At 41.0% G+C, this 71,894-nt stretch overlaps 1 protein-coding gene and 1 long non-coding RNA gene across 5 annotated transcripts; one reads left to right on the forward strand and one right to left on the reverse strand.

Moving 5' to 3' along the window:
* Positions 1-3,719: 3,719 nt before the first annotated feature.
* RALB (RAS like proto-oncogene B) lies at positions 3,720-56,902 on the forward strand. 3 transcript variants are annotated; one of them, XM_052792141.1, is made up of 5 exons: positions 3,720-3,832; positions 48,420-48,576; positions 49,649-49,857; positions 52,651-52,828; positions 54,979-56,902. In XM_052792141.1, the coding sequence occupies exons 2-5, from the start codon at positions 48,463-48,465 to the stop codon at positions 55,096-55,098; spliced, it is 621 nt and encodes a 206-aa protein (XP_052648101.1). In that variant the 5' UTR covers positions 3,720-3,832; positions 48,420-48,462; the 3' UTR covers positions 55,099-56,902. The 3 variants fall into 3 exon arrangements, with proteins under 3 accessions (XP_052648101.1, XP_052648100.1, XP_052648102.1); XM_052792140.1 differs by lacking the exon at positions 3,720-3,832 and adding an exon at positions 29,675-29,865; XM_052792142.1 differs by lacking the exon at positions 3,720-3,832 and adding an exon at positions 36,478-36,496.
* On the reverse strand, positions 16,785-29,482 carry LOC128143980 (uncharacterized). Of its 2 annotated transcripts, XR_008235947.1 has the most exons (4): positions 29,318-29,482; positions 28,213-28,370; positions 25,160-25,230; positions 16,785-19,546 (listed from the first exon to the last, which is right to left on the reverse strand). It is a non-coding gene; the product is annotated as an uncharacterized LOC128143980 (long non-coding RNA). The 2 variants fall into 2 exon arrangements; XR_008235946.1 differs by lacking the exons at positions 16,785-19,546; positions 25,160-25,230 and adding an exon at positions 27,763-28,045.
* Positions 56,903-71,894: the final 14,992 nt, after the last annotated feature.

The raw sequence follows: 71,894 nt of genomic DNA on the forward strand, positions 1-71,894 counted from the left end.
TTAGGAGCACAAAATCATCTCACCCTCTTAAAGATCTTTTCCCTCTTTTCACACATCCATATTCCTCTTTGCTTTCTGCTACTGCAAAATGCAATTGCTGCTAGTGTTGCTGCTGGACACCTGAGAGCAATTTTAACAGTCACACTGAATTTTCCCGAGCAATTAAATAATCAGCAAAGGAAACTAATTCTTCTCTAGTTTCTGTTTTTCCTTTTTATTAATGTTGGAAAATGTTTTATACCTCATAGTGCTCACTACTAAAATTTCTCATCACTGCTCCAACTCCTTGGTATTGTCATGAAGAACAATCTTTGCATATATTTATGAACCATCTTTTAGTCCAGAGGTCTCTAGGAGAATTAATTGTGATCAAAACTGGAGTTATCTATAAACAAACTCCTGTATAAATATAATGTGTTCTCTATGTTTGTATGCTGCAGGACCTGTACCTCTTTCTACAGAAAGGCAACTTTTTCTGTAACAGAACAGTAGCAGACCAAAATACCTGCACTGTCTTAAATGTGAAGTGTACTATCTGACTGAAATTGCACAGGAAACATAAGAAAGCAAAATGATCTGCAAGCTCCTGTAATCAACTTCATGCCAGAACTGGCAAGATATTTTTAGCTATGGCACACTGTTGAAGATTTATTTAGGGATGTAAGAGGTACTCAAATCTGGAGGTGGTGACCATTTTAGTTATGGTCCTGCTGCCTTCACATCATTCAAATTATCCTCCCACACACAACCTTGCCTGACCTGTGAAACAGCCCTTTCTTTTCTCCCTCCCTGCCATGATCACTTTTACTCCTGCTCACCACTGTCTCTTCTACTACCTTCTATAAAACTAAAATCTTGATTTTTCCTCATTTCCCCATATTGTAGTTCCCTCCCACCTCCTTCTCAAGCTCCAAATTACTTCCCCATCCAGGTTTACTACCAGATGCTGTATTTTAATGCAGGGAAACATCCCAGCCTTATATATGCACAAAGGAAAGCGAGTTACATTACATACGGACTTCATAGTGAGGGTGGTCAAACAGGTTAAACAGGATGCCCAGTGAGACTGGAATGTCCACCCTTGGAGATATTCACACCTGGGCCAGGCAAGGCGCTAAGCAACCTGACTTTGAAGATAGCCCTGTTTTGAGTGGATAAAGGATGAGATGATCTCCAGTGATAACTTCTAATCAAAATTATTTCATGATTCCATAATTCTAACTACATCTTGAAGGAAAATAGGAAGAGGAAGAACACACAAGAATCTAAGAGAAAGATGGTTTTCTGGCAAGAAGAAGAAGGAATACAACAAAACAAACCAGAGCTGTGCACAGTTAGTCTGCTTTTCAGCTTGCTTGCACTGAAGTAATTCAGGATGAAGTCAGATGGATGTTAAAATCAGTAGAGAACCAAGAAGAGAATCAACAACAACATGTCTGTGGTTAGTCTAGGCTTGCTTCATCTGTCTGGACTCAAGGCCTGGTTACTAATGTGTGTGTTGTCTTCAGAATATCCTCAGCAGGAATATTCCAGTGTACCATCTGTTTTATTTCCTGCAGATTCAGATTAGGAGCACGATGCAGGCAGTACCCCACCTCCTCAGAGCTTGGGCTGAGCAATGAGCCAGGTGCTGCAGCCAGATGCGTGCCGTAGAGTAACCTTGTTGGGGGGGCCAGAGAGGAGTAGGTACAGAGCAGAGGTACCCCTGCTCCCTTCAGGGCAAGCAGCAGTTCCAGCTCCCTCATCCTCTGACCGTTTAAGAGTATGGTTTGCGTTCCAGTGTGTGAATACGTGAAATGTCCAAATCAAACGCGGAGCTGTGACAAGTCTATGCTGTTGTGGGAAATCTTCTCAAATCCAGGTGATCACCTATGTAGGTTTTATAGTACTGCTAAAAATCAAAGTGAAAGCAGAGAAACAGAAATGTAAATGTAAACAGCATCCCAGTTTTTGAGGAGGACTTCCCAAATTCTACAAAAGGGAATGTATTAGTGATCTTAATTCACACTCCTCAACCTCACAAACAATTTATGTTTGCCCAATTTGAGATGTCGCTACCCTTTACTACACAGAACAACTAAAGATCCTTGATTCAGAAGTCCAAGTAGTTAAAAAATCCCTAGAATCTTTATGAAGAAAATGGTTCTGTGTTCCAGTTTATTTTACTGCTACTGCTGGTTTATTTGGGAGACACATCACTACTGGATAAACAAGCATTGATAATACCAGCATCTGTTTTATAAATATTATATTATAAAGTATTGTTCTTCCACTATCCTCTTAAACAGAACAAGTTCCTGAAATTGAAAGTCCAGTAACAAAGGGCACAAATAGAACAAGAAATCTGGCAGCAAAATATTTCTTTTTAAACAATAGAGCTGCAAGAGCAACACCCTGTTGTATAGCTCAGTAGAAGGGTACTGACAAATACTGAAACATAAAATGCCAAATCGCCAAACAGCTTTAATATGATAAAAAGTTCCCCCAAATCCAAGCCATTAAACCAAAAGCCAATACAGGAGCTTGAAAATGATGGTAAACTATAATATATCACTCGTGGGTGGCCTTAATGCTGAATCTGGGATGAATTACATGAAAAAAATCACAGAAGATTTTTAACACAAAAAAGAAATCTGAAAGGCAAGCACAATGACTGCCATAACAGAGAATTTAGCAATTCCAAACACAACATAAAAATGCTGTGTGCTTGAAGGCTGTGCTAAATTTTCCTCTGAGACTTTTTTATGGGATTATAACAGAAACAAAAATATCCTGACAACTTGAGAGAAAAATGAGTGACTTTTACTTATTAGACCAATTGATAAAGTTGGAAGAACAGACAAGCTTCCAGGCATGCGGGTGCTTCTTTGGATCTGAAATAGAAACAGCAAACTTCAAAGCTAAATTCAGGTTAAGAACAATTGTGCTGAGTTAGGACATCTGCTTTGTTTCAAATGTTTATTAATTTCTTTTTTAAAGGCTGTAAACGATGACCTGGGAAATAAATTTATAATAATATAGTCCTGTACATGGATTATTATTTCTAAAGCAGGCTTGCAATTAGAAAGGGATCTAAGGAGTAAAACTTACCCCAGCAAATCTGCAAAAAATCACATTGACTTTCCATGAGATTTACAATCCTGTTTGCTTACATTGCTTTAGAAAATATTAATTGGATTCCTAAGTCACTTAGATGCTTTAGAAGATTTTACTTTCATTGAAAAAGGCAATAACCAAGTCAGGGTACTGCCAAGAAGTGAATACACCTGGGTCCTTGTTGCTTACGCAAACCCAACTGTGGCTGCAGAACCAGCTATGCCGGGGACTGGTGTATTTGCCTGAACAGACCTGGTAACAAGCTCAAAGCTTAAGATCTGACATAAGCACAGACAACAGACAACACCAGGCAACACTAAGCAATGCTCTGAGGTGGCTCGGCTGTAATACAGCTCTTAGGCTAGTTGTAGCAATGATGTAAATATTGTTTTCTAAGTTTGTCACTGGTATTATTGAAACTTTTCATGGGAGATGATTGGAAAGGTAAAGCAGAGAAATAATTTTCTGTTATTGGCCATTCAGGAATTTTTAAGCTGTTACTTTTTCAATCATCTACAACAGTTTCCTTGTTTTTAGAATGAGCGCATGATATCATATCCTGAGCCCTTCCCTTTTCTTTCAGCTTTCTGAGGCACTAGGAGGAGTCCAGCTAGAGTCATCATGTGAATTGGTCTGTAATACTGTAGTGGAGCTGCTTCTGCCATCGTCCGCCTGCCTGCCTTATTCATACTCCTTAAGAAATTGCTGCTCTAGGACAAACGACCCTTTAAGCACAGTGAGTATCAGCTAAGAAAGCAAACAATCTATATCTAGCTTGTAAAGTTGCATTGGAGACAGATCACTTCTCTATCTGTTTACATGTATGTGCAGTTAGGGACAAAAATACAAGTGAAAGGAGAAGTCGCTGTCATTATCCACCACTGAAGTGAGAAGAGAAAGGAGATTCCTGGCCCAGCTGGGGTGAGAAAATGGATAGCAGCAACGTGGGAGGCTCTCGGGGTGCACAGACTGGATTAAAGGTGTGGGCTAGGTGTAGGAAAGGGCCAAGGTACAGGTACTGTGCAAGGCAACGTACCCATTCGCTGTGGACAAACAGGAAGAAACAGCTGCTAAAATGTATACACAAGCAGCTCTGTGTGAGCATGTGGCATTGTATTAATGCTGGATGACAAGCACCTCTTGTTTATTCTTAAACTTGCTTGACTTAATGAATGCACTAGTACTACCTAGTAATAAGCAAAATAAAAGGAGAATAAAAGAACTAGTTTTCTGCACTAATCTCCACTCATCCCTAAAGCACACAGGCCAAGCAAACATTAACAGTGAGTCATTGATTCTTTTTAGTATAACTACATAACCCGTGGTGGTGTTACTTCTGCACTTCTCCATCTTGGTCTTTAGCTCTGAAACGCAGAGCTAAAGGCTCTGCCATTCTTGGTGGAGGGCCTAAGGTTTTGCCTAGATGCCTCTGCAATGCTAATTTAGTAGAAACTTGTTATATATAACAATAATATATTTATAGTTATATTTATAGCATATGAATAACTTCATATGGGCCAGAATTCTCAGTGTAAAAAATGTCACAATGAAAGTGAATAATCGGCTTGCATTTTTATCTACCAAATGATATTGTAGAAGTTATTTATTAACCTAGAAAGTTGCTTTTAAAAGGATAGAACATCTAAATTTTCCTCTGTGTGTTGCCCCGGTAGAGTACCAAACACCAACTTCATTCCAAAGTTGTAAAAGACTTATGACCATGCTTTACATAAAGCCTCACTCTGTTTTGAATGGAACCAACAGAAAGCAGTAGTGATATTTCTGTGAATGTTTAAGATAACAATAACTGGCTTCAGAAACGTGCAAATAAGTTGTGTCCTTTCCCCAAACCTTCTTTGGCGAGGCAAGCCACTGTACGGGAAACATATAAACTTTGAATATATGTCATTGATCATCCCACTTTATCCATTTTTTCTTTGCTTACTGTGGTTTTGATCAGCTCATTCACAGGCTCACAGCACAGTGTTAGTAAAAATCACTGCTTTTTGTTATCTGCTCAACTGCACTGTGAGTTAAAAACTCTTCAGTTAAAAGTTGCCAGACCCTCTTCTGTTGCTGATGTAGTTAATTTTATGACAGAACAAACCTGCCATTTTCTACAACATGATTATGGTAAGAGTAGAAGGATGCTAAAGTTGTGCTCGGGTGCTGCTCGGCCTAGCCTCAGTAGCATCGAGATTGCTGTACTAGAGGTGACCATTAGTCCACCTACTCCAGAGTTCTGCCTCTGACAGTGACCTACACTAGGTGCTTCTGATACAGTTGCAAGTAAGTCCAGAGTGATCAGCTGTCAAACAGGCTTCACAGGAGATTTTTTTAGATGCCTATCAGCTATTAGTTGACTTGTACTGTGCAACATGAGGCGTTTTTAATTGTTTCATTTCATAGAATATCACAGTGGATATTCACATTTCCATGTCAATATTTGTTTCTTGAATTCACTGAGATCTTGGTTCCAACAATGTCATGTACCAATGACTTCAGTAAAAGCTGTAGGTTTTTAAAGAAACATTATTGTTTCCTTTCTCCAGATTTAAATCTGCCACTTTCACTTCCCCTAGATGTAAATTTGCATATACATCATAGGAGAGAAAAACTCACCCTAGTCTTTTAATTGTGTGCTCTGCTGAAGAATGACAATGTATTTTTATTCTTAGTTATAGTTTGGTCTGTCTAGTTTGTGGCTACACTTTTTTTCAATTCATAAACTCATTTCAAGGGCTTCACCCACAGTTTTAGAATCATAGAATAGTTTGGGTTGGAAGGGAGCTTTAAAGGTCATCTGGTTCAACCTCCCTGCAATGAGCAGGGACATCTTCATCTAGATCAGGTTGCTCAGAGCCCCTTCCAACCTGACCTCGAGTGTTTCCAGGGATGGGGCATCTACCACCCCTCTGGACAACCTGTTCCAGTGTTTCACCACCCTCATTGTAAAAATTTTTTTCCTTATATCTAGTCTAAATCTACCCTTTTTTAGGGGAAAACCATTGCCCCTTGTCCTATCTCAACAGGCCCTGCTAAAAAGTTTGTCCCCATCTGTCCTGGTTTCAGCTGGGATAGAGCTAACTGTCTTCCTAGTAGCTGGTACAGTGCTATGTTTTGAGTTCAGTATGCGAAGAATGTTGATAACACTGATGTTTTCAGTTGTTTCTCAGTAGTGTTTAGACTAAACTCAAGGATTTTTCAGCTTCTCATGCCCAGCCAGCGAGAAAGCTGGAGGGGCACAAGAAGTTGGTACAGGACACAGCCAGGGCACCTGACCCAAACTGGCCAACGGTGTATTCCATACCATGGGACCTCACGTCTAGTATAGGAACGGGGAAGTGGGGGGCAGGGAATGGCCGCTGGGGGGACTGGCTGGGTGTCGGTCGGCAGGTGGTGAGCAATTGCACTGCACATCATTTGTACATTCCAATCCTTTCATTATTACTGTTGTCATTTTATTAGTGTTATCATTATCATTATTAGTTTCTTCTTTTCTGTTCTATTAAACCGTTCTTATCTCAACCCACGGGTTTTGCTTCTTTTCCGATTTTCTCCCCCATCCCACTGGGTGGGGGGGAGTGAGTGAGCGGCTGCGTGGTGTTTAGTTGCTGGCTGGGGTTAAACCACGACACCATCTTTCTTTCAAAGCCCCCTTTGGGTACTGGAAGGCTGCTATAAGGTCGCCCTGGAGCCTTCTCTTCTCCAGGCTGAATAACTCCAACTCTCTCAGTCTTTCTTCATAGGAGAGGTGTTCACAAGATTCACATGGGCCCACTTCTCAGGCTTGTCCCTGTCCCTCTGGATGGCATCCCATCCCTCAGGCATGTCAACCGCACCACTCGGTGTTGTCTGCAAACTTGCTGAGGGTGCACTCAATCCTACTGTCTATGTCGTTGATGAAGATATTAAACAGTACTGGTCCCAATACAGACCCCTGAGGGACACCATTTGTCACCAGTCTCCATCTGGACATTGAGCCAGTGACCACTACCCTCTGGATGCAACCATCCAACCAATTCCTCATCCACCGAACAGTCCACCCATCAAATCCACGTCTCTCCAATTTAGAGAGAAGGATGTTGTGGGGGACCGTGTCAAAGGCCTTACAAAAGTCCAAATAGATGACATCCATAGTTCTTCCCTTGTCCACTGATGTAGTCCCTCCATCACAGAAGGCCACTAGGTTGGTCAGGCAGGACTTGCCCATGGTGAAGCCATGCTGGCTGTGTGGAGTCACGTCCCTGTCCTCCATGTGCCTTAGCATGGCTTCTAGGAGGATCTGTTCCCTGATCTTCCCAGGCAGACGTGAGGCTGACAGGTCAGTAGTTTCCAGGGTCCTCCTTTCTACTCTTTTTAAAAATGGGTGCAATGTTTCCCTTTTTCCAGTCACCGGGGACCTCACCTGACTGCCATGACTCTTCAAATATCATGGACAGTGGCTTGGCAACTACATCAGCCAATTCCCTCAGGACTCTGGGATGCATCTTGTCAGGTCCCATAGACTTATGCGTGTTCAGGTTCCTCAGGTGGTCATGAACCTGATCTTCTCTTCCAGTGGGTGGAACTTTGCTCCTCCAGTCCCTGTCCTGCAGCCCATCCACTCAAGAGGTGTGGGAAGAGAGATTGCCAGTGAAGACTGAGGCAAAAAGTTGTTGAGTACCTCAGCCTTCTCCTCCTCTGTTGTTACCAGTTTGCCAGTCTTGTTCATCGGGGCGGGGGGGGGGGGGGTATGCTTTCTTTGACCTTCCTTTTCTGGCTGACATACCTGTAGAAGCCCTTCTTATTATTCTTTGCATCCCTTACCAAGTTCAGCTGCAGCTGCACCTTGGCCTTCCTGACCACATCTCTACACAACTAGGCAGCACCCCTATACTCTTCCCAAGGATACCTGTCCCTGCTTCCACTGCCTGTGCATTTCCTTCTTGCCGTTTCGTTTGACCAGCAGGTCTTGACTCATCCATGCTGGTCTCTTGCCTTCCTTTCCTGATTTCTTACACCTGGGGATCGAGAGCTCTTGTGCTCTGTGGAAAGCATCCTTAAAGATCTGCCAGCTCTGTTCTGCTCCCTTGTCCCTGAGGGCAGTTTCCCACGGGGTCCTACTGACTAACTCCTTGGATTTTGCTTTCCTAAAATTCAGGGTCCTGACTTTACTCCTTGCCTGACCCATATCCCTCAGGACTGCACACTACCCCAGTGATGGTCACTGCAGCCCAGGCTGCCCCCAATCTTGATGTCACAGATTAGCTCACTTGCGTTGGTGACCAACAGGTCCTATAGTGAATTATTTTGTTGTCATGCTTAAAAAATTCAAAGATGAAAGATATGTGAGTTTCCTTTATAGAAACCACCCAGCTCTGCTCTTGTATCCTGTTTATATATGTGTTTAATAATAAACTTTCCACCACCTTACATCCAAGAAACGTTAGGTGTGCAGCAAATGTCCAATTAATTAATCTCACAAAGAACTTGTGAGGTAGGTTCCCTCATTTTATAGGTGAGACAGAGAGTGAGACAGTTAAATTAAGTGACTTGCTTAATATCACACTGTGAGTCAGTGCTAATGCTGAAAATAGAGTTTATGTCTTCTGGTTCCTTGCCCTGTATTTTAATCATCAAACCAGACTTAACTCTAAAGTTGAATGAACTCCTTAAATTATTAAAATAATTCTTCTCAATTTCATGTTGGAGTATTATGTTTTAATCACCTAAGCAGCTGAAATACTTGCAAAAGTTTTCCTTGCTTAGGACTTTTTTAGTCTTTCTTGTTCAGATATTGCTTCAGATATCAGCTGAATATGTCTTGTTTACAGTAATCCTGAACTTCAAAAACACACTCAAGCAGATCTCCCCCCGCCAAAATAAGGAATGCATTTCAAACTCACAGCAACATCTTTGCTGTCAATGTAGCAATGCTCTTTTTCAGACTCTCAACAGCCATTCCACTTCATAATACCCACAGTTTTAATTAATGGAGCATAGTAAAGTTATTGCCCCACAGAAAGCAAAAGATAGACTGCTGGTTACGCTGTTATGACTAAATGAAAATGTAGCCTGAAGCACAAAAGAGCAATTGCGTCTTAAAAAATATCTGCTTAGAAGTGCAGTTCTGAACTATATGCTGTGTCATCTCTGAATAAACTGGTACATAAAGAGGTGCAATCTTTGCAAACATGTTGAAATGAATAGCACCTGTGTTCAGGCTAATGGTATGCTCCAGCAGCTTTATAGCTTTTCTGAGTATAGTCCACATATTTGTTTATACTGATAGGACATATACAAATTTCTCCAATCCTCACTATCTTACCTGTTTGACAGTGTTCTTCAGTATAGGAAAGAATAAATGGCCCAGAGTAGGCATAAGACTGAAAGAGGCTCAGGAGAGGGAATGAAGAAATAATATTACCATGGCTTGCTCCCTATTAAACCTGGATATAGACACAGCTGTCTGTTACACAGCCTTATACAATGCTTTGTATCATATAGTATTTTTGGTGTGTGTGAGACAAGCAGCTGTGGTCAGCTCCAAGATTTTTATAAAGACTTTTGCCATATGTAATGAATTAGGGCATTGCTGTGCATGCAGCCTTCCAACTTAATTGCCACATTAAGAGTCAGATTTGCCTACTGAATTGGAGGCTAGACAGAAGGTTCCAGGTAACAAGCCAAGGAGAGATGTTCCAAGAAGGCCGTTCAGTTTCCTCTCTGGGGTCAATAACTCTAGTTTACCATGTTGTTTTCCTTTTGGGTTTATCTTCTCCTTAAAATGTTAACTATGAGCATATTTTACACTTTGCCACTAGGGCTCTGTCATCAGTGATGAACTGTCCAATATCGGTCGGAGTACTTCTCCAACTTCCATTCCAGTTTCTGTTAGAGACTAAGATGTTTTTCTCACAGACTTCAGAAAATGGCCTGATGCCAAGTGATGAGCAGTTTGCAAGACAGCACTGTGTCTGCGCCCATCTATCAGGGCTAGAGATGCTGCCTTTCAAGGGAGTTTTTTAAAACCAGGCAGGAGTTGTCCAGTACAAAGTGGACAAAGATGACACTTCTGTGACTTTCACAGACTTTGAAACCAAACCCAAGAAAGCAATGCAAATAATTGAAAATAGTTCTGCTGCTCTTCACTTATGTGTAGTTTTATCCATAGTTCCTATTATTAACCCATCAAATGTAATGGTAATAATGTTTGAGAAGCTGAAAATGTTAATAAAACATTAGATGATATTTATGAAAAACAGGGTTTGAAATTATGATGTGCCTAGGTGTTCTCTTCCAGATTGGGAATAGAAAGAAGACTTTGTGGTCTGTGCGTCTGATCAAAACTAACCCAAACAGTAGAAATTAAATACATGCACATACAGTTCATGAGCAGAGAATCATTTTCAGCAACGATTCAGCTAATAGGTATGAAGAATGAGTCAGCCTAAGAAAATGAGAAATTGCTTGTGGATAATCTGAATGAGAATGGAGGATGCATAATACAGTATCACATTTGAGAAGAGCTCTGACAAAATACAGGCCTTGAATTTTGGATGTAGAGTTATACTTGCTTCATCTATTACTGAAGAGAATAGAAAACAAGCCAGCCTTTACGATTAAGTAGACGTCATGCTATTTTACATAATTAACTTTATTTAAGATCCTACTTTCAGCAAAAACCTCAGTGTGTCCTGCCTACCTTAGTAATCGCATTACTGGTCACTGCTCTTTAATAGGTCTATTGTAGCCTTGTTCTGTTGATTCAGCACAGAAAGAAAACATTTTAGGAATGTCAGTTCTTGAAGCAGTGGGAATTATAGGTATGGTAACAGTACACGTTTGTGAAAGGTATATGCTGTCTGCCTTCATTCCCCGTATGACAGTGAGAGGGAAACAGAGGTACAGCCATAGTGCTACTCTGAAGAAATAATATAATTAATATATATTATTATGTAGATTTGATTCCCAGAATTGAGAAAGCATTTGTGGTAATATGGTGCTTATACATTAGAGCCAGAAAATTAAACAGAAAAGAAAGTGAAAAGAAATGTATCATGAGGGAGTTGGCCAGTCCAGTGTCATTATGCAAGCACGGTGAAAGGTACAATGCTAAGGAATGCCACAAGTAACAAAAAACCCCAGTATCAGTTACCTTAAATTACATTAATTATAAAAGGTGGAGTTAGCAATGCAGGCAAGGCACTTTTTTTTCCAACATTCCTTATTATGTGTTAACCATGGCGTTGCAAAGATCCAAGAATCTTGGACCATGCAACTTGCAAAATGCCACTAGAATGTTTCTTGCTGGAACTAGGTACAGCAAGCCAAGTACAAGCTGAAACTGTAAATATAGGGAAGGACTTCTCTGTTCAATAAAACAAGCAGTTTCTGCTGAAACTAGTTTTGCTTGAGGATTAATTTGTGGTTCCAAGTGTCTTTCAGTGCTGACAGCTGAAGAAGGTAGCTCTGGGCCAGATTGTAATGTTCACTCCTTGCTCTAATGGGCGGATGTGTTTAATTAACCTTTGTTTCTGCAGAAGCAGACATTCTGGCAAGCTGTAGGAATGCTAAAGGAGGGAAATCTAAACAGCAGTGAACCTAGGCACATTCTATATATCGAGTACTAGGTAAAGAATGTTAATGTAGACAAATACTGTTTCCTAGGAGATAGGTTTGTATAAGCAACTTCTGTAAAAGAAATTTAACATGGTTCCTCCTGTAGGGCTCCCCCCCCATTAATTTCGCAAGACCCAGCTATGGTCCCACACCCTTGGGACTCTTGTGTCTGGTTAAAGACTGGGCACAGTTCTTCAACTGGGGGCCACAAAAGCATGTATTCAAGGTGGAAATATTCTGCTTAGTATCTCTTGGCTAGAGTTAGACCTGACAGCCTTGCTGCCTGTTTCATGTCCATCAATGAGTTCTCCAGACACCATAGCTTGGACAGACCCTTCCCAGAGCTTCCTGTACAGTGCAGATCTTAAGGTTTATAGCTAATTCTTCAGAAAGCACATGGCAAGTCTAATGCAAAGCAGATATCCTTTGCATAAATTTGCTGAAGGCACTGGTTTTCACTTGAAAAACTAAAGCACTGTAGATTACAATTTGTATAAATACAGCAAACTCCCTGGCCCCAATGTCCCTTGGCCCTAGTCTTTCACTAAAAAATCACCAACTTTGCATGAGTGTTTTGAATGCATGCAAATTGGAGCTTATCTTCTCTGACATTCATCAGCTCTGCTGCCACAATAGCATCATTGTTTCCTATCTCCTCCCCTTAGTAAGCAGCACCCTCCATTCTTCTCACTTCCTTTCTGGCCCAAACCTTTTCCATCTGAGAGACTTTTGAAAGCTCTGCTTTGTCATCTAGTTTTGCTACTACTGTGATCTAAATGCCAACCTCCTTCAGTCCTGGTTGTCTCAGTCTCAGTCAGCCAAGACCCTGGTTTTACTCAAGGCACCTTTCAAACTTGAGTGATGGACATTCCTTCTACTCTTGTAGTCTTACAAACAAGGTGTATTCCCAACTGACAGAAACATTTAGGTTACAGCATTTTTCTTACTATAACTACACTGTAGCAACACAGTATCAGTCACAATCATAAACTGCGCTTTTCCCACCTCAGCACTGTGATGCAGAACTCCTCCCTTCATAATACTGTGCAACCATCTCCACGTTGCCATGGTACATAGGAACTAGTGTTAAGGCTGCAGTTAAGTTACTAAATTCCTAATGCCATGCTTTCTCCACTGAGTTTCTGTTCCGGAATGGAAAGTTGTGGCAACAAATGAGGTAATCAAGGAAAAATAAAACTGGCTACAGTTGTCAGGATTATGAGTTCAATATAATTCTTCAGCTTGTTCATACTGGTCTCTGTTTCTAGTAAGGGCTGATGACTCCAAAAGCCATGAGCTGTGTGTTAAGTTCTTGGGTGATGACAATTTCCTTTATAATGTTGCCCAGTGTCTGAAAGTCTAGAGATAGGATTGTGTAGGCCTGCTACGAGCAGAGTGTCCTATTGCAAAGAGAAGGTTTGCACAAAGACTGAGGATAGAGTAAGAGCCTTGATGTCCAGATATAGACAGTGATTTCCAAAAGCTCTTAGCATTGGCCAAACTCACAGCACGGTCAGTGGATGTAGTCAGGCTGACACAGATTACTTTGGAAAATTCTTCACCAGCATGGTTCAACATGCAGCCCACTGGCCAAATCTGGTCTGTAGGATCTTCTGTCTGGCTTGAACCACCTTTACTATGGAAATTCCAAGGAGCAAGCTGCTGCCTCATCCCAAAGAGAAGGAAAGGAGGGAGGATGATTCTTGCCCATGCTTCTGAGAGGTGAGCAAGACCCTGATACAGATGAGTTGTTGCTGTGCTTCTGTCTGAATGAGTTTGTGAGCGCTTGGATGTGTGAAAGAAAACATTCCGACATAGCCTGCTGCCTTATCTCCTTGTTGGGCAGGTAAGAACAGCAGCACTCCTCCACCACTGCCACTCTCATTTGCTGCTTGTTTGGACGGGCAAGGGGAGTAGTAGGGAGCAGGGGACAGTAGGGTTCCCCTGCAGCCTATTGCCCCACTCAGCCTACCCCCCAAGCATGCTTCACTGTCCAAGTATGAATGTGTGAATGGTAGGAGGTATTAAAACACAGTCCTGAGCTGCTATTGATTGTCATCTCAATGGCCTGTCCTTAAATTGGGATCTGACTCATGCAGACTCTAGGGCTTGACTATCCTATTAATACGCTTAATGTTGCTGTAGGGTATCACTCACCAGGAAGGAATGTATGACAATACATTTCTTTGTATTTCTATTCTTTGTATTGTATTTGTGTCTCTCTTTTCTTTGGCCATCTGCATGTGATACATTACTCAATTTCCCCACACAAGTGCAGGAATTATGAGTTTCTTGTAATTATGGAAATAATTTCACTAAGTGTGAATTCTATATGCGTACAAGGATACAGGACCTATGGGTTAATCTTGCAGGCTTTTTATTCAAGTAAGTACATTCAGCAGGTTCTGGGTCCTATCTTCCTTCAGTGCAAGCATAGTGCTGATGGGGACTGAAAAGAAGTTGCTGTCCTTGGAGTCAATAGCAAAGCTCTTTCGCTAGTGGGAACAGGCACCATTCTGAGCAAATAAGATTAAAAGCCAATGGAAAGAATTACAGTATCGTCTTAATTTTAACATAATCTAAGTAAGTTACCAAAACTGAGAGCTCTCACTTAAATACAAGTTGAAACAATTACTTTATCTTCAGGGAGACTCTAAGTAATTGAGATGGATGTAAATCTCAGCTGAAACTTCTGCCTGAAGAACAGTGCTACTGGATGTGTCCATGGTTTCAGCACATGCAGCCAGTTACAGTACAGAGGAAAGCTACGTTAACTTTCAGTCAAGCTAAAGGGGTACCTCTCCTGATTTTGATAGATGGCAGTTAATTACATTTTTCCTCTTTGGAAGAAGTATACATTTCTTTGTTTTGTTAGCATGTCTGATAATGGCAGGGGATTTTTCTGAGGGTAGTCTTGGAACAAAACTGCAGCTCCAGGCACTCTGTATGAAGCCAAATACAAGGGAAGGGTGGAGTGAAGTTGCTATTTGATAATAGGAATAGTCTACAAGAAAGTTTCCTTATCTCTCTTCAATATGTGTTTTTCAGAAAGTAGCTGTGATGAAAAGGCAGGAGCTATTCTTCTCTGCTGTAAATTCTTTTCTGATAAGTCTTTTGGAAGAAATCACAATGCTATCTTCATTCAAATCCTTCCTAAGATGCATTTCTTCCATAAAGTGTTTCTATGCTAATCCACTAGGCGTTGCTATTTACATCTTTAAAAGAAACAGAGTACTTAACCTGGACTGATTGTAGATTAAGAATTACTAAGGGCATGCATGTCCCATAGAAAAGCGTAGTCCATGGAAAAAATCTATTGCCTCCTGGCAGTAGTTCTTTATATTGTGTTTTTATTTCTTATTGTTGATTGTAATCTCTGCAGGGAAAGGGCATTTGTTTTTATGCACCTTTAAGGCATTATACATGTCTGTAACTTTATGCAAATCAGTGAAGATCAAGAAGGAAACAAGAAGTAATTTTACAATACAAATTAGCTTTGCCTGAATAGCAGTCAAATTCTACTCTGTCATCCCACTGTAAATCCAGATTTGGTGCTGAAATCACTGGAACGGAATATGGTCATAGCTCTTGATACAAAGATTGAAGGGGAGAGGAGGCCAGTGATGCCTATACAAACAATAAATAACCCTAGTATTCTCTTCAGGACATGCTGACTCTATGCTGCCTTGTGCTATAGGCTACTAATATGACTCAGAAATGCATCTGCTATTTAACAGTGTAAAAAGCAGTGGTTCCCAAACCAGGCACAACTATAACTAGTGAGGTCACAACAGTTTCAAACAAGGTCACAAGATACAAGAAATTCAATTTGATCATATATTTATGCTACTATTTGGGTTGCATTAAATTCTTGCTCTACAATAGCAATTTCTTTCAGTGAAAAGTTTGGGGAACTACTGTGTTTTATTCTGTGAAAGACTAGGTGGAGAGACTATTTCCTCTGAGTCACCAGTGGGAAAAGTCCATTATTACAGGGGTGAAATATGTGAACATGACATCTAGAATTGAAAAAATCCCTACAACTGTGAACATATTCAAATCTGTTGATACAGCATATTTCAAGCCCAAAGGTGTCAACACCATTGCTTTCCAAAACTGTAATTAATCTATATGTCCAAAATATTATGTTGCTATAATAATTATCGTAACAAAGTTAATTATAGATCAGTCCTTCACAACCAAAATACAGTCACCACTAGGTAAAACATGGCAGTTATTTATGTATTATATACCACAGCTGAGAAGAAAGAAATAAGATTATTACATCCATCATAAATGGCTGGACCCCCTTTTTTTTAGCAGTGTGTGCATATCTGTGCTGGAATCTGGCAAGGAAGCCCTGCCAATAAAGGCAGGGGGTGTTGTAGAGGCAGCAAGCTGGGAGACGGGAAGGAAGGCAATACTTCCTGATACTTATTAGCAAGCTCAGAGGAAGGAGAGCATCCTGTCTAGTCATGCTAAATCAGCTAGAGAGTCCCTGTTAACACAGAAAATCCCTTACCCATCCTTGTTTAAGAACAAGGATATTCAGATTTGGTTAGGAAAGAGAAGCCATGATTTTGTACATGAGTGTGCAAAGCGCCCGTTGAACTTCACTCTCCTATACTGTGACTTCCTAATTTGCTCAAGGGAGCTGTAAAATTAAGAACCTGAGGACTTACCTGTTTTTGTTTTGTCTCCCTTTATCAAGCACACTTGGTCAGTTTTCACCTTTTTATGCTATGCCTTGACTTATATATTTGTGCCATGTCCCATTAAAATCCTCAGCTGAGAACTTTCATCCTTTCAGCTGCACAACTACTGCATACTCTTTGTTAATTTGTGAATTTCAAATATATTTAGTGTGACTAAATAGCAGAGTTTGAAAAACAATGGTCTGTCTGTGTACACAGAACTGCTATATCCCCTAAGCCAAGGCAATTCGATTCTGACCTGGAAAGGGATATCAGAGTTCAGTCTCTTGTGCCCTAGTAGTCCTTCGCTTCTTGTCTAGAAGTTGCCAGTTCCACAGGCAGTTTTTCTAATAATATTTTCAAGAACCAACCACTGTTAACCGCATAGTCTATTGTTTTAACTGTTTATTAGAGGATTTGGTTGTCTTTCTTACAGCATTTAGACAAATTGACACAAATGGCAGCTTAAATGACAGATTTAAAGCTGTCATCCTCATGGAGCGACTCCACACACAAGTTATTATCAGTAACATTAAATTGCAAAAACACTTGTAAAACCTTTGTTAAATAATATCAATTGAAATTGGTATATGCTCAAACCAATGTAAATAACAAGTCGTACAGACCGGAATACATTAAAAAAACAACAAACAAACAAAAAAACCCCCAAAACCTTAGAAAGGAAAAACATACAAAGAAGAATGCTGATGTTAGGCTAAATTCTCAGGCTACTTTTCATTACTCTTACTGTTACCATTTATCAAGGACTTTCAAGCAAGTTCTGATATTTCTCCCCTTTGTGTTTATAACTGCGACTGTTACATTCTTAACTCTCCTGTTCTTAGCTAAACTTGCTCTCTTGAAACGTTCTTAGTCCACATTATTTCTGGTCAGATTTGAATCAGCAAAGCAGAACATTTCCTGTCCTTGGGGGGATGAATCTATACTGGATATTAGGAGCCTGTGTCAGCACTAACAGGATGCAGACCAGGAAGCTATGCATTTTTTTTAACAGGAACTAGAACAAGAGTGGCAAAGTTTTGGCAGAATTAGAATGAAATGTTTGTACATGGAACAGAGTAAGAAGTGGAACTAAAACACTTTTTATATAACTAAAATAAGGTTGCCAGCAAACTAGTTTGGTCGATTTGGAAATCATCAGGGGCTTATGAGAAAAAGCTTAAGCTCAAAAACTAGGATTTGACTGAAAGCTCTAGCTGCCTAACTAACTGGAGCCATGTCTCTGGCATGCTGAAAAAGGCTGCTTTGGTGAACTGAGAGTACAAATGAGTTATGTCTTGGAGCAACAAGCTATTGACAGTCTACTGACGAATAATCTAAAGTTTGGAATCTAACAAAAATGGAGCTAGAATTAATATTGGTCAATAAGATTAAAAATTGACTCAAATTCTCATGCTGGAACACAAGGCATGCTTCTTGGGGAGCTAACAGTGCACATGAACCAAAATACAAATAGCAAGTAGCTTCGTGGTGTGGATCTAAAATAACACCAGGAGTAGCCACAAGTGTGGTGCCATCTAATGTATCATAGCTCTGTGAGCTGGTCAGCACTTCCTATCTGGACTAGCATGTTTTCATACCTCTTCTAGCAGCCACTCAAGAGTCTCCCCACAATCCAAACCTGTGACAGAGAAAGCTTGGTTGTTGGAAATTTGCTAGATGAAATAGGAAAGTGTATCAAAAAAAGCTGATAGACCTTTTATTGGTCAGCTTTACAAGCTGGTCTTCCTGTTAATTACAGTTTTCTACTGAATGGAGTCTCTAACAGGGATAGGGGAGCATGGTACTCCATTACCTGGCCAGAAAAGTATAAAAAGCCTTATTTTTTCCACAGGCAAAAGGAACATATATTTAGCTTGAGGGATATAGAAACCATCTTTTTTAAGAAATAAATTCCACAGCCTTTGTCATTGCTGATTTGTGACCTTGAGATCTATAAAATCATGCAGTATCTTGCTTTACAACAGCTGCAGATATATTACAACTAACATGGTAAGGGGAGCAGCCCTTTTATCATAAGCTTTTAAAAGGGAGGAGATGAAAGTTGCTGGTGAAATTGATGCTGTAGGTGCAGCAGCAAAGGACAAAGCATGGCAATCACACCTACTTTTTATACTTGTGGCTTTTAGGAACTGACAGGAAAGATTACTTTTGATTTATACCTATTTCTGAGACGCAAGACCTGATAATTATCAGGTAGTTCACCTGTGTCATGCAACACCTATGTCAAAAGCCAACAGTTAAACTACAAGGCAGAATGAACTTGTGTGTGGAGTCACCCCATGAGGACAGCTTTAAACCAAGCCGGAAAATTCTGGGGATGAGACAGTGTGTTTCCCACAGCTGTTGAATAGATCTCATTTTCTTTTAACTAGAATAAACTCATGTATCTGAGGTCTCTCAAGGCCCTCTGGAATCATATTACAATGATTCCTATCATTTAATGCAGATAATCAATTCTTCTAACACAGGTAAGAATCCTAGATGAACCTTTTACTTCTATTTGCAAAATACTGCCCCATCAGAGGTTTTGAATTTCTTTCATGCTGTAGTCTTTCCCTGCTTCTACTTTTTAACTGCATGACAAGAACTAAGAAACAAAACTTCCATGAAGATACATAGAACCTTTATGACAGAAAAGCTAGCTAAGACTTAGTGTACTGAAAATTTTTCTAAGAATCACAGCTCTCTCTGGGCAAGGAATTATAGAAAGAATTGTAAAGATGAGCTCATCATTAGCCAATTATTAAAGACAAGCCCCAAAGTTTACGGAAATTTGAACTCTACAGGCAGAGTAGCACTGCAACTCTTTCTGCCGTGATTCAGACTGTATTTAGAAATGGCAGCTTAGACCTATCTCTGTTAGTATCATACAACAAAGTAAGAAAGTACAAATCAGCTAAGTGGAAAAGGAACTGAATTTTACCATCTTTTCCTGAATTGAAAGGTTCCCAAATTATCCCCAGAAAACCCTTGGAAAGATTTAAGAAAAGCCACAAGGAAACTGTTACTGAGTCTTCAGTGCTGAGAAGTCAAAGAAGCCCAGCTGATCCAAACAAAGCATTCTTTACATGCTAACCAAAAGAGAGATTCAGCAGGTGGTCACATCGCTTAGGTTCTGTGAAAAGAAACTGAAAAGGCAGAACTACATGAAGCTGAATCTAGCGTGGATGTGACACGACTATTGCATTTTGCATTTGACATAATGGATATCTTCAGCCACAATGGCCAAATCCATAGCATTTTTGCTTTCCAAAGAGCATGAAGCACTGCCCTTACTTTGAAGGAAGTGGCAACTGCCACAAGACTATAATAATACCTCAGGCTTGCTCGATATAAAGATCTTTTCTAAATTTACAAGGAAATAACTTGTTGGGTTAAAACATTTGTCAAGATAAATGGTTAAACATTTTGGATCTTCCATTTACTTTGCCCGTTCCCAGCTATATACCTGTCTCTTAGCTGTCCTAAGTGGCTTGCATCCTAAATTAATTATAACTGTTAAATGGAAGAACTAAGATCACAAACATTATCATCTACCACTCTCTTAAGACCTTTGGCAAAAGGACTGGGCAGCCTTTGGGTAAAGCAGCATCTTAAGCTGTTACAGTAAGATTCAGTAACACTCTGATACTGTCTCTGAATGTAATCTATGCAAGCCAACAAGTTCAGTGGGAACCTGATAAGAAATTACTTAGGAAGAGGGTATCTTGTAAATCCTGCCCTTCTCCACAGTTTGAAAGAGGGAGGAAGGAGAGAGTAGCAGTCTTTTATTTCAGATCACAGGAAGAACATTCATCTTTTGTATGGAAGGTCTCAGGGGATACAGAATCTATCTAGCATGTAGTAAACCAGACATCAACTTCCTCCTCTTCTGAGGTGATTTGAGCCCATATCTAGTAGGAAAATGCCCCAAATAGCAAGCCAAAGGCTATCCTATGCTAGGCAAGGGGTGTATTTACTCCTTTTTGAAGCTGATCCATTTTGCATGGAATACTATTCTCTAAAACCAGAGACAGTACAAGCAAGAGTGATCTATCTTATCTAACAGTTACAGCACACACTGAACAGTCCCTGCTCTCATAAAGTTGTCACAATTTATATTGACTACACTGGTGGCATCTGTGCCTTTACAGTTCTAGCTTCCATGGGCAGGCTTACATTATCTGCTTAGCATTGTCGATCTATTTCTATGAACCAGGCATGCTTATGGGACAGTATAAATGACCAATGCCAGTTTTTAATCTATCAATTAACTTACAGTGACCCACATATGAGTTTAAGCTTCAGGTTTGCAGACTGAAGTCTTCTACTGATCTGCAGAAGGGAAAAACATGATTTTTTCCCTTACACTGTGTATATGCAGATACCACTCATTATCTGCAGAAACCAGTTCTTGAAGAGAGTTTACTTCCTTTTTCTGTTCAACTGAAATAATAGTGATCACAATGTTTCAATATGAAGTTGATTTTTACACTATACAAACTGTCCTGAGACCAACAGTTAATTTGGCATGCGCCACCAAACAGCTCACTTATGGCAACTTATGGTTTCTCAACTGGCACTAAAAGTTTTCAGAACAGTCTCCCTAACTAACCAGTTTTCATCCCTTCTCTAATCCCAATAATGTAATTGTTACTGTCCAAAGCTAAGAGCAAAGACCAAATAATCAAGTGACACTGAAAGCAGCATGAAAAAAATTGCCATAAAATCAAGTGCTCAGAGACAGCAGTGTCTCAGAGGGTGCTGCTTAGAATTAGACCACTAATTTCTGGGCTAATTCTACATTTTCTGTTTTGAAAGATTCCATGTTAATTTTGATGCATTCTGCACTGCTTCCAGAGAATGGAAAGATAGTATTATGGGCCACCTTCTCCATTATGTGACCATTTCTGTAGTGATTTAAATCTGTATCAATTGCCATTTAGCATTTTGCAGATGTTTTCACAGACAGGAATCAGTATGGAAGAAAAAAGGTAGGGGAAAAGCAGGCCTTGTATGTCTTATGACCTAGTTGTAATTCCATTTAAAATGTTAGATAACTATTGCATAGAAAAAGGAAAGCCTTAAAAAAGGACAAAGGTTATAAGGGGAATAAATATAGTTATGTGAGCCAGATCAAACCAATTCATTTTCTGCTACTGAAAGTCTGATCAGAAAAAAATGAAGCTAAAGGTCTGTTGTTGCCCTTCAAGAAGTCCAGCTTGAGGATGAAATTCATGCCTGAATGCAGAGGAGCAATTCTGAAAAGTCGAAGTTTGATTTATTGTTCTCTGAAAGGCAGTGTAAAGCTTCTTACTAAAGATCTCAAAGTTACACAAAGGTGGTTTGTATGATTAAGGGCAATCATAGTTCCCAAGGACTCTTAGAAGATACAAACACAGCTTGGGCTTGTTTCTTACTTACTGTAAACTTTATTTTTTCATTCTGATTAGATGCAACTTCTTAAATTAATTTGTTCAGCATTTGCATTGCAAACAAACATGATCCAGCAGTAGTACAGGCACAGATTTGCAGTATATGATATACACAGATTCTGCTCTCATCTGTGATAATGTCAAACTAAGGAAACAAGACTTGAGAAAGCCAACATGTAACACTGTTCAATAAGCTGTAGTTGATCAAAAAATGTCCAGAAAAGCCAATCTTTGGCCATTCTGCTCTAGGGCAGAAAATCTATAACACAGCTTGTAAGGTCTTAAAACATGCCCCTGAAATGAAAGGGAGAAGACAAGACCAAATTAAAGCAAATGTTCACTGCTTTTCAGCAAACAATCTCTTTTAGGCTGCAAATATCAGATGAATTTAGGATTTCAGTTATTTATTTTGAGAAGATTAGTTTAGGTAGAAGGGTGGGTGGATTTGCTTGTGAGTACATAATGCAGTTCTCTTGTGCTGTAAATCAGTGTAGCTCCAATGAAATTTTGGAAAAAGCAGCATTTCTGACCCTTCAACATTATTTTAGCTGTGCCTAATCACAATGGCTTCAATTTTTAAATTAAAAATATGTATGTACACACATATATATGTATATATATCTATCTACTCAAAGGTTCTTTTCTCCTTATATTGCACCTTTGCTTGCTCGCATTACCCACAGTATCAGAAGTCTCAACTCAGAACTTCCTGGGTCTTGGTAATTATTTCAATTTTTATTTTAATGTGTTGCTTCTGTTTTATTTTTATGGTTTTCCAGAAATAACTTATAATGAAATAACAAAATTTGGGAATTGAGGAGAAGCTTGGGCTGTGGGCTTGCAGTGTCTGATAGAGTCTCAAACTTATACTTTGGCCAAGGTACATTACTTTTGCAGACTGAGGACCCACAAACTAGTACAGCTCCTCCCAAGCTTTTTCAAAGGAATAGGAGGCTTAATGTAAATTGCATCAGAAGATAAAAAGATATTTATTTTTGATTTACAATTTATTTATTAAGTTTGAATATTAATTAACCTATTAACATCTTGAACAGTAAATTGCTACTACTGACATAATTAGCTTCTAGCAAATAGTCTTTTCTAAAAAGTTAATCTCTGACTCTCGACAGATCCTAGAGTATGTGTTACTGTTCACTGAAAAGATAAAAGACAATACAGAAGCCAGAATGTTATGGGATACAATGCATGCTTATTTTGAAATTACTTTCCTTAATCCCCTAATGTAAAGCATATTGTACTCGTATTGATTTAACATGAAAAAAAAAGGAGAGGCTGTTTGTAGACTGTATTAGGTTATCAACCACAAGTAATATGTCTTTTCTAAAGAATGCTGTGTAAACTAACATGTGAACATTCAGCTCAATACTGAAAATTTTCTCAAATGCAGCAATATTATCACATGACTGTATTATATTCTTAACAAGCTCTATAATTGAGAATAAGGTAATGTCATAACAATATGATACTTACATTAGCATATGCATAGACACACAAACTTCCTCATAAACTTCACTGGTGGAACAAGTTCCTACCGGTTTCCTACAATACCCACTTTACCCACTTTTTTGAGGCTTTCACCTCTGGGTTGAAATACAGCAACTAATGAACAATGAAGTGTTATACTGTGTAAGTTTAGGGAGTAAAGAATCTGTAGCAAAGTGCAGCTGAAGAGGAATTTTGGTAGACAAAATTTGTAGCCATTTGTTTCACCATCCAAACCACTTCATATAGAACTTGGATTTCCAGAAGAGAGTTTCCATTCAAGTTCACATTCAGACCTTCTTTAATTTGACATTTGCCAGCATGATAATGCAAAGTTATGTTGTAGGTGCAAGAAAAGTCTGATTTTTTTAGCCACTGAGTCATATCAGAGTTAATTCTAGAAGGTGTGCCATTGATGAATAGGTAAAATACTATCATAACAATAACTAACTTTATTACAAAATTCAGGTCCCAAAATCCCTTTTATGAATTGTGAGGTGCTTGAAAAAAAAAAAAATTTCTATTGCCACTTAAACGGTAAAGGGGCATAAAAGCTCTCAAATGTTTGCAGTAGATGTTGTGATTAAACACGGAAAAGAGAAAACTGCATTAATAACAATGAAGATAGCAGACTAAATATGAAGGGCTTTTGTGGTGTAAGAATATGTTTGCATAAAAAAATGCTCTGATTTAATTTGCAGAAGGACATTTTAACCTCGTTCTAAGTTACATCAACTTAATTAGAGATTGTAGACAGAAGTAGGTACTTAAAAATTATGTTATTTTAATTGACAGATCTTCTTCTTTCTGAAGTATTGCTCCCACACTGCCAGAATGCTGGTTGCTATCAAAGCCAGAAATTTTCATTATTAATTTAATATATTTGTCAATAATTGAATCTGGAAAATTTGGTTAAAAAAATAAGGGACACAAGATCTGTTAGCATGAATTTTTTTCAAGCATCCTCAAATCACTCTCCAACAGCAGCTATTCAACAAGGTAGCACTGTTGAACTCAGTGAGCTAAATTCTCAATAATGTTAGCTGCCTTATTGTTCTGGAAAAATCCCCTGCCTTATTTATTTCTGGAATAATTCCAGTTTTTACACAACTGGCTTTGGTGTGATAATGATAATCACATTCAACTTTATCTGTAAGACCCTAAAGTACACCTTCTACCCTACATATGGCTGGTAAAGCCTTAGTTAATGTATGTGTTTCAGCAGTGCACCTCAGGAACCATGGGCCAGCTGAAGGGAGTCCAAAGAAGAAAAGGGACTGACTGGCAATTAGGAAACGTGACCTGTAAAAAACAGCTGAAAAAACAGGTGTTATCTGAAGGAAGAAAAGAATTCTGAGGAGTGAAAAAATAATGATTTTTGAATATTTAGCAGATTGATGCAAAAAGGAAAAAAAAAATCTGATTGCTATGTCCAGCATGCAACTAATTAATATGCTTAAACTGCAGTAAGTGACATTTAAGGTAAATGTTGTTGATTTTTTTCTTATGATAAAGTAATCCAATGTTTTAAATAAACTGTTATGATGATACCGCAATCTTAACTGCATTAAAAAAATTACATGCCAAAAATTATATATGTATAACTGATTTTGCCTTTGGGCCATGGAATAAGACAACCTGACCTGTTATGACTCTCTGTAGATTTTTTATTTTCTTTTGATTCTTGGCTATCAAGATATTTACAATAAACTTAGCTCCTTCTGTAAAGGCTCCAAGATCAGGCCCTAAATCTGTCATGCTGTTGATAATCATGGTGATCAGAAGAAGCGTAACACTTGTAAAACTGGAATGTGAAATCCTTACCTCAAAAAATGTCAGTGAGAATCTCCTTAAAAATGACCTTGTGATATGATCCCAACAAATCCCAGCTGTATCTGAAATGGAAAGGTGATTTGATAGTGAACTTTATTTTAGTGTGGCGACTTCCTGCAGTTTGTAACAATAACAAAGTGCATGATGTAGTCAAAATACCATGAAGTCCTACAAGGCCAAAACCACAGTCATACTTCATTTACTATTGTTTGTTTCTGATATATTTTAGTTTTCTGCTTTGTGGTTTCTGAACGCTGAAATTCATAAATCATGGCAAGGTCAGCATCATTCTCTTAAGTATACAAATAATCTGTATAATGCAGTTCTTGTTAGACTATCCACACCCAAAGAGAAAATCACCTTTCACTAAATTATTTTAGAACAAACTCCATTTGAGTGCACACTGTGTACATGTGCCTCTTCTGATAAATTGTCTGAGCCTAGATTAACTCTGACAGCTGAGCTCTGCACATGCAAAAATGTTGTATTTTGAGAACAAAAAGGACATCACAGCATTCTAGATAATCCAATAGGTTTTTTTGTTTTCCCCAACTAGCTTTCTTCTGTTCTCCCCAGTTTTACACTAGCATTCATTTTGATTGAAAAATGGTTTAAAAAGTAGGATAAAAAAATACAGTGGCTTTGGACTGAATAAATTAATAAAAATTTACAGGTCTGGTTACCTTCACTGAACCATTGCTGCACAGGTGCTACAAGGGACTGGCCATGTGTAACTTAAGAACTTCTTCAGAGAGGGACAAAACCTCCCTGCTGCTTTAACCTGTTCTTATGTTGCTGACTCAGCCTCAGTGCTGGAGATGTGGCAGGACCACTTCTTCCTCCACTGACCCCTGATTTCTTTGTAGTTATTACTGGCAACAGTTCCTGTCTCAGTCTCTTGTAAACTGAGGCTGGGGTAAAAGTTGTGAATCAGGTACCTGTCCTGCAGCTGTCCCTTGTCAGCATTCAGGTATCAGCAGAGAAGAGAATCTGCCTCTTATTTCTGTTATTGCCAGAGATTGCAAATGACATCACTAAATCTGCAAAGACTGACTTCCTAGGTAGCACCGATTCCCTTGCAATTCAAGATCCTCCCTCTAAGTTTCTCATTAGTTCATATACCTTTCTTTTGACCCCTGAGACTACTATTACATGCTCCCTGCAGGAATGGGGAATTCCTTCTGTCCACCATTTGCAGCCTGCTAAACCTTATAGTTCCTCAAATAATTTTTTCCTGAACTGGCTCCTTACCTTGTCCCTCCTGTAGTCATTTGTGTGAAAAAAAATAGGCCAGAGATGCTATAAAACACTGTCTAAAAGGAAACTGGCTACACAGATGGTGGTTTTACACAAACACTGTATTGGTATAAGCGACAAACATGGAGGCCAAGGCAACTGCCAGTCCCATCTAGCATGAATTTATCAGAAAGAAGAGGGAGATAACAGTGTTAGCCTCTCTCCCCTCAGCAGTGATAGATGTGGTAATCCAAGGAATTGGATCAATAGATTCCACAAAGTTCACACAGCTCCCCTCTTCCCTGCAGCACTTGAGCTAGGTTTGATGATCTACTACCCGTCTTACTAGGAATGCGTCTACCACCATCTTTTCCATTTAATTCCTTATATACATCTCCTTGATTGTCAATTACTTCCACAATAAATAAAAAAAAGGAAAAAAAATTAAAAATTTAATAGAGCTCTATATCTGGGTTTTACATCTTTCCCCTCACTAGTTTCTAGAACTAATTTCAGCTAACTCTTATTTCAGCTAACCATCTTTCTAGAATACATCTCTACTTACAAAATAGAACTGCTCAGAAGGGAAGTATGAGTCCTAATCTTTGCAAAGAAAAAAATATTTGCGGCTCAGTCATCCTACCACACTTACTGTTGTTCCTGACTCTGGCAGTGACACACAGTGCCCTGTTACACTCTTAGTGGGCTAGAAACTAAATGCATCAAAAATACTGCCCCTATCTCTAAGAATTTGCAGTTTAAAACATTATGGCATGATAAAGCAACAGCTGGAGATAATTTTTTCCATCTCTACTGAAATCTTACTTGTTTAGAAAGTGAATGTTTATTGTCTGCAAAGCACTTAGAATAAAATAAATGCAATATAAATGACAATGAAAAGGAATTTTCTCCCCTAAATTGTTCTATAGAATTTTTCTTCCTAAAGAACTGAAGCAGAAATATATCTGTAACCATGGAGATTATACCAGGCAACATGCATAATAATTCAAAATGCGGCATCAGACAAATGTTCGTTGTCATGACTGGATTACTACAAAGAAGTCAGTTTCCCCTAAACAGTTTGCAGAAGCAGGATAGGTGTGGTTAATTTCTCAACCCTCTTTTTTGCAAGGGGGAAGGGGAATTGTCAGCACGCTGGTATGGGCAGCAGACTGATAATTGTGTTCTGTTTGAAAAGACCCAGCTTCCCAGGTTCTTGGTAGTTTCAACTCATAGATGTGATTTACTGAAAATACTTCCCTTCTGTGAATAGTCACATCAGAGCAACTGGTCCCACCACATTGCCGGCACAACATAAAAGATGGCCATGGAGACATGTAGTTACAGAATAAACAGGAAACAGTTCTAATTAATGTTTACTTGTTTGGTTTTGGAGGTTTTTTTAGGACTATATACAAATACACAAGATCTGTCTTAAAAACAATTCATGCACAGTCCTAGAAATACCAAGATTGGGGTAATTTGAGTGTTAGCTATAAAACAACATTCCTTCACATTTGGCAATATTTCTTTCTCTGATTATTCCTTCTCTGCACGGATGGCATCAAACAGTAAATAGCTCTCAGTCTGCCAGGTTCTAATGCAGGATGAATATTGATGCGATTCTTGATCCGATACAATCTATAACGCAGAGAGGAAGAATTACTGCAATCAGGACCTTTCCTAATAAACAAATCCAAAAAGAGAAAGTCACTTTTCCACCTAAGGCATTAACTGTTTTGCAGTTGCTTGAGTTAGGAGGAGAAACTGATGATGAGGCAAGGATGATGTCAATCCTGTTTACTTACAATGTAGAAAACTTGGTTTCCTTCAAGATGTGAGAAATTCAGAAGATATTTCCTTTTTATGCTGTCCTGAAGTACTCAGCTGTTTCTCAGAGCTACACACCCACTTTTTTCTGCCTCTGTAACTTCTTTTTTCCAATTCCTGGCATTTTTTGCCAACCCTGAAATTACAGATTATAGTAAATCTCTTTTGAAGTCCTCCTCCTAATTTTGTTTTGGCAATAGGCTATTGTTTCACCTGTCACTTTTATGAAGCTGGATTGCTTTTTTTTCTTTTTCCCATTTATTTTAAGTGACAGGCCTTTTTTATGCTCTCCCAACTTCAAAATACAATTTCACCCAGCCGTCAATGGATAGAGGTAGAAGGTAATTAATTCTTTCCCTTTCTCTTCTGTGAGAGGCTACAAAGAGGCTCAATGTGAAAGCAGGAGTTAACACAGCTACTTAACCTATTACTTCTGTCCCAGAGGGTCTGAATCTCCAGAGATCAGTGGTAATAATGACTTCTATGGTTTTCCAAAGTGGGTGTTATCATGCAAAGCACTGTTTTTCTAGAAGGAAGGATTTTACCCAACATATTCACTCTAACTTCAGTGTGTGTAATTTAAATAGGTCAACACTTAAATCCAGAAAAATTAACCAAATTAAAGCAGAGAGAAAAGGTATGTTTTCTTTGGTAACTGGCAAGACACCTATGCCTGACTGTGCGATTAGTAACATTAGAATTGGCCAGAGAGAATTTGGATCTGGGGACTGATAAAGATTTGAAGAAAGAATTGCAGTAAAAATAGCAATAGCCATTTTTTTCCCTGAGCAGTTAAAACTGCTCTGTGCTGCACACACACGACAGCATTGCAGCACAATGATTTAATAAAATAGAACAGCACCCTCAACACTTAACGAGGAGAACCAGGGACAGTTCCATTCCTTTGCCTTCTGATCTCAGAATTAATGATTTCTGCATCCATCAGTAGAATTTGCACTAAAATATGTGACGTATTTAAGACGGAGCCCTTCCTGACTTTCTTTGGGTCAAAACAGAGCCTGTAGGGTTTATGGGCTCAGCCTCCCAGCGGGGCTCCCTACAGGACTCTGAGGGGCAACCAACCTTACAGCAGCTCCCCACAGGGCCCTTCCCCTCACACACAGAAGCAGCACTGGGGTGGGCAGCCCTTTCCCGCCGCTCTTTGGCTGCTCCCGTAGCACGACCGGATCCCTCTCAGCAGCCCGAAAACACCTCCACACGGTCCGCCGACAACCGCTGTGCCCGGGACGTGCCCCCACCGTGGGCCACAGCCGCCACAGCCCCCGCAGACCCACGCTCCCGCTCCCTCTCGCCTCAGCGCCGACCGCCACCGCCACCACTCACGGCCCCACCCCCCGCTCCCGCCTCCCAAGCCGATTGGCCCGAGAGCGCCACGTGACGGCCGGGCGGGCGGGCGGAGGAGGAGGCGGTGGCGGGGCGGGCGGGCGCGCGCTCGCGGGGAGCCGGGCCCGGCGGGAGCGGCGCCGACGAGGGCGGAAGTGTGCGGCGGGGGCGCGCGGGCGGCGGCACCCCAATGAGAGCGCGGGGGGCGGTGGCGGCGGCGGCGGTTAAAGCGGAGCCGGGCGCCGGGCTGGAGCCGCAGCGCGGAGCCGCCGGGTCTTAGCCCCCAGGTGAGAGGGACGGACGGACATGCCTCGGAGCCACCTTGGGTCCCCCCGTTGTCCCCCGCCCCGGGTTGTGGGGAACTCGGCTGTCCTGGCCCCGCTCCCTCCGTGAGGGTGAGGGCAGGCGGGAGCCGCCGGGTCGTGGCCGCGGCCTGAGCGGGCCTGGGCCCGCTGGCCGGAGAATGTGGCTGAGCCCCCTCCTTCCCGTTCCCCCTCGTCCTGTGGAGAGGGAGGGGAGGTGTCAGCCGGGGGAGCGAGGCAGCCTCCTTCCTCCCCGGTGTGTGGGGTGAGGAGAGCCCGGCGGCTTCCCCTGCCCCGGGACGCGGTTCCTCGGCCGTGGGGAAGCTTTGGGGATGTGGGCGAAGCGGTGCCTCGCGTGTAGCCTGTGTCCCTCGGGCCTGCGTGGGAGCCGGAATGGGAGATGAGGCTCCGCTGCAGCCCCTCTCTCGTGGGTCTGGCTACTTCTGCTGCGTCCCAGTGGCGTTGGGGCTGAGGTGGAGTTAGCGGAGCTGGGTGGTTGCTGCGGCTTGTATTTACAAGTGGGGCTCGGGGGAGGGGAAGGGCGAGGAGAAGCTGGCCTTGAGTCTTAGTTTCTCTGGTGAATTCCTTCTGTGCAGGCTTCTCTGCCTTCCCGTGGCTGCCCTGGGATAAGTGATAACGTTTCATCTCTGCGAGCTAAACGGAGGGGTTGAGGTGCTATTGGTCTCAGCTGATCCAGGAGTTTCTGAGGGATCTTGTATTATCTGGCCGGGCTCTGTATGTGCTGCTCTTTATAAATTCTCCCTACAGCCTAACTGGTGTATATCTTGTAGGAGGAGAAGGGTGGTGTCCGAGTGTGACCTTACCTGGAAAAGGGCAGGGAGAGAGGTGGTGAGACAGAGCAGCCCAGTCATGCTTCCTGAACAGCTGCTGAAGGCCTAACTCGGTCTTTCTGCTGGAGTCCTGTTGAATCAATTCAGATCCTAGAACAGGAGACTTAGTCTTGACTACCCTGGGTGTTTTTATGGGGGAAAGGGAGCAGGGAGACTGTACCTGCACTAGGACCAGCCTTACCTTTTTCAGAGCTCAAGTCTGCAGTTTGGGTAGCTTTTTGTTTGTTGAACTGTCCAAACGTTACTTCTGTGGTTTCCAAGATCCTTGTTTTTCTTGTGAGGGGGAGGGAAGTGCCTGTCTGTTCAAGGGCATCTTCAGAGCCATGATTTTCAGGAAAAGCTGTCTCTTTTTTTTTTTTTTTTAAGATGCCTTAAACTGTCCCCACACCCCCCTGCCCCAAACTGAAGTTATCAAAGCTGAGAGAAGGAACTAACAACTGGGAACCAGTCTTGTGGTTCTTGCAAGTGATTTGCTTGAAGGCTGAAAATAACTTTATTGTAGAGAATTTAATGTAACAGCTCAATCTTACTTGGTAATAGCATCTTTACAGCTTATTCGGTTATAGCAGACTTGTTAAAAGTTTTATCTACAGCTTTAATCACTTCTGGCCCCTGTATACTGAACTTAGATTTTTGCTTATGATCAGATGATACCAATTTACCATGGTAAAAGTTTTTGCATTTACTTCCTGTATTAAATATTTTAAGAAATAGAGAAGCTTTCAGACTACTCCTGTAAATAAGTTTCCTATATTAGATTTTTAGTAGTAAATTGTTGTACACCTCTTTTGGAGTAGGCCAACTTGATTTTGTTTTCCATGCCTGGAGAAAAGTGAAGCTGACCTATTTTCACTGGGGTTATGTATATGCTGCAGAGGAACGTCTAGTTTAAAGATTTAGCTGGAATGCTTTACAAAAACTCTTAACTGAAAGCTTAATTTGACCAGACAATACCTTTTCTAAGTCACCCTTTAAAACTCTCAAACTTGTCTCTAATTGTCAGTGCAGTGGTACTGGATATCTGGGTAGGAGAGCAGTTGAGACATTTTGATCAAATCTAGGCAGTAATGATGGGACACTGCCTAGACAACTCAGATGTGTATGCTGAAATCCTCGGTGATATATAGGTCCTGAGATCTAATGCTGCTTTCAGGCTTTAAGTTTTTTCAGCTGCAACTTAACTAATTAAGCACCAAATGTTATTTGACCAAATGCTGGTAAAAATGGCTTGCTTCTCAGGGAAGTGTTGTGGTCCAGGCTTCACAAGCAACAGAAGTGTCCTGTGAACAGAGCAGAAGTGGCCAAGTGATGTAGCAGAACAAGCTGTAACATCATGATCTGGGACTCGGGTTCATAGTTTGTTCTTATCCTGTTGCTTTGTAAACTCTGTTCACTTTCCATGCAGTGGATACCGGCACTTTAACTTGATAATTTCTTATTAACTAGATTCAAACTCCATGTGACTAAGTGACTTGCTTTCTATTACACAATGAATTCATCTGAATTAGTGGCCTCTCAGCAGAGGTACTGAAGGAGCCTGTTTCTCATGACAGATGGGCAGTAAGCACTCATGGGAATGCAAGTGCATAGCAGTATTAAGATGAACAAACAGTGCCTAAGGTCACTAGGTGTCTTGTGCCTGGAGCAAAAAACTCAGGATGGGAGTAGTGGTCTCTGGGGGTTTGAGTGAAAGGCAGTGGCTGGGAAGGCCACGGAAGTAGATGAATGTGGGTGCTTGCTGCTTTTCACACCCTGTGTGCCTGACTTCAAGTAACTTTTGCATGATTGACTTACAAAAGGTGCTGATCCTGATTATCAGCCAGGTTGGATAGCAACTATATTCTCAAACTTGTCTTCTGTCTTGACTTGGAAGTACTATCCTGCTGATAAAAACCTTCAGTTCTTTAGGTTTTCTTTCTTCATCCACCTTCTACCCCTATGTCTCTGGTAACTATTCTGCACCACCATTGAGCAGTGGTGATAAGGTTCCATTGCTTGTTACCTGCTACTGTGTGGAGTGGCAAGGTCAGAAACAGGCTTGGCTGTTTCACTCTCCTAGCGGTAATAATTTTGTGGCTTTTGTTCTATGATACAGTTGATACCTGCCTTGTGATAAGAGGCTATGGAGCAGATATTTAAAAAGTACTTGTTGATAGCTGCCAAAGAGCAATAATTTTGTTGGTAGCTCCTTTTAGCCCATTAAACGGGACTAAGCAACTTTCATCCGTGCCTGCCCCAGAAATATCAAGTTGTCTTGTCATTTAAGCAAGATAATTCTATATAACTCATGCTTTGTCTCTTAGTGTTCTTCCAAATACTGCTTTAATAGTAATATTAGAGGATCTGTTTTGTCTCTTGTGCTTGAGATGTGCAAATGTGGTTTTCAAGACCTGTCAAAATGAGAGTCATGAAGTCATGTAATATGAGAATGTTATTTAGGCTGCTGTGTAAGTAGCTAATTGAATCTTTATGGTGACAAAGTGCTTGCTTAGAACAGTCACTTTCAACTGTTTTATATGAGACCCTGAGCCCATAGCCTTCCTAATACTTGCCAAAGTGGCTGAGAAAGGAGCAAATAATGGTTGGTTATGGGAATGAGTCTTAATGGAAATGCAGTCCTGACTAGGAATCTTTGCAGGATCACAGGTCAAAGACCAAAAAATCAGTCCTGGATTATAAGCAGTTGTTAAAGCCTTAATCCTCTCAACTGTTACTTTGTGAATTAGTGTTGCTGTCAGTTGATGTGATCAGTATGAAATATTTCAGGCCACTAGAAGTGTAACAAAACTGGAGTTTTTAATATGTTCTTCTTGAATTTGGAATGTGGCAGAACTAACCTGAAGTCCAAGTGTAGAACTGGGAAGCTGAGAACATGCGGGGTTATCCAGGTGCTGTGATTTCTCTGGTTTCTAACTCTCTGTATGTGTCTTAACTATAGTGAAAAAGATCATTCTTCAGAAGCGTACTGGAGACCTAGACTTAGCCCCAGCTTTGGGCATGGTTTTGTTCATGTAGATGGACATGTTAAACAATGTTTCTGATTTAGATTTAATATTGATAATGGTTTTTTTTGCAAGCTAGTGGCTTAAATCACAGGTTTAACAAAAAAAATCCTACCTTACAGATAAGACTATTAGAGAGTACTGCATTACAGGATAATACTCAAAACACAACAAAGGACTTTAAAAGTTTAATTGTAGGAGCTACCTGAACTCTGGACTCCATGTTGCAGAACACTAACTAAAGTGGCTTTTTTTAAAGGAGTTTGTTTGTTTGTAAGGTTAGTGCTACCCTGCTTAGCAGGGCACTGTCTTGGGCACCACTCTAAAGCAGACATTTAAAAAGTGAAGTGTTTTTTAGATCAAGCTGCATGCCAGTTGCCTCAGCTTTCCAGAAATGAGGTGGTTTTGCTAATTGGGGAAGCTGTTCCCTGGTTAGAATGAACTAATTCTCAAGTATGTAGTGATCTCTGATACAGCCTTTCTATTTAAACTGCTGCTGCAGTAAGAAACTCCTCCCCATGATGGTACTCTTCTGCTACTTGGTGTTCTTGGCATACTGTGAGATCCCATTTTGGGTAGGTAAGGAATTCTCATTAGTGTAGTCACCAAGAAGTCTCACTGACTGACTTTTATGGCAGCCTTCGGCTTTTATCTACCATATCGTGAAATAGGCTAGCCAAGCAATTTAAGGAAATGGTCTTTCAAAAGGCAGAAATGTGTGCTTTTAACTGGTACTATTTCTCATTCTTTCTCATTTTCAAAACATGTTTTAGGAAGCAATTTAATTTTTTAAACAATTCTGCAAGCTCACTGAGAATTTATGTTGAAGTTTTGCCTTATAAGGCAAACTAAAATCAAGGTAGGCTTTATGGGTTTAATCTGTTCTGAAGCTATAATGGAAAGAAACTAATTAAAAAATATTATTAGACGTGAGTAGGCTGATCAGTGGTGATAATGTACATCTTCATTTAGTTTGTAAAACCAGGATCAAGCAGTGATCTTGTCCAATGTCCCTCTCCTTAGGTATGTCCAATGTCCCTGTCTTCTAATAGTAGCTATGATCTGATGAGCGTGCCTCCTATTATACTCTTGTAAATAAATATTAGTTAAGGTTTCTAATTAAGTGTTAGTCATGAAGGACTTGCTGTAAGTTTTTTAGGTCTGCTGTCCTACTTGTGCAAGTTGTCAAATAGGCCTTCCACTTCCAAAGACTCCCCTGGCCAAATAAGATTTGTAGCAACTGTATTGCTGGGGCACAGACTTGAATCGTAGAGTTGCTGAGGCTGGAAGACACTTCTGGAGACTGTCTAGTCCAGCCCTCTTGCTGACTCTGCTAATCCTGACCCATAAACTGGCTCGTCATCTGTTGCTAGGTAGAGGTTCATGCATACCTGCTTTTCTCACGGGAAGGGCAACTCTCCTGCTTTGCCTTCCTGGCCTGTCTGTCCTAAAGAGCCTGTAGCCATCTACTGCATCACTCTTAACTGTGAGAGCTATCCTAGCTCATGTCTGTGATCCCAGTGAGGTTATGACCCCTGCAGCTACACACAGACCCCCAGCATCTCCTGTTTGTTCCCCGTGCTGCATGCATTAATGTACAGAAGCACCCTGTTGTGCTGATTTCCCAGGAAAGGCATGAGAGCTATGAGAAGCTGGCTGTGTATCAGAATAGTAGTTTTTTATTCTGATAATGTGCTCTGTGGAGGGAGGAAATGTCTCAAGAGCACAGAAGGATAAAGGTATAGTTTATATTCTGCATTGGTTCTGTATTTTCATGTGACCTGTCACTTGCTAGGTCATAAAGGGAAGTGTCCTGAACTAAATGTGTCCTAATTTCTCTGTGTTGAAGTCAAGTGGTTCTGAGTTAACAGTCTGCCACCCAAGACCAGAGTTATCAACAAGTGCGTTATACTGTGCCACTCTTCCTTTTACAGCACTCTGGAGGCTCTGTGGTTGAAGAGCATGTGTTTGGCTGTAAATGCTTTTATAGTGGTAGGCAGAGCATTCTCTTCGAGGGAGACCAAGGATAACACTTCTCCCATAAGGGAAACTTGCCACAGCTTTTTAGTTTTATTAACTTTATACTTACAGTAGGGATACTGAAATTGCATGTGACCCCTGTACTGGTGTAATAATCCAGTTTTGATTTAAAAATAGAAATACTGCTTTTGGCTTTGATATAAAGTATATGAATACAGTAAACTAGAAAACTACATGCCTTTTTGTTATTGAAAACATCTGTTCTTAGTCCAGTAGAAAGGTAGCTGCTTGTATGTGCAGAACACCTTGGTATGGTATTCACTTTTCCTGATTGGGGAAACTGGAGTGAAGAAATCTGTTTAAAGGTGGCTTAATGCAGCAGCTGAATTATGGATAACTAGTAGTTATCTGAAGTACTAAATGTCACTATTGCTGCTTTGTGTGATGCAATGTGGCAGCACACCCCCCTCCGCTGACAGGAAATGAAACTTCTCCAGGCAGGGAGGAGAGGGGGGAAAAAAAAAAAACCAACCCTGGAGGCCGCAGGTTGAAAATTGAACTGACCAATCGAGGTGTGCCAGGTACACTGAAGTGACCTTTTGGCCAATGGTGATTAAAATGACCACAGGTCAGATTCGACAAGGGTGTAAACAGGGTCCTGCTGGAGGACAATTTGGGAAAGTCAGTCCTCCTTGGAGCAGCGGGTCTGCAGTTGGGGACTCCCCCTTGGGTCAGGATGCTGCCCGAGGTAATTCCTGCAGGTTGAGAGCCCTTATCTTTTAGGTGAGAGATGTGCATTTTGAGTTGTCATTTTAAAACTTGAGAGTTCTTAAGTTGGCTGTGTAGTACTAATTCCCCTTACATCATTGAGCCTGTGGTTTATAAATGTTACTGGAGTTCTAACTAACTTTTTACTGAAGAATAAATCTGAGTTTTAACACCTGTTGGATTTGATTGTGTGTGTGCCTCTAACATGCAAATGCATTGATTGAAAGATGGGGAAAAGGTTCAGTGCTTGGCACTTTTGTGGTGTGCCTGATTGAGGGAGCTTAGTGACTCATGGTATACATCTGTGAACCCTTCAGTTAAGTGCTTAAAATAGTGGAAGTACCTTCAGAGGCTACAGGGAGATGATTCCCCAGTGCCCCTGGGGAGGTGACACTCCATGGTTAAGAGCAAACTCAGAGCAGGGGTTTATTACTTGCCTACCTCCATCAAATGCGAGCACAATAGGGGCTTACATTTCCCCAAATGGAGATGTGAATATGAGATGTTAACTTCTGTTTAGGAGCAAGGAATATAATTGTATGGGCAGACATACAAGACAGTTGCTTCTGCTGGTAGTACCCAAGCCAAACCAAATAGTGTTTGGTCTTCTAATTTATCCCAGTTCACTGGGGGAAACTGGAGACAGCATGATCTAGTGAGATCCATCTTCTGGGGGAGCAGTGGTAGCAGCTTGTGACCTGTCTGTCTGCAGGGTCTTGTGCCATATTTGCAAGACCAGTGGGCTAGCTCTTACAGCTCAAGCATTGGGGAAGGATGAGGGGAGGAGACTTGGCTGGGTAACATTTTGTGAGAGCTGAAGAATTAAATCCTGCAACTCTGTAGCATGCTTATGGCTGAATTGGTATTTGTTAAAATTTGCTAGATCAATGTTAGTGGCAGCTTCTTTGTGGATTATACAGCTGCAGGTTATCCACTGAAGTAACTGAAACCATGTTGTAATCTTGTACTGCTGTAGGATTTGAATCTTGGGTCGTTTTGAACTCGTGTGCCACTTAAGACATTGCCTAAGCAGAGATATTTGACTTGTCTGTTGTATTTGTTATACTCCCAGAGATCAGATCAAAAATCAGTATTAGATTAACCATCTGAAGCATGTTCTTATCTCTTGGCAGTGGTTTGGTGGTCTTGGTGTATGCTGTGTGTCACAGATGAGCATGCTTCTGCATGGATGAGCTTTCAGAGGAAGCATAGTTGAAATATGCTTTGCAAGTCAAGGGAGTGAGGCTGTTGTACAACTCAGTTGCCCAAGTGTCATTTTTCTGGTATGAGCCTAATTGACTAGTGTGAGAAATGGTGTCATAATTCACCCTAAGTAATTAGGCAGCTAGACAGTTACACCATAGTGACAAACTCTTAGCATAGTAATACTGATTAATGGTATTAACTCAGTCTTTGTGCTTGTAGAAGACTTCTACCGGGTTTTCTAGCAAGTTCTTGCTAGGATAGAGCAGTGTGGTAGATCCTTCTCTTCTGTAGTCTGTCTGCAGTGTGTCTTCTGGGCATTAATACTAGACCTGGAGGCTTTCTGAAAATACTTGGAGAGGTCTGGCTAGGTATCTCCCTACAGAAGAAGTGTTTTTAGCTGTAATGGCACTAGTCTTATTACTGCCACTTCAGGTAACACTATCTTGTTGAAATAAGGAATATATTCTGCTTGGTGGTATGTACAATCTGCTAGTTGCTCTGCAGTGAATAATATGGAAAATAGGATGGTGGTTTCTTTTTTTTTTCCCCATAAAACTATATAACTATGATGCTTCTGTGTGCTATCTGTGAAACAGTGAGGCAATTTTAATAACTGTATTGCATTGACCTGTAACTACCTCTAAATACTAAACCTTTTGTGCTAGAGTTTAGGGGGACTGTGATGGACTGGGACCTTCCCTGAGGTACCTCACCTCTCAGGAGAAACTTCACTTTAGGGTGGTGTTGCATGCCCCCATTGTGGGGGTGAGTAATGTTTGTGAGCCTGATGTACCTGCCGCCTCTTCTGGTGAAGTGACCCTACTAGTTAGGGAAGGGAAGCAGCGTGTTTTGTGCTTATCTAGTTCATCACTGTTGACATGGGGACAGATATGTGTGTGACAGGATGCTACAATAACATGGCAGAGCTGGTGGGTTGTACCCAATGAAGCAAGCAGTATGCAAGGCTACTATTAGAATCTAAAAGGACAGGTATAATATTAAAACTGCAGTTCTACCATACTGTTAATATCGGAGGTGCACACCAAAGGCTTTTGACATTGTTTTCTACAGTTGAAGACCAGAACAGGTAAGAAACATACTAAACATGGCCCCAGTTGCTGCACAGCTTCTGTGGACTTAAAAGGACACTTTCACATTGATTAGTTCAGAGTGCAAAAGTGAATGGAGTAACCCAACTCTAAAAGGCAGAGTATTCTATAGACACTGCTTTAAGTTGTTTTCCAAAGGTTCTCAAGTGTGGTAGCCTCTTAATCCTCAAAGATGCCTGTTGTGCAAATTCCTTACTGTTCTCACTGGCAGTGTTGTGGGGACCAAACTGCTTGGGTACTTATCAGGAGGGATAATTCTAGATCTCTCTGCCTTGTTGCTCTTGTCTCTTCCTTGTGTGTTCATCAGTGTCATTGGAGCTGATGCTGCATCCAAGACAGAAATTCAGGCTTCCAAATAGTGATGATCTCCTGAAGGCACGGAGGCACAGTATAGTGTTAGGTCTCTCTGTGCCTTGGTAGAGTCATGAGTTGCACTTTCTGACACTGTAGCAGCATGAATACGAACTGAGCAATGTTACAGTTGACTTGTTAACACAGATTTTTATGGTACTCTCCCTAGAAAAGTTGATGCATGCTGGAGTATTGGCAGTTTTCCCACCATTATGTTGTCTCTGTTTCTTCTGATCACCATTTGGATCTATAAGGAATCCTGTAGGGGAAACTGCCAGTTCATCTCCTTCCTCCATGAGGAAGTCTGGGTAGAGATGACTTGCCTCGTGACTGTAGGGGTAGAGCACTCTGTAGACTATTTTCATGCATCATATCCTAGAAAAGTTGACCTTGCGAATAGTATCGTTCAGTAGATAAAGTGGAACAGCAGTGGAGAAGACCATTAGCTTCTGTTCTTGCAGGTGTTTGCAATGCTTTGTATGCATTCAGTATATGTGAATTTAGTACAGACATACCTGGATTAGTGTCATTGACATTAGTTTCTAAGAACCGCTTACATAGGTGACTAGCAGATTGCAGTTGTACAAATGCATTACTGCATAACCAGGTAGCTGCATTTCCACTTACTGGGCTCAATTTTCAGATAAGCTGTGTGTTTTCTTTAAGCAGGAATCAACTTGATATCACAGCATAGTCTTAGCTTGGTAGTAAATTGGAAAGGCTTTTGTGTAACTCTCTCCTCTTATAATAGTCTCTTTAATGCTGCCTTCCATGATTCCTCCCTCTGTTGTTGAATGGTCTTTGTATTCATAAAGACTAAGGGGAAAAAAAAGGCACTGCTTTATTGGGCTGGGAAATGGAGATGCCTACCTAAACACTCTGTGCCTGTGACAAAAATAGAATAGTTGTAATGAAATGGGCATTTTTTACAGATCTGTGTAAAGATGCCCCAAGACCAAAATGAAGTACCAGAAATAAGGCTTTCATTCTAGTGTCTATATTCAAGCTCTAATTAAGATGACTTGTGAGGCTTTATGGACCGTGTGTGGCTGCAGTATTGCAGAACAGTACTGTGTTGGGGTGCCTACATGCAATGATAATCTCTTGATACAGTTGTTACCTGGCTGATAAGAGTAACTTTGTCATGACCTTTGCAACCTTATTTAGTCAAACATTGATATAAGTGATTTCTTTTTTTGGGTGCTGCAGTACCTTAAAAGTACTGTTTAAGGGCAGTTCTTTCTCTTCTTCACTTAGCTACTGACCAGAAACAAGTTACTTGGTTATTTCCCTTCTACTCTAAGGGAATTCTAAAAAAAAAATAAAAAATCCCAGATATTTAAGTGCCTTAGGAACAGGGATATGTATGTATTTGCCTGTATTTCAGTTCAGCATAAGATATGACTTTAGTTTAAAGGGTTGCTTTAAACTGCTAATCTCCTGATGCTCACTGAGTCCTTACTGTGACTAAATCTTTGAAGGTTGCATTCAAGTATGCAGCCTTGCTGCAGACTTGGATAGGATTTAGTTCCAGTTTTCCTTGGGCATCAAGCTTATTCTAAGCAAGGTGATTTATTACCTTGAAAATACTGCTAACATGTAAAATATTGTCTATTTGTAAAGAATAATCTAGAATGGTCCTCTACTGAATGCTGTGAGAGGGCATATATTAAAGAATTTTTTCTAGTAAGTAAATGCCTGATTTCTGAGCTATAATGATGCATCTCTCTGAAAACTCACAAGCAAAGTTGGGCTCTGCTTGGCAAGGATGGTAGGGGGGGATGTGCTGAATATAAGCAGGTATTTCATAGTTAAAGTAGATCACTATTCTGGTGATCCAGATCTGAAGATAGCCTTAAAAGGCGGAGTTGTCCAAGGCTAGCTATAACCTGTTGCAAAGAATGATGTGCTAGACTTTGTAGGTTGCTAGGGTAATGATCAGTTAAAGTAGCAAGGCATCTGGGAGTCTCCTGTTCTTCATGGTCTTAATCTACATAACTGCATATGTCAGAAAAATACTGGAAATCTTTTTATAGTAAGTCCACTCTTCTACAGATCACTTGATCTTAGTAAACAATTTTAATCTAAGTGGAGAGCTGAAGATGACTTTTCACTATTCCACACATTTGCATGCAAAGTAAGATATGGTATGAAGACTTAGGATCACTAGTAGGGATTCTTAATCTTAACTGGCTGGCATCCAGTGGCTAGATGTCTGATGCTATTGATAGTGTTAGAATATTTTTATGTGATTTCTGGGTCCTCGTGTGGAATGCTTGCTTTGTCATGCATGCATGCAGGGAGGATTCCTGAACATAAGTACATTAAAAATACTGTTTTTATACTGCTTATGGTGTGCTCCAGATGAGCCAGTCTTAGGGACTCTTCTGCAGTACAAGTTCATCATGCAGGCTGCAGTCTTTCTTCTGGAAGCTAACACTCCACTCAGATTAATTTGAAATACAATTCCTGAATTAAAACTGTTCCTCAACTTGTGCTCATCCTTTCCCCAGACTTGCAGGAGATGGGGAATAATCATGGTCTGGCTTTAGGTTCCGGTTTAACCTTAAACTGCTACAATGCTGTGAACTTGCTTGTCTGGGGCTTGCTTCTTGTGTCTGTTAACTATCAGTGCATGTACAGCTGCTGCTAGACAGTAGCTGTGACAGCCAGTGTCTTTAAATGTACATACAATTCTGGGGTTTTGGGTGGGATTAGTAACTAATTCTAACTGATTGAAACTAGTGTAATGTAAGCTTGTAATTTTCAGTCTATCAAGTAAATAATGTATTAATTCTGCAGTTTTTCCTGTAACATTTAGGGGTATGGCTGCTGTCACTTCTTACAAGGATCCAGCCTATAAAGAGTATATCTGTCATGCATACAGAGTAAGGTAGTTCCGTGCCCTGAATTATTACTTTTCCTCCTGCTGTTATAAAGTATTAAGTTTTCCAAATCCATTTCTAGTTTCCTGTTTAGCACCCTTATCTTTGCAACTGCAAGTTTACTAACAGATCTTGCACAGAGAGAAAATGCCTGATTACCAAAAGCAAATATCAGGCTTGGGTTTCACTCTAGTGCTCAGTCCAGACACTGCAGCAGGGTGTTGGCTGCACCAGCACACTTGTCTAGGGAGCATAGTGTGAACAGGATCAGGGAACTTCCCAGTTTCTGCAGCAATATAGGTAACCTTTTGGCTGCTATAGTTCTACCTTCTTTGGCTGCAGTTGTACAAACTGTTTTACTTCCCTCACATCAGCACTGGCACTGAGGCATGTGGCATTTGCTGATGTGACTAGCAGACCCAGTCAGCTACATATACTGCACAGCTCTGCTACAGGAGAAGATGGGCTTGAACAGCCAGGGGCAAGGGAGAGGGGCCTGAGGGAGAGGATGGTGATAGCAGCATTGGGCAGTATAAATGGGGGCTGTGAAACTGCTGCCCCAACCTGCTCTGCAAGACATCTCAAGCTGAATGAATTCCTTGATCTGATTAAGCATGGCCCAGAAAAATCTATAACCACAACTGAGAAGGTAGAAACACCCAGCAGTACATGGGAAAGGATACAATGACGTCCCAAGCAGGAATTTCTGCCAAACACATCATAATCTCTGTTTAGCTTGAAAACCAGTAACTGGAGTCATGCCAAGAGGTAAGATATTAGCACAGCAAAAGAAGATAGAGTAGCATTTTTATTTTTAGCCTGCATATCCTAAAATTTTCAGTAGCATTAAATATGCCACTTAATCTCAAATGAACTGGTTTTTTATAGTTGAATTACCAGTTGGAGCATTTACAGTCCATTGAAAGCTAATGGAATTTCAGTACTTAAATATTTTCTGGATAACCTCAGAACAGCTGAGGAGCTCTTACAGTTCATAGCTCAGTGAGATTGTTAATTAGTTTTGTGATCCAGGGAATTTCTGTGACTGCATTCTTGTGGGCATATCACAGAACCAAACACCTCAAAGCCTCTAATTCATTTTCTGATAAATGAGGATCGCTAAAATACTGTTGCAAAACCTTGTCCTTTTGGTGCTTGTTTTTAATGACATCATATTTAAGTCTTTAATAGGTTGAATACCCAGATTTTCCTTTAAAAGTAGATATCTGAAGGCTTTAACAAAGCCCCTCTGTCAAGCTGTTGGACTAAGGGTTTCTAGAATCCTGCTTTAAAATCCAAAGAATGGCTGCTTTCAGTGGCAGGATAGCAATGAAAAGAAATGTCCAAAGATATCAGCTGCACAGTGAGAAAACAAGGGCTGATCTCAGCAATTTTGAGCTTAGAGCTTTATTTCAGTTTTAAATCTCAAACTGAATTGGAAGAACTAGAAACAATTCCAATTAAAGCCTTTGGAGGAGTCTAGAATTTTTTTATTATAGTAACAATATTTGTGGGAAAACAGGTAGACTTAGTGAAGTTTCTCTTTTTTTTTTTCTTCTATGTATCTGTGTGGGCTGTAGCAAAATGGGTTGCTTTCTTGTGAAATGACAAGTGCTTTTTCCTTTAAGTGACTGTACAACTGTGGACTCTTAATGCAGGTGAAGTAAAAAGGGATGTAGAAGTGCAATCTGGTTTGAAATACATGTAGTTATTTGGTAATGGTCTCTGAATCTTGGCATTAGGTAAACTAGTCCTGTTTGTTAACAATGTTCTGAACAGTTCAACTGTTTAGGCTGATGAGAGGGTGGAGAAATAGCAAACTGATGCTTAAATTTGGAGTTTATGAAGCTGTTTATAAACAAATGCCTTGAAGTGCTCAGTTTCAAGGGACCAGCCAAGAATGACACAACATTGTGCAGGTTTCTTCTACAGCAGGAGCCTTAGTTAACCTGGAGAAGTTATAATCTAAACAGGTAAAACAAGGGAAGGCTGAAATAGTTGGTGAGCTTAGGGTTAGATTTCTTGTATTGAGGGTGGCATGGTTTCACTAGTCCTGTGGCCAAGTACAGATCTTCAGAAGTCTAAATCAAAACAGCTTTTTAGTAACTACTATGGTGGTTTGATTTGTAGATCTTGCTGTGCTTCATGTGGCCAGCCTGTCTACTGGTGTAACCTTCATTTCTTGGTCTGAAGAGCATCTTTCACTAGCACCACAAAGCTCCTATTGTGCATATGGCTTTGTGTAACCTATTATAAAACAAATCCAGAGTTATCAAGTCAATGGCTTAATCTTATCTTTTAAAGCAGATGAAGCAAGTAATTACTTCTAATTTCTTAAAGATGAAAGACTGCCTGAAAAAGTTTATGCTCTGACCTGGGCTCTGCATATCACTTTATTGTGAAGCAGGATGAAACTTCTGTAACCAGAAGAACCCTCCCTAAAAAATCTTTCAGAAGTTCTTTCCTTTTTTTTTTTTTACAGCTTATGACACTTACCACACAAAGTTCAATGTGGTGTCATTAAACCTGAGGGTAAAATGACAGATTGAAATTAAACAGGTTGACTGACTGCCATTGACTGGATTGCTTCTCTTTGTATCAGAGGAGGGTAACTATTGTTGTTTGGGTACAGTTTGCTTTCCAGCAAGTGAAGAGCAATATGGGAGAGGAGGGAATACTTATCACAGAATTAGGTGACTTGTCTGGACACTTATTCAGAGCAGGCTCTTCACAGATGTAGTAAGAGTCTTGGCCTTAAATTTACATTCCCTTACACTGAAGGAAATTGAGTAATGTTTTAGAAGCAACTGCAGTCATCACAGGTTCTTATAGACCCTCCTAGTTTTTTGAGAGGTGCTTGGATTTCTCAAGACTTCCTTTTCTGTAAGGAACAGATGAGTTAATGTCTGTGTCTTGACTGCCTCAGGGATGCTTAATCACAGAACGGGATGAAAATTCATCCTTGCCTATTCAGAGATGACTGAGGAGAGAGCTTCCACTTGTTAATTGATTTTTTTTTTTTAACCTCAAGGAACTGTTAGATGTGAGCTTTGAACCATGGTGTGTAAACTTTCTTGGGCTGCAGAGGTAGAAATGCAAGTAAACAAACAGTTGGCTCCAGTGACTTCTCTTGTTTTATTAGAATATTCCTATCAAAATCTCACCATGCCCCTTTCTGAACCAGTGATGTGCTATTAGCCTGTTTTGTAAACACTGGTACTTCTGCACTGATACTGCCTGTGTCAATCCTGTGCCACACTGCTTCAGCCTTGCTTTGTTCTGTACTGCTTGGCTATTCTGGGGCTGGAGGGGACCATGCTCCCTCTGTTGCCACCAAAGAAGAGATGCCTTGTGTGAAGCTTCAGGGATTTCACTGAGGACATACAACATAGGGGTTGTGTTGTGAGCAGACTCCTGCATTCAGTGTTCATGTAGTGTTGATACTCTAAAAGATTCAAGTGGCACTTGTAACAGCTTTGCAGGGAAGGTCAAGTACCTTGGCCATTAAGAGCTGGGCTAGCTTTAGATGCAATCAAACTGTGAAATTGTATGCTATTGGATGGGTTTTGTTTAATATTATACTTTGGTTACAAGTCGGATAATACTGTAAGGCTGACCTTGCACTTTCTACTGGCTGGTGTTGAGGTAGGATGGAGAAGGAAGGATTTAAATTTTCTTTCCACTTAGCTCTGATGAGCTTATACTGAATCAAGTTAGTCAGTATTTTACCTACAAGGCAGCTATTCCCTTAATATGACCAGGTAAAGATGTGGTATCTGTATTGACAGGGAGGAAGTTGCTATCTTCTCTCTTGGCTGTTAGTAAAATAATGTTGCATAGCATAGTGGACTTAGTGCTGCTGCCTATTAAGTTGCCCTAAGTTTGTGTTGTCAGAAAACTTAACTTGAAAGCTTTGTGTTAGATAATACAGTAGCTACAGCAACCTTAGGATGCTTGTTAAAGGAATACTCAAAGGTTAGAACTGGTCACAATTACAGCTGCAAAGTTGCTGAAGGTCACTTGGCTTCTCCAGAAAGCAGCTTATCTACTACTGTCAAAGCCAGACTACTGTTGAAGTAGGACAAAATAAACTTCTCTACAACTTAAGAGCAAGCTGTGTTATTACTGGAACACTTGAAGTCCCCAAACTATCACATTTTATAGTCAATCTGTAGCTCTTATGCCTTGGATGTCTGTGTCCAAGCAAGCTGAATTCTAGTTTATCATATGTAGAACATGTGGACCATAAGCAAAGAAAGCCTTTCAGCAACAAGTTCTGGAGTTCAGATGCTGCTTGTGTTTTCTCCCAGTTTTTCTACACTCCTCTGGCAGGGAGCTGTGTTCTCTTCCCCCCCTTGCCTTTCTGGACTAAGAACTACAAATCGAGCTTGCAATCCTCTTCTGGTTTGAAATCTCTGGGTTAATAGCTGAATTCACTGTTCCCAACACAAATGTGTGTTTGCGCTGTACGGGGAGAATCTCTGAGAAGTTGTCACATCCCATTTCTGTACTAAGGAGTGTCCTGGATGAGGGAGCTGATATAGAAGATTACCAGAGGAAAATATCTGTCTTTGCTTACCAGTGTTTATCCCAGAATGAACACTTAAAGACGATTAATTTGCATTACTGTACTATGTGTGTGTAGCAAACAGGTGTAACTAAAATACTCTGCATGGAAAAATACTACTGCTCAGATGTTTGAAAATGCTGTCCTGAGGGCAATTCTTGATTATTGGCATGTTTGTTCTTGTATGCAGTAGTCAATGAGAACTTAGTCTGTTGCTTCTCAGAACATCAGGTCATGACAAAGGGGAAAAAAGTTCACCATCAGTGTACCCCAGGGCAGGTTGCCCAGACTAGTCATGGAGTTGTCAACCTCAAAACACAGGGCACAAACTGGATTGCTTGGAGCAAACTGCTTTAAGGGAGAGGTTTGGACTGGACAACATCCAAAGGTCCTTTCTGGGCTAAATAATCCTATGGTGTATTTGTAGGTTGATGGTCCCTTAATCTCTGGTTAATTTTGTTTTGGGCAGCTAGTTATCCTGAAGGTTTTTCCCAATATAGTACTCTAACTTCTACTGTAGGCCTTGTATTTCCATCCAGTAGAACTTGGTGTGGTGTGGCAGTTCCAATGTCTTTCTGGAGTAATCATATCCAGGTGGATGTGAGACTCCTGCTAGGCCTGTTGCTTCTGTGCTTCTGGAATAATTGGTGCTGCTATAAATCAAGGCTGGTATAGCTGCTTTCCATAGCAGTGTTTCCCAAATGGTCTGCTATTCTCCTTGCAGTGCTCTGCCAGGATATGAACAGCTGGGGCCCTTAGTTGTGCTGTGGGGACACAAATGTTGCTATCCTAGCATCTCCCTTATAGCCATGATGTGTCTGGAATACATGTTTTTTCTGTGTGGGAATCTGGACTGGTGACACATCTTTTTGTATCAGTCACTTCTGCTTTTGTCTGCAATGTGCTCCTCTTAGAGCTGCTGCTCTGTGCTAATCTGAGTGTGGTGGCTGATGCTTGTTTGTCACAACTGTGTCCAGCTACTCTTAAAAAAAAAAAGCCGCTTTTTTAAGAGGTCTTCAGCACTTAATTACTTGGTTTGTGTAACATGCAAACAAAGGCTTGTTCACTAGTACTTGTTTACTGAAGCTTACTCCTTCATGGCTTTGCAACATCAGGAGAAGAATAGGAACTGAGACTTTCTTGCAATAAAGCAGGATTTTATCTTTTTTTCCAAAAGCAAATTAAATGTACAGCGTCAAAAGGCAGGAAGAAAATAAAATAAATGTTAATGGCATGTCATAAGACTTCCTGCTGGAAGCTTTTACATTTTGTTCCTCTCAGAATTTACTGTGTAACTCTGCTTTTTTTCTTAGCCTACATAGAGAGGAGATCAAAAGTCATCTTTCTACCTATAAGCAGATCTAAGCTATAGCTCTGCTTCCATGTTGAAAGTAAGCTGCATCAACATTAAAGAAATATTTTAGAAAGGTGTAAAGCCTTAAAACAAGAACAATAAAAACAACTTAATTTCATGTTGTTTCAGACAGTGGTATTTTTCTTTGGAAGCTGCTCTAGATAGCAGTCATGTAGGATGGGCTTACAAATAAGAACAGCTTGTTCAGCTAGTAGCTGCTTTGAGAAACCTTTGGCACTTTTATTAATGGTACTGTTGTCACAAATAGAAGGTATTTGTTCTAATACTTCATTCCTACTCGTACTTTAGACATCAGTGACATGGTTTGCTTGCCAGTGCATTGAAATGGCCCATTCTTCAGGCTTGTTGGGCAGGGTTTTAATCTGGTCTTTCAGCACTAGTGAGATATGTTACTTGCATGCTACCATGATGTCACGGATGGTGACTGTGATTCTTCTCTCTGCAGATCTAATTGGTTGCCTGGCACTTCATCTGTGGCAAGCAGGACAATGGCTGCCAGCAAAAGCAAGAACCAGAGTTCCTTGGCCCTCCATAAAGTAATTATGGTTGGCAGTGGAGGTGTGGGGAAATCTGCACTCACTCTTCAATTTATGTATGATGAGGTAAGTAGCTTTGGTTCAGCTTTTCTAAAGCACCAATGGATACAGCTTACTAAATATTTTTTAGTGGGACAGGGGAAGTAAATGTAAGTAGCAAAAGACCTGATGACCTGACTGGCAGGAGAAGTATGTAGGAATCTGGGAAGGGTGCCCTCTGCGAACATCTTTGGCTAATGGTGACAAAATTGATGCTTATTAGTGAAAGAACTGTTACCAGTTCTGTTACCAGTTGGCATTGAACTTTACTTTTGTTGCAGTTTCTTTTAGTCCAGTTAAGGTTGAAGTCAGAAGTAAGCATTCTAGCTCATTCTGAGCGGGATGAAGTAGGCATGTTCATAGCATGAATTATTCTGTACTTGTAATTCTTCTTGCAATCCAGACTAGTATGTGAAGGAATACATGATCCTGTAATTCAGAAGTTAGTATTTATAGGCTGTCCACACATACTATAGTGATGTGAGTATCTGAACAGGTGATAGTAATTAATGAAGACCAGCCAGCTTAATCAGGCTCATGGCACAGCCTTTTGTTGTACTTTGAGCCTGAGAGAAAGGAGGTTGAAAGGTAAGGAGCCTATGTTGGATGTGTGCTGTCAGCACAGAACTACAAGTTGAGCTGGCAGTGGCTTTGTGGGTCTGATCAATATTGAATGAACTAAAGTATGTGCCTGTGTAATTGTAGAGCAGGTATGCTGTCATCTACACCTGTTGAAGCTTCAGATGCTTGTACCTGAAGTATACTCAATGCTTTTTCTTGAAGTGGGAGATCTAGATAATGCCACCAAGTTGCTGATAGCTTATATTGTATCTTTGTCCCTTAAATTGTGCTGAAATTGCTGAACAGTGTTTCATGTAGCAAGACAGTTTCTCTTGACTGGACAGACTGGCTCTTTGATGTATTAAGTGCTTAAATAATCTGCTTTTTATAGTAAAACTAAAAAAACTGGTGGAACTTAGTAGCTGACAATTATGAGAAGGGTTTGGGGAATTTAAATGTCACTGAAGTGAAAGAATGGATATGGACAAATACTGAGACCATTTGACAGTAATTCTAAACACTAATCCCTTATCTTCAGTTTGTAGAAGACTATGAACCTACCAAGGCTGACAGCTACAGAAAGAAAGTAGTTCTGGATGGTGAAGAAGTTCAGATAGACATTCTGGACACAGCAGGACAGGAGGATTATGCAGCTATCAGAGATAACTATTTCCGCAGTGGGGAAGGGTTTCTTCTAGTCTTCTCGATAACAGAGCATGAATCCTTCACAGCAACAGCAGAGTTTCGGTAAGTAGTTTCTCTCCCAGGCAGGGGGAGATAATCTGGTTCCTCTGTTGCTCTGACAACTCTTCGTAAAAGCTACAGCTCTTTATCATTTGTCCGTTATCATTTGGTCAATAAAAGTGGCATCCCAATCATTTTGCTCTCAGTAACTAGTAACTTAAACCACAGTATCCAGCCTCTGGCTCTAGTTGTCTTCATGCCTGCAACTTATGAGTACGTTATGCTAGCAGCAACTTCAGGCAAGTATCATATTCTTGGACTCCTAAAACATGCATATTCAAGCCAATTTTCAGTCTTTGTGGATGTGAAGTTTAATTATCTCAGAGCAGTACTTCTGGAATTAAGTCTGCCTTTTGGCCAGGTTTCAGACACTGTATTGCTTACTGCTAGAAGCAGGTGCTCTAAGGAAAGGAAGGATTAGCCTCCACTCTCAGGTATGGATTGGTGCCAAACAAGGGTTGGCAGCCAAGCAGTACTATTGTAGGCAGATGTATTCCTAGAAAGACACACAGTAATAGTAAATGCTTCCATTTTTCTTCTTGGGATTAGCAGTTCTAATTTAAAAATCAGTACCAGACTGAGCACAGAAACTGCTTTTGTAGTGTAAAAGAAAATGAAGGGGGTTAAACCATTGTTCTGTTCTTGGAACTCATGTAGCCAGGTTCTTCAGGGCAAATGTTCTAACTGTTATTTGATAATAGCTGTTGCCTTGGTGTAGAAGGTAATCCAGAGGTTCCCTAGGACAGCTGTACAGCTTGAAGTAAAACTTTCCAAAATATAGGGAAAGTGTTAGGAGTTCCTAATGTTTGCCAGAATAAAAGCTATCAGTCTGGCTTATGTTCATTTTGCTTCAGTGGTACAAGGTTAACATACTAATTGGTAATGGAAGTGCTGGTGCTAAGGTAGACACCTATTTCTAGGGTTTTCTTAAAGCTATGGCAAGCTCCCCTCACACTCTAGGACTTTAGTGCAGGTTCTTAATGTATTATACTGTTCAACAGTAGTAGGAGGCTGCATAATCTTTCAAGAGGTACAAAAATATTGTTCATTTGTCACGTAATACCTCTGAGTTTGCTAGACTTCAGAAGGCTGACAGTCACGGGGCACACAAGCAGAGCTGTTCTAAGTTTGCTCTAACTGGAGCACTGAAAGGAGCTAAACAGTTGAGCTGTTGTAGGACTGCAAAGCTGAGTACTTGGACTGTTCCTAGTACAAGATGGAGGAAAAAGTCAGATACCGGTCACAAAACAGGAAGAAAATGAGACCCTTGGAAGTACCCAGCCTGGGTTTTGGCTTGTGTGCTTTAAGTGAAATATAAGGTTAAACGCAAGGCTTAAGGTTTAGGATGAAAAGGAGTAGGAGTGTTTATCTTGGCAGCTTCTGTTTTTTTGTCAGACTTCTATAACTAGGTTAACTGTGTGTTGGTTCAGGAGTCCAGCACAACAAAACAATGAAAAAGCAGTGCTAGCCCTAAAGGTGAGCAAGAAGGACCTAAAAGTTTGAGATGGAGAATCTCCTACTTTTCAATGGTTCAGAAGTAAATAAATAGTGAAATTAGCTAAATGGAATATTTAGTTAGGCTGACATGCAGGAGCCAGCTCCTTGGAAAACCCCTCCCCAGGAAGGAGAGGGGAGTGGGTGGTATCACAGACTAAACTGCAGATTGGTGGTATTGATCCTCCTAACTTCCAGAATTCCTAAACTAAGAAAAAGCTGAATACTGAATGAACTATGGGCTTGTCTTTAAACCCTAGCTCTCCTGCTGATGCTGTGCATTCAGTGTTTGCTTTCAGTGCCTCTAATCTGAAAATGTGTGAAGGTACAGTTGAATGCAACAGCAGATTGTCTGCTTCAGTGTTAACACTATTTTAGATTCTCATGTACTCTACATACATTCAGTTATTTTGTGGATGGAAAGTGCAAGCATCTGAAGTAGTGTGGTAACTCGGTGGGATGAGGGGGTATAGCACCATGCTTATGCCTAGTTTGGTTCTTGTTCATAACAAAATGAAGCAATCTAAAAATAACTGTAGACTGGTACAGTTCTTCCAGTGTCCTAGGTGGACAGCAGCATGTGTCAGTCTGGTTTCAACCTGTGTCTTACTCCAATAATAGCACAAACTTTGAGACTGACATGCAGCATCACTCTGTCTCCTTTCCTGGGTGTTGATAGGTCCTTTTAGAATACTAAAGGATAGCTAGGTTAATGCTGATGGTTCAAATATTTTCTTGGAGTCCTTGAAGGAGGAAGGTTGATAGCATTTTAGTTCAGCAGAATTTAGTAACTCTCTACTTTGTGTAAAGTTTAGGTAGCCATTAAGAGTGATCTCTGCCAGCTACTTATGCTGTTCCCAACCTACTGCCTTGGCAAAGCCTTGATATTCCCTAGACCCATATTGAGGTGGGATGTAGACTGGAAATTGAAGATGGTGACTGAATACCACGGTGAAAGTTGGCAAATGTGGCACTTACACTCTTGTCCTCATTCAGGTGTGAACTCCTGTTGTGAGTTGCTTTTCTGCCATACGGTTCTTCTTTGTTAGACCCTGGTTAGTAAACTTACTAACTACATGGTAAAACTGCTCTCCTGCAAGTGTTAGGCTTTTATTAGTGTAAAGCCTGTAGCATTAGTATGTTAAACTTGGAATGATTTTAAAGGGTGTGTTCAACTGTTGGGAAATGTACTGTTAAGTACTGTTGTAAACACTAGTAATGTGCAGACCACTTGATCCACTCCTGATAAGTAGTTGCTCCTACTAACACTGATATTTTTATTTTGAATACCTGATGCATTAGGGAACAGATCCTGCGTGTGAAGGCTGAAGAGGATAAAATCCCTTTACTGGTAGTGGGAAACAAGTCTGACTTGGAAGAGCGCAGACAAGTGCCTGTAGAAGAGGCTAGAAGTAAGGCAGAAGAGTGGGGTGTGCAGTATGTAGAAACCTCTGCCAAAACTAGAGCAAATGTAGATAAGGTAAGACAAATGACATCTGCTCAATTGAATTGTTACTACTTGTTTAGTAGCTGAGTGACTAATTCTTGACTCTTGCTGGGACAAAAGCAAATCCACAGTTGGGCTTCTGAAAGCCTAGATTATAAAAAAAATTAATGAATGTACTGGAATGTGTTCACTTAAGCAAATACCTAGCTTAGAGGAGCCAGAGACCTGGTAAAAGTTAATGCTATTGTCTTAAATGTTTGTACCTAAACCAATAGCTTTCTAATAGTAAATTGGGTAAATGGGTTTAAGGATTCCCTGAAGTACATTATTTTGTTTATAGGCTGTGTCCTATAATAATAGCAGCAATAAATAGCAAGGTAGAGACACTGATAAATTGTTCCCCCTTCCCTACAAAGCTACATATGGTGTGGCTAATGTTAAAGATTTCTTTCTTGTTTTCTGTCAAGACAACTTTGAACTGAGAAGAACTCTTCTTGCTGTGTCCCTGTCCTGGTTTGACTTGTCCATGCTCATCTAGGACAGTCATTCTCAGCATGTTTCTGCTGCTGACTTCTTGCACAAACAGTAATGGTGGGTTATTCTGGAAGAGAGATGAATTATGACTATGGAGTGTTTGCCCAGTAGTAGGGAAAAATCAGTTTCAAGTCTCCCCTTCATTCTGTGTGTAGTGGGGGTTTCCTGAAGAAGCAGTGCCTTTTTACTTCACCAATCCACAGAAGATGATCTGAAATTACTGTTGGGCCCCCTAAGGACTCCAAAGGTGTGGCTTTGCAATCTGCATTTGTTTAAAGATTACAAATTGTAAGCAGTTTGTTCTTTGGACAAAGAATATTTGCAGCTAGCTGTACTCTTAAGTTCTTCTATACAGCTTCCTGTTCTGCTAGTCTGTATTAGTTTACTAATGGAAATGCTATTGGTGTGTAAGTTACCTAGTAGGAACTCTATTTCTCATTATTGGTTAAAACAGTGTATTTGAAACTCTTGAATTGAAACCTTTTGGTTATAAAGGACATGGCATAATTTAAATTTGGTAAAGAACCATTCTGACTTGCGGAATGTTACTGGAAAGTCACTGTCAGATGCATAAACTGGGTGATGTAGTAAAACATGAATACCTAGACTTGTTTTTGCCTATGAGCTGTCTCATGTGACTAGCAAATGCCTAGCCTGTTTTATACTTAAACTAGCTTTCTGATCAGTTGGGATTAACACCAGCGTAGCTGTGTCTGGAGTGTACTAGCATGGTGTTCTAGACTTGCTCTCATAGGTCTTCTCTAGCTAGCTTGTGTGACATACTGGTTATCCTTTATATAAGCACTGTTTTGTGTATGTTAAGTTATTGGCCATTGTGATGATTGTGCGTTGACACTGTAGGAGACTAAAAAACCCTTAAGAGGGTTTTGAATGATAAACTAATCTATTTCTGATCAGTAGCATGGTCTTTTCTCCAAGTATCAAAGAATTGTGTAGTTCCCCATTTAAAAAAAAAAGCCTATCTCTATAGAGTGACACTAAGCTCTTGTTCTATAATCCTAAAAATAATTTTTCCCAATAACTCTCTACAGTAAAACGGCTATTACATCTTAAGTGGTATGTACCTAGACATCAGGCATACAGGGCTGAAATCAGCTAGAATTTTGGAGAAAACATCAGTGTAATGACTTTCTCTGAATCTTTCTTCCAACGTAATCTGAGAATTTTTTGTGCCTGACACTGTCGCTTGAATGCTGTAGCTTTTTAATTATAAAACAGGCACAATACTACTGAGCAGAGTGTGTTTGTAACTACATGGAAAGGACTGGACTAAATGCTTTGCATAGTTAACAAGAGTGATTTGTCTGGAAACGTTTGCTAGGCACTGACAAATGTTCTCATGAACTCTGAATGCTACTCTTGTGCAAGACTGATATTCAATAAAAAGCTCTTAAAATAGGGCTGTTGAATGACTTGATAGCCAGGTAAGATTCTGCTACTTCTTGTCACTGTTTGACATGCTACATAATTCTGATGTTGAGTTTGTCACTGGGATCTATGTCTAGACTCACTTCTGCTGTATCAGGTACAGCGTGGTGCTACATCTTTATTTGCTGCTGAATACAGTAGTTTTTATCTGCTTTCTGGTGGCAGATCTTGTTTAATCTTTCTCTATTTTTCCCTCCTAGGTATTCTTTGATTTAATGAGAGAAATCAGAGCAAAGAAAATGTCAGAAAACAAAGACAAGAATGGCAAGAAAAGTGGCAAGAACAAGAAAAGCTTTAAAGAAAGATGTTGCTTACTGTGATGCTTGGGAACTGTAAATATCTATCTACAGATGGCATGGATAAGATACCACTAAGGATATAGGGCTGGATTCATGAAAGGAAGTCTGTATTGACTCCCTTATCTTTTGCTTTGCGTATCACACCTTCAAAATGTGAAAACAGAACTTTGAAACCATTTCTGGTATCCAACAAAGCCTATGCCTACTTAAACTGAAATGGGCTCTGTCTTCCCAGTATCTTTCAAAACTAGAAATAGTTTCAGAACTACAATCTTTCTGCTTGGTTATACAAAATACTTTCGTATTAACTTCCTAGTTTACTCTAATGTTTCTCTGAATATGTTTCTCTTGAACATCTACTGGCCTTAACAAGCACAGCTGTTCAGGTTCAAACATTTTTTTCCACTGTTGCTGCTCTCCTTGATGTTGCAAACTGCAGAAAAACTAGATGACATCTGGTAAAGGGTTTGAGTCTCCATCTTCTGTTGTCACTGATATTTCTTACACTGAAATCTGCTGGCTTCCTCACCACACTCCATGTAAGAAATAGCAACTGACACTTGAGAGTCAACTCAAAACAAACTTTCTTCCATGTTCTGTTTAGTCAATACAGCATTCATGAATCAAGCCTATGGACTCAATTCAGACTTATTTAGGCAATGCAAAAATTGGTATTTAAATACTGGCTAGATGCATTCCCCGCTGGTCTGTCTTCTCATCCTTAAATTAGTGGCATGGGATGAGAAAGTGACTTTCTTCAAAAGGAATAATATTGTCACCATTTCCTTGAAATGATGTCCTGGGTTTCTTCCATGTATTGTGGCTAGACTCAGTTACACTCACTCTACATCTGCCATCCTTCCCCTTCCTGGTACTGGAATAGTGAAATTCAAAGTGTTGATTTCATCAGTTTTGTTTATATTGGAACACTTGTGATCGTGTTGGAAAGTGGGAATGTCTGCATCTGTCTCTTGTCTTGCTGAAGATGAAAACTTTGAGTAAGGATGGGTCACATCACACAATCATGACTTGGAATAGGTGAGGCATACATGCTACCTCTCAATGATTAACTGGCTAGCGAGTTGTATGGTGTCAAAAAGCAAATGAAGTTAAGCAGTTGCCACATCTGTTACTGTTAATTTTATATGTACTGTTTTTGATGCACAGCAACCTAGCACATGGGGATGCATGTTGAGTTTTGCTGTCAGTTATGCAATGGTGGTCACATGTTGATCAACAAAAACCAGCCTAGAAATGGAAAAGTCAGTATTTAGTTCCTCTTGTCAGCTGACTGAACTGAGCTTTCTGGTGCAGTTTAAGTGCAGTTGCCAAAAAACACTTCTGCCACTGTTGTGGAAAGTAACTGTCTCTTCTGATTGTGGAGCCTCTCAATGAATTATGGCTGTCTTCTGTTTTGAAGGAGTAGAGAGACTTAAAGTAGTGACTGTACCTTGCTTGTTAACTGGATGCTTAAAACAGTTGCTTGGTGAAAGGAATATGCTGTGTGGTTGTTCAGTGAAGCACACTGCAGCACTAAATTAACAAACAGTGTTTCTTCTTGAGGTGAAGAGTAGTGAATACTGTTCAGTACTTCGTATTGTAATTTGAGGTTGAAAAACATTTTTTAACATGTACTAGATTGCTCTTGTGCATTCCACCTCTGAAGTCTGAAAAAAGTAAGATGTGTTAGATAACAGAACCTCTGTTGGCCTGAGGTTTCACAGGGACTTATCGCAAACTCATTGTCTTCCATAACTAGTTCAACTTGTCAGGCAACATATTGGATTGGGGAAACTGTACTAAATAAAAGGTGCTGTAATCTTCATTCTTGTCAAGTTAAATTCCTTCTTTGTTAATGTTATCTCGTATGTGCAGAAAGAATGGTTAACTGATTCTGGAAATACTTCTCTTTTGAACAGTGTAATTAACAGGTATTACAAAGCCAACTTGACAATACAATTTTGCAGTAGAGGCTGGGAGCCTGCTGTCTTGCAGAACTTTGTCACTTGAGCTGTATCACCTATGTCTAAAGCCTAAGCACCTAATGAGATACTTGGAGGTGTTACATTTCTGATGAAGTTTCCTCTTGAACTTCCATGGGTAAAGTCCATTTTTGAATGCATATTATGCATATAGCAAATGAATGTCTGCTTCTGGAGGAAGGCAACTCACTTAGGTTTGGTTTTAGTTGAGACCTAAAGGTTAAGTCCTTAACCTAAAGGGTAAGCAGCAGTTGATTTCACATTACAAGCTTATCTAGGTCAAGCCCTTCTGAGGCAGGTTGTAAAAATGTGTCTAACAAAACTGAATAAGCTTTCCTTGCTATATGAATAATGAACTCAACAAAGCTCGCGATGAGCACCTCAGCTGTATTGGCTCAAGAGACTTGCATGCATTGACCTTTGATCTCTTTAGTCTTAAAAGTACCTGACAGTATTTGATAGGACAGATTAATTTCTGCTCAGAACAGTGAGTCTCGCACTGGTGTTCTTACAGTCCATGTGCTGTTCTCACTCAGGTTATTTTTTTTTTTTTTTTAGCTGGTAAGTCCACCTCAGTGGTGGAGCTTTACTTGGAAGAAGGTACTTGCTGCTTCATGGCTTCATACTACATCTCTTCAATGTTCTGTGCTTGTCACCTTTTCTAGAAAGACTAGGCCTGGAGACTAAATACAGCAGCTTTTCAGTATTCTTCTTCTGTACTTGTGACAAACTTCAGTTTAACTTTCCAGTTATAGCTGAAAACATGATAAACAAGGCAGCTACCTTGGCTACTTCATAAGAGTGGGCAACAAGCATTCTGACTTGTACCAGGAAAGCAAAAAACCTGCTCCCCTGGACTGGAATTCTGTTGCTTCTACCTCATATGGTGGAAGTGCTTGAATGCAGGCTGTTCTAAATAGGGGCAATATGATTTGAGGGTCCTTGAATGACTTCCAGGTGTGCTCCACTGGACATCAATGGACATCAATATCAGGTGGGTTGACTAGAGTGAATAAATGGCACAGAAATCCTTCCTTGAGACTTAAGGGCTTCCTGTCAGCAGAGTAAAAGGACCTTTGGCTTCTGATCTAAATGGGTACTTGCAGATCAGGTACATCAAACAAGGAGGACTTTGACAAGAGGGGGAGTGTGTGGCTGCCTGCTAGCTATGCTGTGTAGCTGAGGCAACTGAAGGCTGTATTGAAGCTGATATATTCTAGCAGCCTTTGCATGTTAGGTAATTAAAGACCAAGTATCTTCCAAAATATAATGTGCTCTTAAATCTTTCTGGAGCATGGCTATAGGAAAGTAACTGGATATTTGAAGCTGGAGGTCATGTAAGACTGGACTATGCAATTGCACTTAAGCATTCAAATATTATTCTTGCATAATGGCTTAACATAAAGTCAGGGAACTGTTTACTGCTATATGTGATCTTCCATATGTGGCTTAGCTGTGGGTATTCAGGTGCTCCAGTCTTCCTTCTGGTTTGAGCAAACATCTATGAAACAAGCTCCTATTATGAGGGGGCCTAAGTCATTATATGAAAAAAGCAGGTTAAGCTCCAGGAATGCAAAGGCAGACTTGACTTTTTTTAAAAGGAGCATCCCCCCAGATGGAAGTACAGATGCAGCATGAAGTGCATCTTCAATGACTTGTGCCATATGTGTTCTATACAGACTAATATGCCTTTACTGCAATTTCTGGGTGAACACTTAGCTTGATGAAGAGAGATGTATGCATACATTTACTGGTCATTAAACTTCAGTAAGATGTTGATAGCCATCTGAAGTTCCATTTGAATCCTATCTGGCTAGTATAATGCTTAAGAATATTTCAGGTCTAAGGCACAAAGCTACAATCTGGAATGTAGTAAGATGGGGGGGAAATGCATCTAACTAAATGCTCACCACAATTTTTTTTTTTTAAAGCTTTCCAAAGTGTTAACCTAGTACTTGAGGCTGACAGGCCTGTCAATTCTTGCTTGAAAAGAGGATACTCTTTATCAATTCAACTCGGAGCTTATGTAGACAGAAGCTTTCTTTAATTGCTATAAGCATATGTTGCAATGTTCACCTCCTGTTGACTTTTATAGTTGGGAGAAGGAGGGAAAAGGAACAAAAAAGCTATGTTTTTCACCATAATCTCCACACTTCATGGGAATGGCAGGTGTTCCTCTTGGGAGGGGAAGGTGTTATCTCTAACACCAAGAAAGAGGTTTAGTGTAGAGGAAGTGATTGTGATTGCAAGATTTAATAAAACTGCCTCTAAACTATGTATGCTATATTATACAATGTAAATTCTTATTTTCTCTACATAGCTTTAGAGCTTTGTCTCTAACTTGCACAAACATTTTTAATGTCTATAAAACTGGTCACTTTTCATTATCATGCTAATACAACTGATTTGTATTACTATTGATAATAAAAAGAAAAACAGGCAAAATATTTGTTTGTTACTGATTTTTACAGCATTCTAAAAGCATGTCTAATCCCCAAATTCTTGAATCAGGTAACCTCTGACTTTCAGTGTCTGGAACTAACCTTTGTATCAAATCTGTAACATGATTATATTACAGGCTGTGGGAAGGGAGGGAAGGAGGAGGTGACTGAAGACCCCATCATCAGTTTTCTGGAAATGGTCTGCATATGTTTCAGGACTGAACGGGTACAGTAGTTTGATTCATTCATAGTTAACTTTCCACAACCTAATTGGATCAGACAGCTTGTATCAATTGTGTAAATGACAGAGTTGCTTTCCTATTTCCTCAGTTAGTCTTGTGGCTCAAGTAATAGAATAAGCAACATTGTGTGGGAATATTGATCCTTAGTCTTCTGAGTGTGCCAGACTCAGTTCTCCGTTGGTTTGCGATGAACAAACTGCAGCAGAGAAGCTGAGATGCCTCTGAGGCAAGATGGTTCAGGACAGACCCACTGCACTGTTATGCCACTTAATTTGGAGTGGCATAGAAATGGGATTCACAGTAAACTTTGGGTGCCGTTGCTGCTGCTGTACAAGTTGGAAGTGGAACACCCCCTAGCTGATGACTTCTAGCCAAGGATTACAGCAATTTACATAATCTTGTTTACGTGGTGCTTGCCTGGTGTTTGCCCTGTGTTTTAGACTGCCATGGTGGTTGACATAGCTCTCCTTCCCAGTGAAGTATTTTTTTAAATATTCTGCAGCAGAGAAAGGGTGGCATGAAAAGTGTTGTGTAGGGGGCAGGAGAGGGTTCTGAGCACAGCTGTATTACTTAGCTGTACCCAAAGCCCAGAATGGCATCTTTTTCTTCAGATACTCTGTGGATGCTTGCAAGGAACAGACAGGCCTTCCTTAAGTTGCAGCAGGATGAAACTGGCGAATGATTGCACGTGCACAGCTTGGCCTCTGCCTTCGTGCTTGCCTGTGTTCTGCCCCAACCAGAACACTTAACTAGTGTGGTTCTGTGTGCTAAATGCTCAGAGGATTCCTGGGATGGTACAGGCACCTCTTCCTGAGAACTGTTGGCTCCATCTTGTGGCTTTAAGAGTTAGAAGCTCTACCATTGAGAGGGGCTGTTCAGCATGCTCAGACGAGCATACAAGTAGCTGCTATTAATCTGCTACCTGAATTACACGTGGAAATCCATGCTAACTAGATTTTTCTGTTCTCGTTGCTCTGCCGTATGATTCTCTCATGCAGTAGGAGACCTTGTTCTAAATGCAAATTTTCCTTTTGCATGCAAATGCTAATGTTAATTCTTGCCTAAACATTCTAGTGTGCAGCAGAACACCCAATTTCTCATGAGGACGGTGGCTTTACGATTTCTATGGCATTAAACCAGTTTGCATTGCAAGTGTAAGTTTGTTCTGCTCACTGAGCACTGATTTGCATGCCAGAAAGAATACTTATTGTTCCATGGGACTGTGCAGTACTTCACAAAACATTTTGTTTCTAAGGGTGACTAAAGATGCTGGGTTTTCTTTGAAATATAAAGCCTTAAGGGGGGGAGGATATCCTATTTAAATTTTTTTTTTTTACCCCTGCCCCTCAGTCTCTTCTTCCCCCCCTCCACCCCAACTACTTAGTGTCTGTTGTGGGAATAGGATTTACTAGGGAAATACCAGCAAATGGCCCCTTAAGCCTTGTAGTTCCAAAGGGGGTTGGAGGTAAAATGCTGAGGTAAGACTGAGACCATATACTCTGCACTTGCCTCCCTGATAAAGTTGATTAATCTCCAGAGTTTACAGTAAGTTTCCTTCAACGAGCTTTGTTATTTGGCTTTGAGGCAGAATCATGTTTTTGATATAATCAAGGTTTATAGAGTTTGTTTTTAAAGTCTAGCGTTCAGGGTATCGGAGGCTTTATGCATGTTGGCTTCATAGGCCAAATACCAGAATTCAAGGACAAACTTGTGCATACATGTAGCATTGAGAGACAAGGAAAGTTACTCCCTACTGTTTAATAGTGCTCTGTTTTTGGTTTAAAAGGAAAACACATACAACAAACTGAACTTGCTGTTTGGATGAGTGTTTCTCAATCTGTGGTCTGTAAGAGTGCTCTATAACATGATTACCCTCCCCACAAAATGGTGGCGTTACACTTCTATATGTGTAAACAAGGAAAACAACTGTGGACTGGGGGAAGGAGTAATTATCTAAAAAATAGCCAAATTCTTTCTTTCTTCTAAATGAAAACCATCATGGCAACATTGCCCAAGATAGCCTGCGGTTTTGCTCCTAAAAGTTTGTCCGGCTCTTCAGTTTTAGAAAGGCTGATGAGAACCTGAGAGAGATGGTCAGACACAGACCTCCCTGACAGAAGTAACCTTGCCCAGAATGACAGGATTCAGAAATTGGAAGTTAAAACTTTGTTTCCTGCTTGGAAGGTGGAGCTATGAAAACCAAAACCTACTATGCTGCTGAAAAAATGCCTGCAGGGTAGACTAGGTGTTTGGTTTTAAATACAGCTATTCTTCTAGGTAGTGCTGTGGTCATGAGTGTGGAAGAATCTATTTCACTCTGGGGTCTCCATTTTAATTTCTTTGTAGGCCTACTTGGTTCTTTGTCCTTGGATGTTCATCTTTACCCCTAGGGTTTCAAATATGCCTAGTTCTACTCAGGTTCAGACAGTTTAACTAAACAAGAGCCCTTCTTTCCTTTCACTCCTGGTGACTGTACTCCAATTAGGTGCTGAGCAGTGCCACTGGATGACAGGCACTTGCATCCCTAACTATGGTCAGCTGGATCCAGCTCTGAAGACTACAGGACAATGGAGAGTGAATCAGACTATGGGAACAACAACTATGCACAGAAGGATTATGAGCACTAGGAGAGCTGGACACTTCAGACTTTGCTAATGAAAGCTGCTTCCTACCTGAGGAACAGCAGCAGAGTATGTGATTCACCTATTCCTGCAGCCAGGTTAGAGCTTTCTTATGTGGTACCCTGAGTAAATCCATTTGAGTGATGACGGTAGTGCAGCAAACAGTTGTGGAGCAGAGGGTAACACCATACTTGTTAGAGTTGTTTTGATTTGCCTTTTTTTTTTCCCCTTCCCCTCCCTGAACAGTAGGGAGGGAGGAGGGCAGGCAGAGCTTCTCCTGCGTGGGAATAAAGGCCACATTTGCAGCTTTGCCTCAGGAGCTTGAAAACCATAAGTCAGGCCTCCAAAACTACATTTGGTTTAGAAATAATGAGATGCTTTAGAAAATGAACTTGGAGTTCTCTTTCACAGTCTTTTTGTTTCCAAGCCTTTTGAGTACACTTGCTTCATGTTTGCAAGCTTGCTTTCTTCAACAATGATGGTAGAAGTATTTTTTTCAGTGAAAACAAAGATGTTCTTATGCTTGCTGATTCCAGCACCTGGGGCATAAATTTTAAAATTTTGTGGCATTTGGAGAGGAGTGGAGGCAGGACATGCAGAACACTCAACTTTAAGCCCTGTTTCCACTGGGTCACCATCCTCCGCAGTAGGAATCTGAAGGACTGCAAAAGCTGAAGCATAAGGACCCCCTGTTGGTGGTCCCAGTGTCTGTCTTGGCAGCTTGCCAGAAGCCCAAGGGATGCACTTAATTTTCTTTATTCATTAGCATATTTTTAATCAAATCCATCAAACCACAATGTTTCCACATGTCTCTCCCATGGCAGATGAACAAAAATAGGTCAGTGCTCAAACACACCTTTAATATACTGCAGTTCTGCAGTTCGCTCCTCTTCTATAGTTGCAGTTGGAGGACAGCAAATGACCTGTCCTCTGTACCTGGTGAAAACTTGTGATGAAGGAGACTTCACCTCTCTCCTGAAAGAGGAAAGCACATGGAGTTTGTCTGATACAGACTGTTTTCCATCCGCTGCCCAGTCAGAGGGCAGGAAGGAGCTGCATCTGAATCCTCTCCAACTTAGCTTCAAGTTTACAGCATTCATTTAATGTTAATTTCTAGTGAATAATCAAGCAGGTGCAATGTCCAGGGCTGAATTCCCTGGCCCTAATGAAGTTTCAAGACTGCTTACACCTAGTTTAATAATAGGCTTTTTACATTCTTGTCACCTGTAACCTACCTTCATATACCTCATGCTGCCAACCCATCTCTAGCCAGGCAAGGAAAATGTTGCAGTGTTGAGATCATGTTCACACTTGCAGCTGAGACGTGTCTTGCCTTGTTTCTTATCTCTGAATTGTTCATAACAAGACCTAAGTAAAAATTACTCTTCATGTTTTTTACATGAGCTTTCAAAGTTGGTTCTGGGTGGGGTGAATATTGCATCAACACCAAGTTAAAACTTATCTTTTGTTCTTCTTTTTTGGAAAGAAATGGGGATATAGGTTCCAGAGGAACAGTCTTCCCCATAAGACAAAAATTGGCTAAAGTCTAAAGTATTAAATAGGTTTGAGGTATTGAAATGCAAGTCTATGACAAAGGGATGCATGCTTTACTTTCTGTTCTCTTTCTTCGGGGGGGGGGGGGGGGGGAACAAACCACCAAGCCAGGACTTTGAGTTAAGCAAGTTGATGAAGATCTATCCTGAATGTAGAAATTGGAATGGGCTCACAGCCTGTTCCTAGCTGCGGAAAAGCTAAGGAAGTGAAAGGTGAAAAGCTCTGCAGCTTCCAGGCCCATTTCCAAGCAGCCCCACCTTTGCTGGTAACTCTTTCCTGCTGACAACACCGTCACCCCAGACAGGCTGCAGCAAGTGACGCACACACGGAGCAACCCCTGCTTCCCTCTGCTGCTGGCAGATTCTCTCTTTTGGTCGTCGTGGGCTCCTTTGCGGTTCCTCTTGTTTTGGGAGCTAACCCAAGGGGTGAGGGTAGGAAAGGTGTCTTAGCAAGATTGTTAATTTTGGCTTCCCAGTTAAAGGTGCTAGGCATTTCCTGCTAGGAAGGCCTTTTGCATGTATTTTTGTGTCAGAAGCCCAAAATCAGAACATAACCTCTAAAGCCTGGAAGTCCATAGTGAGAAGATGAAGTCCTCTCTGCTGTGCACCAGGAGGTCTCTGCTAAATAACAACACATCCCAGCCATGGGGATGGGGACCTGTTTACTCCTTCCTTGTTGCATGCCTGTAATAGTTCACAGCAGCAGTCATGTTATGGGCAAATACTCTTGCTTCTATGTATTTACTTTTCTATTCATTCAGGTCTTCCACCTCTGCTGTCAGAACAGTCTTCCATTGACTTCAAGGCTTGAAGTCTCCATCAATCACTTGTTTACTTTCAAGTCTTAATACATACATTTAAGTGTTTGCCTTGTCTAAATCCACCTTTACTTACACCTGTGTTCTTCTGTTGTTCTTTAACAGCTACTGTTAAACAAATTCAACCCTGTTACCTAGACAGAAGATAAGTTACAGCAGGACCAATTTTGCCACAGGCTCAATCCTGCAAGTTTGTGCCTTGTCACGTAGAGAGGGGGAAGAATCACTTGGCAACTTTAGCTCATGATCCCTCTGCTCTCCTGTAAGGCCCACTCTTTGGGCAGACCTGGATCTGTTCAGTGTTCATCGTGCGGTGGTTTGGACTCTGGGGGAGCTCCATCTGCTATTGCTTTGTGGACTGCTAGCCTGGCACTGGCAGTGATGTTTCAGTTTGGGGGAAGCAGACTTACAAAAGGTCTGGGGCATCGCCATGGAGTGTTGCAATGCCTGTTCTCGGCAGTCACCACAATCTCCAGATCTCTGCCTTTCGTAGTGAAGCTTCCTGTGCCATGTACCACCTCAAAATGGCAGCCACTAAAACCAAGAGCCTGCTTTTCTGCCTGAGCAAGTGATTGGGGAACACAGCCTCTTAAATCTACCTTGCCTGGGGGCTGAGGATCCCTTGGGGTTCACAGTTTAGGCTCTGTCTTGGCTTTCTTCCAGGAACAGAGAGTGGGTCCGTTCTTGCAAGGGAAAGGCAGGGTGGTTGGCAGCGCGGCAGTGTTTTGTGTACACTACACTCGGCGCTCAAAAGGCTAGTGCCGAACGTGGGGAATTTCACATGGCTCAATTCCCTTCTGCCCCAGGGAGTGTGTATGTCTCCTCTCCCAGCAGACTGCACTTACCAGGGTATGCTCTGTGCCAGGGTGGGGACTGCCTCTGTCCTCTTAAAGCTGGTCTCATGTGAATTGGGTAGTTCCAGGTGTTTTGGCTCGCAGAGTGGGAAGCAGGGAGGCCTGGCCTTGTGGCTCTCTGAACTGTCTACCTAGAGAACTGTGGGATCACATTCCCTTCGGTCATGCACTGACTCAACTAGAGGCTTTGAGACTGCTCCTGTCCCAGCATTGCCCCATAGCCTGCTCCTTCTGAGAAGACCCGACCTGCCTCTCGTGCTCCCCAGGACTCCTGTCAGACAGGGAAGCGCACTGAGCCCAGCTCTTCTTCCATGAACTGTTGGACTACTGACTAAATTAAGGTACGAATAAAAATAGCCTACGCCCATCCTCTCCGCCCACCTTGAGCTCTTTTAGAAAAAGGGAAGAAAAAAAATTATATTTATTGCTGCATTTTTGGACACCTGATCTGGAAGGTGGGCAGACTGAAAACACCTGCTGCACTGAGTCCTTAGGGAAGAAAGTCAGAGATGTTCATCTAGTCATTGTGAGGGACTGAAGTCCGAGGTGGATGCTGCAGGCTTTACAAGGCTCAGAGGCTTTTGGCTTACCACTAAAGCCAGTGACAGGTACCTGGGCATCTTGACTGTATCATTGTGGAAGTCACTACCACATCAGATGCCTAAGGCTTCTTTGCGTTTTGATATGACAGAAGTGATTTTAACATATAAAGCCAATTAATGGGAGAAGGAATGTAGCATCAGATAAAACCACAGACTTTACAAATCTGAAGTTGTACTAGCAGAAGTTGAATAAAGCAAAGCAGTGTCTTCTGTCTCCTTGAGCTTTTTCCTGACCTGTGTGCACAACATGGTTTGTACTGGGAGTGACAGGGAGTGGACGTACAATAAATGTTTCCCCAAAGTGGAAACAGCCTCATTTTTCATGAGATTTGTCCAAGTAGTTCATCACACTGTGGTCAATTTACTTTGTTGCCATCCAGGAAATACAGGTAAATAGCATGCAATCATACTGGTAGCATTAAACAAAATACTCCTTTCCATTGTGACTGCACACTGTTGGCATCTCTAGTGTCCATTTTGTGGTAGGGGAAATGCTCTGACCCAAGGAACACCCAAGAAAATGAAGCAAGAGCCCTTAGAAATGCGGTGTGAGCTATCATACCTAATGCTCGGTTTTATGTCATGATGAAGAGACTATCTTTCCTCCCTGCTAATATAGGGGTACTGTGATGCTTTAAATAATTGATTATCTTAAATTTTCCCTAACCCTGACATCTGGAAAGAGCTGTGGCTGTACAAACTACCACCTATTGCTAATTTTTTATACAGCCCTAGCACCTCTCGCCCTGAAGGACTAAACCCCTTGAACTCTGGACCATGACTACCTTCCCCTTCCCCCTCAAAAGGCCACAGTAAATGAGGTCTTCTTAGAGAAGTCCAGCTGTGTGATAGCAGCTGCTGCCTTATGCTCCCCTAAAGGGAAAGTGGGGCCTGTTTTGGGGTGTGATGGGACCAACTGGCTGCAAGCCTTGCATTTTCTCTGTCTCAGTGCCCTTCGCTGCTCTTGGAGAGGTGGCCCTGCAGAAGAGGGTCCCAAAGGATGTGTAGCAGCCAAATACAGCCTCTGCTGGAGGGAAAGTTCATGCACAATTCAGAGCAAGTACCACTTTACAATAACTTCTAGTAAAGAGGAGCTGCAGAGCATAAAACAACTAATTGGGTCTGTATCGGGATGCTTTAGTACCCATGCTGAAATTTGGCCAAGGAAATGAAGCTCACACCTTTCACTTGCACACAAATAAACCAATATTTCCAAGGGATCTTTCACAACCAGCATTGGTGAGGATTTATCATGCATAATATCCAAACCTGAATGCACCTGGCTCCGGTATGGGATCACTGGTGATTATTTTGGTTTTTTTTTTTAATATTCCATTTTCAGCTGGAAATTACTGATGTGACCAAAGTCCGATTCCCTTCAGCAGTTTCTCCCTTCCTCCCCCCACCTTTTCGCACTCCCTGAGGTCTGACCATCTGGAAATCCTCCTCCACCTCTTCATCATGTGTGAATTTCCACCTAGGGCTGAAAGTGTCACTGTACTAAAGTGTGATGCATTAACACATTGAGGCAGAAAGCAGAGGGGAGTTGGGGATTATAACACTTCATGACCCACTCTGCAGTCGCTCTATGATTTAATCATCTTTATCAGCTTGTATCCTTTTCTTTGTATCCCTGCATTTCCCCTGTATCCTTTATTAAAATATTCCCATAATTAAAAAAAAAACAATTCTACGCAAACAAGTAAAGTGCAGTACCTTATCTTGAGACTTGGATCAACTGAAAAAGGCAAATATCTCAAGGAGAACAGGCCTCGCTCAAGCAAGCTAGAGAACCTAGATTGCTCTTTCACAATGAAGCTTGCTAATTATCCGTATCTCCTATTGTATATTGCAAACTTGGGGTTCTTTCCTGCCAACCCTCGTGCGCATAATCTGAGTAAGTGTAATTTTTATTTTTATATGTATAAAGTATAAGCAGTAATAGTGCTACCTTGTACCGAAATGAAATCAAGCCCTGCGAACTATGTGCCATGTTGGTTTATCCTTTCGGCAGAGCGGAATGGAAAATTCACTAGTTTGGAAGTCAGCTAGCTGCCTAGCCTTCTTCTAACTAAATACTGAGGCTTATTATATGCTTCAAATAAATACATATATATATTTCTTTTGTGGCTTGGTTGCTGTAATCATCTTGGATGTAATAATGTTACTAGCCTCAGGGCTATATTTATTAAGATTTTAATTTAAAATCTTTCTGTCCTTCAGCATTTAAACAGAGGAAAACCCCATCTGGAGTAGCCAAAAAAAAAAGTTTCATCCTTTTCTTTTTCATGCGTTCCCCTCCCTTAGGCCCTCTCTCTCATCTTTTAAGCAAAAAACCTGGAGCAACGCACTTTCCTGTTGTAGCTCTGCACCCTCCTAACACTTCAGTACCTGCATAGGTTTGGTAGACCCAATGTCTGCTTAATATGATCCATGTGCTCCTGTTCTTGCTGTCTCTGGAGCAGTGGTTTGGTTTCTTATCCTTGTATAATAGTACCAGTGTATTTCACAGTAATATTACCACACACTATGATTTATTCTTCATAATGTTCTCGTTGAGGATATAAACCACAGCAATAAATGTCAGAGGAGCGAGACTATTACGCAGAAATGGCAAAGGGCTGTGGAGAAGTCTTAGGGTTATTCTTTGTTAATAAGCTGCCCCACTTCTGAGGAGATCATGGCAGGGAAATAACAGAACAAGAAGACCTGCTTGTAACCTGGGGAGTGAAAAACTCCCACAGTCTTCAAACCCCTTTGAGGGGACATCTCAGTCAACATCTCGGTCAAGGGGACAGCCTGAACTGTCACAATGTACATGCTTTTTCAGTTGTTTCGGAAGAAATGGCAGAGGTTAGCACCCAAGTCGTATAGAGTTTGCAATCCGTTTTGTTTTAATCCCATGGTGTATTCAAGCTATTCCCTCATGAAGGGACATGCGGTGCTGACTTAGAAATGATAAATACTGAGCAGGGCAGAAGGTGATTCAGAAATTTTTGTTAATAACCCTTTCACATGATTGAGTAGTACTGGAACATCAGCGACGGGTGGTAGCAGAGGACCTGGCTTGTAGCTAATGTCAACATAGCAAACGTGGAGGGTGAGACAGCCTCAACATACTTGCTAGAGACCTGCAATGGCTAAATAGCACTGGGCAAATGACTGTAAGTCATGTGGGCCAGCTCTCAGCTGGGATAAATCAATAGAGCTCCACTAACTGTGATAGTGCTTCTGCTCTGCCCCAGTGGAAGATCATCCTTGCTTGAACTGGAGGACTTCGGTGCTGTTACAGGAGCCCCTTGCTCCTGACCCTAGCAGTGAGTGCATCAGTCAACCATATCACAATCATCTTTAAAACCCACTCTGATGTTCTTGTGCAAAAACCACCAAACTGCATGACAGTTTTGGTTTGATATAACAAAAGGCTCATGGAAAAAAAACTAGGCAGTTTAAGTATGAACAGATTGAAAATTACTTTTGACATACAGCACCAAGGCCATGCTGTTAGTGTCAAGTTCCCTGAAGAGGATGAATTTCTGTATGCTGCTTTTCTCCACTTGACTTCAACTTACAGAGGGTTGAATGCTGTCATCCTCAACTTACAGCTAGTGAAAATGGGGTAAAGAGGAAGACATTCAGGCCTAAGCACAGGTCTTCTTGCTGCAGCCTGTCCCACGGGCAGTAGGTGTAGACACTTCCTCTCCATTGTGCTGCTGGCTTGTAGAAAAGAGAAGGTAGCTTACGTTCAGGTACTCCTCAAGTGCTACTGATCGTCCATCGTGAGATGACTCAAGCTTCCATACCCCATTTCTCTCATGGCATTGCAAAGGTACCAGCCATTTTTTTTTTGCTTCTGAGCTCCATTTAAAATTGGAGGGAAACCTCTCTATCTTGTCTCCACTCCCTGATAATCACTGACTTTCTCAGGACAGCTGATTTTAACATTGCTCCATCCTACTGTTCCTTTTCTTGATCTATTAGATGTATCAGTCACAGCTGGATGTATAGAAGAAATGCACCCGTCGACCTCTAAATGCATTGCCTCAGTAAGTAGCATTCAAATTACAAGAAGTCAAGTTTTAACTATTTTGTTTACCACTTAAATGCAGATTTTATTTTAACTCACTTTGCGAGGCTTTTGGTGTGAACTTAAACAAACATGAAAATCATGTTCTTTAACAGTATGTTAAAAGTGCTTATATGTTAAAAGTGCTCACCACAAAGCAGACATTTCTTTGTTGGGCAACCAGCACAGCTTTTTCATGTTGTCTGTGTGTCCTCACCCGCCCCAACCTATTTAGGTCAATACAAGCAACTTCAGAGGAAGTTACTGCCTGGTTATAAGTCTACAGCTTTGGACTGCAGAGGACAGACTGTGCGAGGAAAACAAGAGCACTTCTGGACCGTCAACAAGCAGCCGGTAGCTTTTGAATATCACACAGGGTATCCACCGGATGGTGTTCGGTCCCTTTACTTTGGAAATTGAAGCAGATCCCTGAACTCAGTTCCTTTGCCAAAGGACATGCTGCTCTGTACGGAGACCTGCCTGAGGCGAGGTACCTGACTGCATCGCTTCACGGCGCACGAGATCCACCTGCGCTTCGTTCCCCACAGCGAACCTGGGAGCTTGGATGCAAACCTTCCCGGAGAGCAAAGGGGTCGTTGAAGAGGACCGATAGGCCAACATGTTGCCCGTGAGGCACCGCAAGGTAGCTGAGCTGAAGGGAGCGGGACTAGAGCCACGTTAAAGCAGGTGCAGTGGGAGTGGGAGGCTGAGGCCGCGAGTATACCCCTGCAACCCTGTACTGCTGCCTCCCCGTGTCCCCATCCTGCCTGACACTTGTGTGAGGAGCTGGCATTCAATACGTGCTCTTCAAAATGCGTTGAGGGCTCTGTTTTATTTCTCTGTGACTCATCTTCCAGATTCTCGTTGTACCTGCTCTAGATGAGGAGTTCCCGGGTTGGTCAGTTCCTTTGTTTCTGCCTGCTATACCCCCTTTTTCCAAGTGGTGTTCAGAGTAGGACCCTTCTTTTAGAGAGCAAATCTCTGTTAACAGACAGTTTTCAGTTAAAGAAGCATGGGCAGGAGCGAAGGAGTCAGATTAACCTCTTAGTGGTTTTTTTAATGAGTTAGGTCTACCTTTGCCAGTTCAGAAAATGTCCAGGCTGTTCAGAACAGCATTTACCTACTTGATTTTCAGTAAGACTTTCACTTCTACAGAATTATGGTGCTTTTGAAACATCCACTGTTTTTGTTGCAGTTGTTTAAAAAGTAATTGTGCGTAGTGAGGAATCAATCTGATTACGGATACGTAATTTCATCTGAGGCAAAAGAATGGTATGAATACAAATTCCAGGTTGAGCACAGCGCTTGCAGCTGGCCCCTGTAACCGTGCATTTCAGTTTCTCTGTATTTCCAGCAAGACGACAATGGCCACCTTGTAAAAAGCTCTTTCAGACACGAGGCAGAAGCATATACTTCAAGGTCTAGCCTTGAAACTTCTGTGGGATAGCAATGCTCATCTGAAGTGCCGTTTAAAACAGATTGTGTTTCACTACGTGCAAAAATCCCCCATATAGATGCAGCTATATGAGCAAAAAAAAGTGCTTTTGCCAGTATAGCCTATTTTATTTGGGAAATGCTTGCAGAAAAAGATGCTTGTGCTAGTAAAACTTGTATTTGCTGGTTATCAAAGGAGAAGCA

Source organism: Harpia harpyja, chromosome 7 (assembly GCF_026419915.1).
Source record: "Harpia harpyja isolate bHarHar1 chromosome 7, bHarHar1 primary haplotype, whole genome shotgun sequence".
Lineage (NCBI taxonomy): Eukaryota > Metazoa > Chordata > Aves > Accipitriformes > Accipitridae > Harpia > Harpia harpyja.

Coding starts and splice junctions, on each gene's coding strand:
- RALB (XM_052792141.1), top strand. CDS start 48,463: ATGGCTGCCAGCAAAAGCAAGAACCAGAGTTCCTTGGCCCTCCATAAA. Junction 49,858..52,650: donor ACAGCAACAGCAGAGTTTCG/GTAAGTAGTTTC, acceptor CTGATGCATTAG/GGAACAGATCCTGCGTGTGA. Junction 52,829..54,978: donor CTAGAGCAAATGTAGATAAG/GTAAGACAAATG, acceptor TTTCCCTCCTAG/GTATTCTTTGATTTAATGAG.